Source organism: Hevea brasiliensis, chromosome 2, assembly GCF_030052815.1.
Source record: "Hevea brasiliensis isolate MT/VB/25A 57/8 chromosome 2, ASM3005281v1, whole genome shotgun sequence".
Taxonomy (NCBI): domain Eukaryota; kingdom Viridiplantae; phylum Streptophyta; class Magnoliopsida; order Malpighiales; family Euphorbiaceae; genus Hevea; species Hevea brasiliensis.
The window spans coordinates 31,774,383-31,846,471 of NC_079494.1; the positions used below are offsets into that span (position 1 = coordinate 31,774,383).

At 35.6% G+C, this 72,089-nt stretch overlaps 2 non-coding genes across 2 annotated transcripts; both read right to left on the reverse strand.

Moving 5' to 3' along the window:
* Positions 1 to 41,212: 41,212 nt before the first annotated feature.
* LOC131178179 (small nucleolar RNA R71) lies at positions 41,213 to 41,319 on the reverse strand. The gene has a single exon (XR_009147311.1). It is a non-coding gene; the product is annotated as a small nucleolar RNA R71 (small nucleolar RNA).
* A 7,469-nt stretch (positions 41,320 to 48,788) lies between these two features.
* On the reverse strand, positions 48,789 to 48,894 carry LOC131178145 (small nucleolar RNA R71). The gene has a single exon (XR_009147276.1). It is a non-coding gene; the product is annotated as a small nucleolar RNA R71 (small nucleolar RNA).
* Between the last annotated feature and the right edge of the window lie 23,195 nt (positions 48,895 to 72,089).

The following is a 72,089-nucleotide window of genomic DNA, read 5'->3' on the forward strand; positions in this document are numbered from 1 at the left end:
GAGTTTGGGTGGCTGAAAATGTGACACCCCTTACCCGACTATAGTGTAGCCGAGCAAGTTATGCCACTCAGTGTGCCGGAGCACTCTATTTTATCTTAATTCATTTTTATCGTAGTTTTGAATATAACTTGCGAAATATAATTCATTTATTGAAATTGTAATTTATTTGAGGTTCCGAAAATTTTTATAGAAAATCCGGCGGAGTACCGGCTAAAAATGGAGAAAACCGTTCTTCGAAACCTGTGAAAAACACTTCCTATATTCATTTTCCATCATCTCAACTCCATTTACCAAATTCTCAACAATGTTCAATCTCAGTTCTCATTCATCCATCTCATATGATACCATGCATAAATCATAGATAAACATTCACTTTTCCATTTACAACCACACTTTTCATTATTTACATGAATATCAAAATACATTACATAAGTTTCAAATACATATGAGAAAATAAAATCAATTACAAAATACAAAAATGACATCTAGCGTCCTACCAATGCACTGCAAACAGTGAGGTGACACAGACACTATGCAGAACTGCAGGATGGACTTACCCAATCTGTGGTCTACTGGCTCTCGATCAGTATCTTCAGTACCTACGCGTTGCAAAAGCGACGCGCTAAGCATAAAGCTTAGTGGTGCAAATAATAAAATAGAAAGAAATAATATGCAAATAAAAATCATAATTTCTTAGCCATTATGTTCATAAGAACTGAATAATTACCAACTTAATGTTTAGTCGAGGGCTAATTACGTTTTATGATATTAACTTCTTCATGCATTTTGTTTATTTATTTTCTTCATGATCTTGAGTTTCTTTGTATTCTATCGTAATCATTTCTGATATTTAATTTTCGTATTTTCTTTAACAATCAGTTCAATTACAGTTATACTTTTCCATGCCCAAGTAACCTATACAATTTGACCGGACTGGATAAACGGGTAAACTAGCACTGGGTACCAGGTACCTCGGGCCGTCACACCATCGGTCACAATGTGTCTCCCGGTGTGCAAACAGAATGGCTAATAAGCCATATAAACAATAAGGCATAAAGCCAAGTAAAACATCATAATCAGTATAGTCATAGGCTATCACATCACAGAATGGCAATGAAGCCATATATCATACGCGATCGCTATCGTAACCCTATTGGCATGCCAACCTATCCAAACCAATCACATTAGGCCTACTAGGGCATTTGAAACTTTTAAATTCTTCAATTTGTAAATTTCAAATTTTTAGTGTCACTATTCATCTTATTGGTCAACAAAAATGTTGACTTTTAGAATAAAAATATGCACATTGACTTTGGCACTCCCAACATACCACATTTTGTGTTTAAAACTTGTTAGTTTTGGTCACTTTCTCAAAGCTTTGGTCATTTTGGCAAAATTGCCAATTTTTGGTTTTGGTGTCACTATTCACCTCATTGGTCAACAAAAATGTTGTCTTTTGGATAGAAAATAGGTGTATTGGTTTTAACACCCCAAACATACCACATTTTGTATTTAAAACTTGTTGGTATTGGTTGCCAATACCATTTCTAAGCTTAATGCTAATTGAACAAAATTTTCAGATTTGATGCTTCATCTTTATTGTTCCATTTGATATTTCTAAAGTGGGAATTTGAGGAAATGGTAAACATGAAAGTTGTTCCTTATTTTGTCTAGTTGAATTTCCTTTTTTGAATCACTCCATTTGGAGTTTTGTAGCTCAAGTTATGGCCAAAATAAGTTTACTGTTCACGTGCATTGTTCATGCTGAGATTTTGGGTCTGGCAGATTTTTGGTCCAAATTTGGTCAGTAATTTGATCAAGTTAAGTTCATAATTTGGTCTAACTTTCTTCATATGAAATGTTCTACTATGCCTTAGGTTTCCATCGGTTCAAGAATCGCCTAAATCCGAGTTTTCTAGAGAGAGTTATAGCCATCCAAACATTACTGCTCAAATCAAAATCTGCAGAGTTGCAGGTTTGAACAGTAACTGTGACTGCCATTTGGGTTAGGTTCTGGTAATAATTTGGGGTAGGTTTCTTCATGAAAGTTGTTTGTCTATGTCTTAACTTGTTGCTGTAAAAATTTCAGGTCAATTGACCAAATCTACAGTGAGTTATGGCCAAATGAACAGTTACTGTTCATTTGGTCAATTCTGCAGAGGCAGTTTCAGGGTATCCGAATTGGGGCCAAGTTTTGGTCCTGTTGCTTTGGTCTTTTGGGCATGGTTTCTTCAGCAAAAATGTGCCATTATAAGCCTAGTTTCATGTCCAATTGGCCAAACACCAATTGAACTAACACAACCCAAGTTATGGCAGTGCAAAGGGACTGAATTTTCAGTCCCTATGTCATCCTAGGCAGATTTCACTTTCACTTTACCATACTATTTTTCAGTTCTAATTATGGTCAACATACCTAAAATGGTCACTAATTGACCATTAAAATGTGCTCTAACAATTTCCTAAGCCAAATCAATTTTTCACTCCCCAAAACCCTAATTCAAATCCATAATTTATGCCATTTACCTTAGTTAGCTACTAAGGCATTACTCATATGTTTATAACTTCAAATATGGTTTCTAATTCACTTCAAGCTCATCAAAACATTCCTACATATTCTTTTACTAGGGCAGCCAAAATTCAAGTGTTCATACACAAGGTTTTTTTGTTCATTTAAACTACAAGTCTTACTAAGTTCAAGTCCAAAATCATGAAATTTAAGAGTTTTATGTTTATAGTTGCACTAACCTCAACTTGAAGAATCTCCAAGCTTGCCAACTTTAATTTCTCTTCTCCCTTTTGTTCCCAAACACCTTAGCAAGCTTCTAGAATAAATTTTTGTGTTGAGAACTTGAGGAAATATGGTGGGAGTTTAGGGCTTCATGAGCTTGCCAAGCTCATCAATGGAGGGAGGAAAGGAGAGGGTTACGTTTTCATGAAGGAGAAGAAGGAGCTGCTCACGTTTTTTTTAACTCCTTTAGTCTTTATTTATGTCTTTTATTTGTTAGTCAATTGATGGCTTAATTTGTGATTGGTCAAAATTTTTAAATGATGTCATTTTTGCATTATTTTGCATTTTCTTTTCTTTTCTTTCACTACTCATTTCAAATTTCATTTCTAGTAATGTTTATTCATATTTTATGTTATATTAATTATTTACTCAACTGGACAAGTCGGCCAAAAATCACCTCTGAAGGCGAAATGACCAAAATGCCCTCCGTTTGGCTTAACGGGTCAAAATTGTCTGTACCGATTGAAAAATTTTCCTAGGTATTTTCTTGGCATTCTAATGCCATAGGAACCTCAATTACCCTTCTCTGGAGTCCCAAAAATTATTTTATAATTTTTTCCCCGGGTCTAGGGCTCCTCGTTGCGAAAACCGCAACTTCCCTCCGGTTACCCATCGCTTGGGCACCGGCTCGTTTTACTTGGTTGTATTTTATTTCTAAAATTTTTATTAAGTGTTTCTTATTAATATTTGAGTTAATTATGGTTCCTGACTTTAGTTTAAATATTTTTCCGGACGTTCTAGCTGTCCGGACCGACACCGGTCACCGGAACAGTAGACTGTACGGAGTTGCTACGGGGAGGGTGTTACAGAAAATTCTGCCACTTAAAGGTTAGTGCTATACTTTCACTCTCACTCCTTTAATCCTTGCTAGAGCATCATTTTAAGTTAAGAAATTGTAAGAATTTGAAGTAAATCATATATGTTAGAGTATCTTCAATTTTCGGCAGCCCTAAGGAAGGATGAGTTTGATTGTTGTAATGAATTTAGAGTGGCTAGAAATGATGTTTAAGGTATGAATATGCATGGATGTTGAACTAGTGTGCTAATTGAGGTTTATGGGTAAATTGAATTGGACATTAGGGTTTTGAGAATTAAAAATTGGCTTGGCTTATGAAACTGTTAAAGAACACTCTAATGGTCAATTAGTGACCATTTGAGGTATGTTGACCATAAATTGGACTGAAAAATGGCATGGCAAAGTGGAATGGTAGGCTGCCTAAAGACAGCAGAATGGTGACTGAGATTCCAGTCCAATTACACAGCCATAACTTTGGCTGTGTTGGTCCAATTGGTGTTTGGCCAATTGGACATGAAACTAGGCTTATAATGGCACATTGTTGCTGAAGAAACCATGCCCAAAAGACCAAATCAAGAGGACCAAAACTTGGCCCCAATCCGGATACCCTGCAACTGATTCTGCAGAATGACCAAATGAACAGTAACTGTTCATTTGGCCATAACTCACCGTAGATTTGGTCAATTGACGTGAAACTTTTACAGCAACAAGCTAAGACATAGACAAACAACTTTCATGAAGAAAGCTACCCCAAATTATGGCCAGAACCAATTCAAAAATGCAATCACAGTCACTGTTCATGTTACTGTAGATATGGTCAATTCTGCAGATTGGCAATCCGGCCAGCTGCGGTTTTTGAGCCATATCTGGAGTTACAAAACTCCAAATGGAGTGATTCAAAAAATGAAATTCAACTAGACAAAATAAGGAACAATTTTCATGTTTGTCATTTCTTCAAATTCCCACTGCAACAATGTTTAATGGAACAGTAAACATATGCTTCAAAAACTGAAATTTTCTGCCCTCTTGGTTTTAAGTTAGAAATGGTAATGGTGACCAATTCCAACAAGTTTTAAAAGTAAAATGTGGTATGTTGGGAGTGCCAAAACCAATGTACCTAATTTCTACCTAAAAGTCAACATTTTTGTTGACCAATGAGGTGAATAGTAACACCAAAACATGAAATTCACAAATTGAAGAATTTAAAAGTTTCAAATGCCCTAGTATACCTAACAAGATTGGTTTGGATAGTTTGGCATGCCAATAGGGTTCAGTTAGCAGTATTGCACATGGCAATATGCCATTCTGTGATTTTATGGTTTTTAGCCATTCTGACTTTGTATTGAGACTTGGCCTTGTGCCTGATGTTATTAGACTTATTAGCCGCTGTTACACCGGGAGATGCATATGTGACCGATTGTGTGACGGCCCGAGGTACTAGGTACCCAGCGCCAGTTTACCCGTTATCCAGTCCAATCGTCTAGTGTAGGTTACTTGGGCAACCAAATGAATGAAAGTGAACAAAGTTAATGAATTAATGTATATACCCATACTAAACAAATGAATCATACACATTCACGACATATTTGTTTTCTTGTTATTTTCTTTTATTTTATTATTGCACCACTAAGCATTATTACTTAGCGCTTTGCTTTTGCCACGCGTAGGTACTGGAGATATAGATCGTGAGCCCAGTAGACCGCAGACTGGGTGAGTCTATCCTACAGTTCTGCTCGGTGTTAGTGTCACCTCAACTTCTGCAGCGCATTGGTAGGACACTAGGTGTCATTTTGACATTTTGTAACTAAATTTTGATTTTCTCATATGAAATTAAACTTGTGTAATGTATATTGATGTTTATGTAAATTATGAAAATTTTATTTGTGAATGGAAAAGTAAATGTTTATTTGTGATTTATATGTGATCATCACATGTGATGGATGAATGAGAATTGAAATTGAGATGTTGAGATCTTGATATTGAGTTTTGTGATGATATTGGAGTTGAGAATGAATGAATTTGTTTATTGGAAGTGTTTTTCACAGGTTCCAAAGAACTGTTTTCCCCATTTTTAGCCGGTACTCTGCCGGATTTTCTTTAAAATCTTCGGAACCTCAAATAAATAATACTTTTGATAAATGGCCAAATTAAATTATATTTCATAAATTATATTCACAAGCATGGTATAAATTAATTAAGGTATATTAGAGTGTGCCGGTACACCGTGTGGCATTACTTACTCGGGTATACTGTACACGGGTACGGGGTGTCACATTTAGTGGTATCAGAGCACGGTTTAGGCGTTTCTGGGCCTAGATTGAGTCCATACCATGCATTGCATTTGTAAGAGTCGAGGTGACACTAATGCAGATCTGTTTGTTTTTCTTATTTTGAATAGGATATGGACCCTTCATCACAGAGAGCAGTCGAGGAGGAAGTGGAGAGTCATGCTCCACCCGTAGCAGCTGAGACTGGGGGTAGGGGAAAACCTACTCCACCAGCTCAAGCGAGCACCTTTCGGCCTCCACAGCCATGTTCCAACAAATGGCGATTTCTTTAGACAAATGGCCGGAGTAATGCCAAGGCACCACCACCACCACCACAGCAGTAAATCACACCGGAAAGGCTAAGAAAGTTTGGAGCGGTGGACTTTTTCTAGAGAGAGAAGATGATTACATTGCGGTAGGAATTGGTTGAACAGAATGGACAGAGTTCTAAAACAACTCCACTGCACCCCAGAGCAAAACCTAGAGGCTGCCATATCTTTATTGTAAGATGATGCCTATGAATGGTGGGACACGGTGTCCAGTGAAGTGCAGCCAGAAGCTGTAACTTGGGACTTCTTTCTCTCCAAGTTCAAGAAGAAATATGTGGGTACTGTATACCTGGAAGAGAGAAGAAGAGAGTTTATTAACCTGAGGTAGAGACAGCTATCAGTGGCCGAATATGAGAAGGAATTTGTTCGATTAAGCCGCTACGGAAGGGAGATAGTCCCTAATGAAGCAGAAAGATGTAAGAGATTTGAAGAGGGACTAAATGACAACATCAAGATCCAGCTCACTGCCTTGGGAATCACATAATTTAGCAAGTTAGTGGAAGCTACAATAAAGGTTGAAAAAGTAAGAATCAGTGAGCAGACTAGAAGGGAAAGATAGCAGAAGAGGGACCCAGGTCAGTCTAGTTCAGCTCCTACATTTGGGAAGAAGTTCAAGGGTCCACCTGCATAGAGTTCAGGTCAGCCACAAGGTCAGGGTCAATCTCAGGGGCCCAGGCCACAGTTCACCCCTAGGAGAAGCCAGTCCGCACCATCAGTGGGCAGCTCTCCAGGGATGGGGTTCAGGGGACCAGCCCCAACATCTTCTGCATGTCCACACTGTCTGAAATGGCACAAGGGGGATTGTTGGAGAGTGACTGGTGCCTGCTTGAGATGTGGGTCAACAGAGCATCAGTTGAAGAACTGCCCACGCAGAACTACTACAGCTGCTCCAACACAAGTAGAAAGACTTGCTCCTGCACCACAAAGAGGTAGAAAATCTGGCAGATCTGACGCAGTGGGACCATCACAGAGGCCTGCATCTGAGCTAGCAGAGAGGCCAGATAACAGACCACCTGCCAGAAATTATGCCCTGAGAGCTCAGGAGAAGCAAGATGCCCCGGACGTCATCAGGGGTACGTTCTCCCTCTACACTACACCTGTGCATGCATTGGTGGATCCAGGATCCACTCATTCATATATCTGCATCAACCTACCCGTAGAAAGGGGGATACTAGTAGGGGAGAGTGACCAAGACATTCTGGTCACTAATCCATTGGGCCACAGTGTGGTAGTGAACAAAGTGTACAAGGGTTGCCCGTTAAGGATTCAGGGGTATGAATTCTTGGCAGACCTGATTGAGTTGCCCTTCCACGAGTTTGACGTGATTTTGGGAATGGACTGGTTATCACGTCATCAGGCAATAGTTGATTGCAAATTGAAGAGAATTTCTCTGAAAACTCCTGAGGGTAATGAGATTACAGTTGTGGGTGAAAGGACAGATTTCTTGTCCAATGTTATCTCAGCCACAGTTGCAAGACGAATGATGAGAAAAGGCTGTGAAGCCTACCTAGCACATGTGGTGGATACTAGGCAGGCTAAGCCAAACCTGAGTGGTATACCCACAGTGAGAGACTTCCCAGAGGTATTTCCTGAAGAGTTGCCTGGTTTGCTATTGAGACACTGCCGGGAACAACACCCATTTCCATTGCTCCTTATAGGATGGCACCCACTGAATTGAGGGAGTTGAAAACTCAGTTGCAAGAGTTGCTTGATAAGGGGTTCATACGCCCCAGTGTGTCACCATGGGGAGCGCCAGTGCTGTTTGTGAAAAAGAAGGATGGGACTTTGAGGCTATGCATTGATTACCGGCAGTTGAATAAAGTGACAGTGAAAAATAAATATCCATTGCCTAGAATTGATGATCTGTTTGATCAGTTGAAGGGAGCAGGAGTATTTTCTAAGATTGATCTCAGATCAGGGTATCATCAGTTGAGAGTGAAGGATGCAGATGTGCCAAAGACTGCATTCAGGACCCTGTGACGCATTATGAGTTTCTGGTGATGCCCTTTGGCCTAACAAATGCACCAGCGGCATTCATGGACCTTATGAACCGTATCTTCCATCCATACTTAGATCGGTTCGTAGTGGTCTTTATTGATGATATTCTGGTGTATTCCAAGACCAGTGAAGAACATGATGAGCATTTGAAGATTGTTCTGCAAACCCTGAGAGAGAAGAAGCTGTATGCTAAGTTGTCCAAGTGTGACTTTTGGCTGAATGAGATTGCATTCCTTGGACACATAGTGTCAGCTGATGGGATTAGAGTGGATCCCAAGAAAATAGAAGCAGTGATAGAATGGAAGCCTCCCAGGAATACAACTGAGGTCAGAAGCTTCTTGGGGCTAGCTGGGTATTACAGAAGATTTGTGAAAGGATTTTCCTTAATAGCTGCTCCAATGACCAAGTTGTTACACAACAAATGTCAGATTTGACTGGAATGACAAGTATCAGACCAGTTTTGAGAGGTTAAAGGCTATGTTGGCAGAGGCACCAGCAGTTACACAAAGTGTCGTGAAAGGACTTCGTGGTCTATAGTGATGCTTCTCATAATGGGTTAGGGTGTGTATTGATGCAAGAGGGAAAGGTGGTCGCTTATGCTTCCAGGCAGCTAAGGCCACATGAACAGAACTACCCTACCCATGATCTAGAGCTTGCAGCAATTATCTTCGCACTGAAGATGTGGAGGCATTACTTGTATGGTGAAAAGTGCTACATTTACACAGACCACAAGAGTCTCAAATATTTGCCAACCCAGAAGGAGCTCAACCTTAGACAGAGGCGATGGATTGAATTCTTGAAGGACTATGATTGTGTAATTGACTACCATCCTGGGAAGGCAAATGTAGTTGCTGATGCTTTGAGCAGAAAGTCCATCACAGCTTTGAGATCATTGAATGCCCGTCTCACTTTGATTCGAGATGGAGCTATTTTGGCTGAGTTACAAGTGAGGCCAAACCTGCTACAACAGATCTTAGATGGGCAGAAGGTAGATGAGAAGCTAATGGCTATTATGAGTAAAATCCCAGAGGGAAAAGCAGCTGACTATGAGGTGAAAGCAGATGGGTGTCTGCACTACAAAGGAAGACTGTGTGTACTGGATAATGGGGAATTGAAAGCCAGTATTCTAAAAGAGGCACACACCAGTGTATATGCTATGCACCCAGGAAGTACAAAGATGTATCATGATCTGATGCTCTAATATTGGTGGCCTGGTATGAAGAAGGACATAGCTGACTATGTGACTAAATGCTTGACATGTCAGCAAGTCAAGGCAGAACATCAAGTTCCATCAGGTTTGCTACAGCCTATATGCATACCTGAATGGAAATGGGATCGAGTCACCATGGATTTTGTAAGTGGTCTACCTCTCACCCGGAAGAAACATCATGCAGCATGGGTGATAGTGGACCGATTGACGGTCAAGACACTTTCTCGCCGATTAGGACTGACTACTCACTGGAAAAGTTAGCAGAATTGTATATCAGTGAGATAGTTAGACTGCATGGAATTTCACTTTCCATCATATATGACTGAGACCCAAGGTTTACATCGAGATTCTGGAAGAAGTTGCATGAGTCCTTGGGTACACAACTCCATTTCAGCACAGCTTTCCATCCTCAGACGGATGGGCAATCAGAAAGAGTAATCCAGGTAAACAATTGAAACCAATAGAATTGATACAAATATTGAATCAAAATGATAATAATAACATGAAATATATGTCAGGTCCTTGAGGATATGCTGAGGAGTTGTGTCATTGAGTTCGAGGGAAGTTGGGATAGATACCTCCCACTGGCAGAATTTGCATACAACAATAGCTACCAAGCTAGCATCCAAATGGCCCCATATGAAGCACTGTATGGGAGAAAATGTAGAACTCGAGCAGCTGGACTGAATTGGGCGAAGACAAATCGGTAGGGCTGCACTGTGAAACAGGCTGAGGAGAAGGTAAAATCAATCAACGCCAACTTAAAGGTTGCCTCAGACAGACAGAAATCTTATGCCGACCTGAAGAGAAAAGAAATAAAATATGTGGTTGGCGACAAAGTGTTCCTCAAGGTGTCACCATGGAAGAAGGTATTGAGGTTTGCAAGGAAAGGTAAGTTGAGCCCTAGGTTCATTGGCCCATATGAAATCATCGAACGTGTGGGTCCAGTGGCCTATAGGCTAGCTTTACCACCAGAGCTGGACAAGATTCACAATGTGTTTCACGTATCCATGCTCAGAAGATACCGCTCAGATCCTTCACATGTCATCTCCAGAGAAGAAATTGAAATACAACCGGATTTGACATATGAAAAAGAACCTCTACGAATCTTGGCTCGGGAAGTGAAAGAGTTGAGGAACAAACATATTCCACTGGGGAAAGTGCTTTGGAGGCACCACAACACCGAGGAGGCAACTTGGGAAAGTGAAGAGACGATGAGGCAACAGTTCCCTCAACTGTTTGCATCAGGTAAATTTCGAGGACGAAATTTAAATTAGAGGGGAAGAGTTGTAACACCCTCCCGGTAACTACTCCATACATCCTACTGTTCCGGTGACCGGAGTCGGTCCGGACAGCTAGAATGTCCGAAAAAATATTTAAACTAAAGTGAGGAACCATAATTAACTCAAATATTGATAAGAAAAATTTAGTAAAAATTTTAGAAATAAAATACAAACAAGTTAAACGAGCCGGTGCCCTAGCGATGGGTAACCAGAGGGAAGTTGCGGTTCTCGCAACGAGGAGCCCTAGACCCAGGGAAAAATTCATAAAATAATTTTTGGGACTCCAGAGAAGGGTTATTGAGGTTCCCATGGCATTAGAATGCCAAGAAAATACCTAGAAAAATTTTTCAATCGGTACAGACAATTTTGACCCGTTAAGCCAAACGGAGGGCATTTTGGTCATTTCGCCTTCAGAGGTGATTTTTAGCCGACTTGTCCAGTTAAGTAAATAATTAATATGACATAAAATATGAAGAAACATTACTAAAAATTTAATTGAAATTGAGTAGTGATGAAAAGAAAGGAAAAATCAAAATAAAGCAATTTGTGACATCATAATGATTTCATTTATAAATTACCAACCAATCACAAGCTAATAAGCTTTCTTAAATACTTAAAAGATACAAAACAAAGACTAAAATAATTAAAAATCCAGCAGCCATCATCCTCCCCAATTGCAGCCGAAATCAAGCCTTGCCCTAAACCTCCATTTTCTTCATTTTCAAGCTTGAAAAACCTCTCAAACCTCACCCCAAAACCCTAAGTCATCTTCACTAAAATTTATCTACACACCCTAAGGAAGCTTTAGGCAGCCAAAAGAGGAAGAAAGAAAGGAGTTTGGGTGGCTGAAAATTCTGCCACTTAAAGGTTAGTGCTATACTTTCATTCTCACTCCTTTAATCCTTGCTAGAGCATCATTTTAAGTTAAGAAATTGTAAGAATTTGAAGTAAATCATATATGTTAGAGTATCTTCAATTTTCGGCAGCCCTAAGGAAGGATGAGTTTGATTGTTGTAATGAATTTAGAGTGGCTAGAAATGATGTTTAAGGTATGAATATGCATGGATGTTGAACTAGTGTGCTAATTGAGGTTTATGGGTAAATTGAATTGGACATTAGGGTTTTGAGAATTAAAAATTGACTTGGCTTATGAAACTATTAAAGAACACTCTAATGGTCAATTAGTGACCATTTGAGGTATGTTGACCATAAATTGGACTGAAAAATGGCATGGCAAAGTGGAATGGTAGGCAGCCTAATGACAGCAGAATGGTGACTGAGATTCTAGTCCAATTACATAGCCATAACTTTGGCTGTGTTGGTCCAATTGGTGTTTGGCCAATTGGACATGAAACTAGGCTTATAATGGCACATTTTTGCTGAAGAAACCATGCCCAAAAGACCAAAGCAAGAGGACCAAAAGTTGGCCCCAATCCGGATACCCTGCAACTAATTCTGCAGAATGACCAAATGAACAGTAACTGTTCATTTGGCCATAACTCACCGTAGATTTGGTCAATTGATCTGAAACTTTTACAGAAACAAGCTAAGACATAGAAAAACAACTTTCATGAAGAAAGCTACCCCAAATTATGGCCAGAACCAATTCAAAAATGCAATCACAGTCACTGTTCATGTTACAATAGATATGGTCAATTCTGCAGATTGGCAATCCGGCCAGCTGTGGTTTTTGAGCCATATCTGGAGCTACAAAACTCCAAATGGAGTGATTCAAAAAATGAAATTCAACTAGACAAAATAAGGAACAACTTTCATGTTTGTCATTTCTTCAAATTCCCACTGCAACAGTGTTTAATGGAATAGTAAACATATGCTTCAAAAACTGAAATTTTCTGCCCCCTTGGTTTTAAGTTAGAAATGGTAATGGTGACCAATTCCAACAAGTTTTAAAAGCAAAATGTGGTATTTTGGGAGTGCCAAAACCAATGTACCTAATTTCTACCTAAAAGTCAACATTTTTGTTGACCAATGAGGTGAATAGTAACACCAAAACATGAAATTCACAAATTGAAGAATTTAAAAGTTTCAAATGCCCTAGTATACCTAACAAGATTGGTTTGGATAGTTTGGCATGCCAATAGGGTTCAGTTAGCAGTATTGCACATGGCAATATGCCATTCTATGATTTTATGGTTTTTAGCCATTCTGACTTTGTATTGAGACTTGGCCTTGTGCCTGATGTTATTACAGCTTATTAGCTGTTCTGTTGCACACCGGGAGATGCATATGTGATCGATGGTGTGACGGCCCGAGGTACTAGGTACCCAGCGCCAGTTTACCCGTTATCCAGTCCAGTCGTCTAGTGTAGGTTACTTGGGCAACCAAATGAATGAAAGTGAACAAAGTTAATGAATTAATGTATATACCCATACTAAACAAATGAATCATACACATTCACTACATATTTGTTTTCTTGCTATTTTCTTTTATTTTATTATTGCACCACTAAGCATTATTGCTTAGCGCGTTGCTTTTGCCACGCGTAGGTACTGGAGATACAGATCGTGAGCCCAGTAGACCGCAGACTGGGTGAGTCTATCCTGAAGTTCTGCTCCGTGTCCGTGTCACCTCAACTTCTGCAGTGCATTGGTAGGACACTAGGTGTCATTTTGACATTTTGTAACTAAATTTTGATTTTCTCATATGAAATTAAACTTGTGTAATGTATATTGATGTTTATGTAAATTATGAAAATTTTATTTGTGAATGGAAAAGTAAATGTTTATTTGTGATTTATATGTGATCATCACATGTGATGGATGAATGAGAATTGAAATTGAGATGTTGAGATCTTGATATTGAGTTTTGTGATGATATTGGAGTTGAGAATGAATGAATTTGTTTATTGGAAGTGTTTTTCACAGGTTCCGAAGAACTGTTTTCCCCATTTTTAGCCGGTACTCTGCCGGATTTTCTTTAAAATTTTCGGAACCTCAAATAAATTATGATTTCAATAAATGACTTAAATGAGTTATATTTTACAAGTTATATTCAAAGTTATGATGAAAATTAATTAAGGTATATTAGAGTGTGCCGGTACACCGTGTGGCATTACTTACTCGGGTATACTGTACACGGGTACGGGGTGTCGCAAGGCCAAATCTCAATACAAGGTCAGAAAAGCTAAAAGCCATAAAATCACAGAATGGCATATTGCCATGTGCAGTACTGCTAACTGAACCCTATTGGCATGCCAAACTATCCAAACCAATCTTGTTAGGTATACTAGGGCATTTGAAACTTTTAAATTCTTCACATTGTGAATTTCAAGTTTTAGTGTCACTATTCACCTCATTGGTCAACAAAAATGTTGACTTTTAGGTAGAAATTAGGTACATTGGTTTTGGCACTCTCAACATACCACATTTTGCATATAAAACTTGTTGGAATTGGTCACCATTACCATTTCTAACTTAAAACCAAGAGGGCAGAAATTTCAATTTTCGAAGCCTAAGTTTACTATTCCATTAAGCACTGTTACAGTGAGAATTTGAAGAAATGGTAAACATGAAATTTGTTCCTTATTTTGTCTAGTTGAATTTCATTTTTTGAATCACTCCATTTGGAGTTTTGTAGCTCCAGATATGGTCCAAAAACCACAGCTGGCCGGATTGCCAAAACTCCAGAATTACCAAATCTACAGTACCATGAACAGTGACTGTGACTGCCATTTGGGTTAGGTTCTGCTCATAATTTGGGGTAGGTTTCTTCATAAAAGTTGTTTTTTTGTGTCTTAACTTGTTGCTGTAAAAATTGCAGGTCAATTGACCATATATACAGTGAGTTATGGCCAAATGAACAGTTACTGTTCATTTGGTCATTTCTGCAGGTGCTGTTGCAGGGTATCCGGATTGGGGCCAACTTTTGGTCCTCTTGCTTTGGTCTTTTGGGAATGGTTTCTTCAGAAAAAATGTGCCATTATAAGTCTAGTTTCATGTCCAATTAGCCAAAAATTAATTGGACCAACACAACCAAAAATATGGCTGTCTAAGTGGGCTGGAATCACAGCCTTATTACTGTTGTCTCTAGGCAGCCTGCACATTTCACTTTGCCATGCATTAGCTCACTTCAAATTATGATTAACTTGCCTCAAATGGTCACTAATTGACCATTAGAATGTCCTTTAATCATTTCATAAGCTAAATCAAATTTTCACTCCCAAAAACCCTAAGCCTAATTGACCAAGCCTCCAATTCATGCATCCCACTCCTAATTTGCTATACTAATCATATAATTTATAAGAGGGGCAGCAATATGTCACTTTAAACCAAAGATTTCTCCTAACCCTAACTCATGTCAAGGCTGTCAAAACTTCATGGAATATAACCATGCTTCATTAATTCAATTTTTGTCAAATTTTTAACTTAACTTAGCTCAAATTCAAGATTAGAAAGATGTAAAAGCAAAGGTTATGGCACTAACCTCTTGGATGAATTTTTACCCTTCACTTTCCTTCACTTTCTTCTCTTCTAATGGCTGCCCAAATTTAGCTCTAGTGATAAGGGAAATTTTTTGTGAAGAGAGGGTGAGGTTTTGGTGTAGTTGGCTAGGGAATCAAGCTCATTTGGAGCTTTAATGGTAGTCTTCCTCTTTTTGTTTCCTTTGGTGCGGGAATGAAATGAAGAAGTTGCTGGAATTGTTTCATTTTTATCTCTTGTTATTTCATTTTTTTTTCTTTAGTTAATTAGTTAAATAGTGATTGGTGGATAGGTTCTTAATGACATCATATGATGTCATAATTAGGTATTTTCTTTCATTTTCTTTTCTTCTTTTCTCTACTCATTTTCAATTCAATTTTTAGCAATATTTATTCATATTTTAGATCATAATAATTATTTACTTAACTGGACAAGTCGGCCAAAAATCATCTCTGAAGGCGAAATGACCAAAATGCCCTCCGTTTGGCTCAACGGGTCAAAATTGTCTGTACCGATTGAAAATTTTTTCTAAATATTTTCTTGGCATTCTAATGCCATAGGAACCTCAATGACCCTTCTCTGGAGTCCCAAAAATTATTTTATAATTTTTCCCCCGAGTCTAGGGCTCCTAGTCGCGAGAACCGCAACTTCCCTTTGGTTACTCATCGCTTGGGCACCGGCTCATTTGACTTGGTTGTATTTTATTTCTAAAATTTTTACTAAATTTTTCTTATTAATATTTGAGTTAATTATGGTCCCTCACTTTAGTTTAAATATTTTTCCGGACGTTCTAGCTGTCCGGACCGACACCGGTCACCGGAACAGTAGAATGTACGGAGTTGCTACAGGGAGGGTGTTACAACTTGTATGGAGAAAAATGCTACATATACACAGACCATAAGAGTCTGAAGTATCTGCCAACCCAGAAGGAACTTAATTTGAGACAGAGACGATGGATTAAATTCCTGAAAGATTATGATTGTGTGATTGACTACCACCCTGGGAAGGCAAATGTAGTCGCTGATGCTTTAAGCAGAAAATCTATTATAGCATTAAGATCCCTAAATGCCTAACTGTCCTTAACTCATGATGGAGTTATTTTGGCTGAGTTGCAAGTGAAGCTGAATCTGTTACAATAGATACAGGATGGGCAGAAGACAGATGAGAAATTAATGGCTGTTATGGGCAAAATCACTTAGGGAAAGGAAACTGAATATGAAGTGAAAGAAAATGGGTGCTTGTACTATAAAGAAAGAATATGTGTACCAGATGATAAAGAGTTGAAAACCAGTATTCTGAGAGAAGCACATAACAGTGTGTATGCTATGCACCCAGGAAGCACAAAAATGTACCATGACCTGAAACTCCGATACTGGTGGCCAGGCATGGAGAAGGACATAGTTGAGTATGTAACTAGATGCTTTACATGTCAGTAAGTCAAAGCAGAACATCAAGTTCCATCAGGTTTGTTACAACCCATAAACATACCTAAATAGAAATGGGACCGAGTCACTATGGACTTTGTCAGTAGTCTACCTCTCACTCAGAAGAAGCATGATGCAGTATGGGTGATTGTGGATAGGTTGACCAAATCAGCACATTTTTTGCTAGTCAGAACTGACTACTCACTGGAAAAGCTAGCAGAATTGTACATTAGTGAGATAGTTAGACTACATGGAATTTCGCTTTCCATTATATATGATAGAGACCCAAGGTTTACATCTAGATTTTGGAAGAAATTACAAGAATCCTTGGGCACACAACTCCATTTTAGTACGGCTTTTCATCCTCAGACGGATGGACAGTTAGAAAGAATAATCCAAGTAAATTCTGAAACTCATTGAGTTATTGTAAACAATAATTGAACTGATAATGATAATAATAACCGAACATATGTGATAGGTCCTTGAGGATATGCTGAGAAGTTGTGTTATTGAGTTTGAAGGACGCTGGGATAGATACCTTCCACTAGTAGAATTTGCAAATAATAATAGCTACTAAGCTAGCATACAGATGGCATGCTATGAAGCACTATATGGGAGAAAATGTCGATCATCTGTATGTTGGACTGAATTGGGTGAAGATAAGCTAGTCGGACTAGACCTGATAAAATACACAGAGGAAAAGGTGAAACTAATAAAGGTCAATTTGAAAGTTGCCTCATACCGACAGAAATCTTATGCTGACTTGAAAAGAAAGGACATTGAGTATGAAGTTGGCGAGAAGGTATTTCTCAAAGTATCACTGTGGAAGAAAGTGTTGATATTCGGGAAAAAGGAAAAATTAGGCCCTAGGTTCATTGGCCCATATGAAGTTATGAAACGTGTGGGACCAGTAGACTACCGATTAGCCTTACCACCTGAGCTGGACAAGATACATAATGTGTTCCATGTCTCGATGCTCAGAAGATACAGATCAGATCCTTCACATGTCATCTCAACAGAAGAAATTGTGGTACAACTTGACCTGACATATGAAGAAGAACCAATTAAAATCTTGGCATGAGAGGTAAAAGAGCTCAGAAACAAGACAATTCCACTAGTGGAAATCCTATGGAGATACCACAACACGAAAGAGGCAACATGGGAGAGCGAGGAGACAATGAGGCAATAGTTCCCTCAGCTCTTCACATCAGATAAATTTTGAGGATAAAATTTTTATTTAGAGGGGAAGAGTTGTAACATCCCCATTGTATGTATTCTGTACGTTCTGTTGCTCCAGTGGCCAAATATCAGTTTAGGCAAGTCAGGATGTCTGGAACTACACTTCAGTGATAGTGAACAGACATATAATAATGAAACAAATCAAAAGAAAATACAAGAAAAATCAAAGAAAAATGAAAGAGAGAAAATGAAACTAAGTTAAATGAGCCCGCACCGCAGCGATGGGTGACCGCACTGGGAAGGCCGTTGCCAACTCCAGGACCACAGGGAACCCTCAAAATTTAATTTCGGGACGTAAGTAAAGGTTTATTGAAATGTAATTGACACTAAAATTATCAAAGAAAAATTAATAAATTAGTACAAAGAAAAACAAAAAATCGAGAAACAGACAAAAATCGGTGTTACTAAAAAATCGGGAATATAAACTAAAGTGGGGCATTTTGGTCATTTGACACCAAGAGTTGCCTTTTGACCTCAATGTCCATTAAAAATAAATTATATTACACTTTAGAAATGACATGAAAAATTAAAATGGGATACAATATGTAAATAATAAAAGAATTGAGCTAAATGTGCAAATAATGGAACATAGTATAATTAACCATTAAACTATTGTTAAGTGCTCCACTAATTCAGAACTCGGACACCTATATAACTCTTGGGATAGCTGAATCATCATCTTCAACCTTGCTCCACAAACCAGCCGAAACTCTCACCATGGAAACCACCATTGCCGCCCCACATGCAACCTTCATTGGTGCATGATCAAGCCACCATTTCCACTTAGTTCCTTCATTAAAGCTTGCCTACTTACCTTGTGGAAGATATTGGCGACAAGAAAAACAAGATTTGGTGAAGTTTTGATAAGCTTCAAAAGTGCTAAGTGTCCAAAATCTCTCCCTTGCTTTAGTAAACCTTGTGTTTAGGTTGAGGTGAGTATTTTGATGAAGAGAAATAAAGAGAATAGTGAGATATGTAATTGTCCATTTTCGGCAGCCATGAATATTTGTTGTATTTGAGTTTTTCTTATCTCTAATGGATGGGAATTTAGGTTGATTAACTCAAATGGAAGATGTAGTAAGTTAAAATCTAAGTATGTGCATGTAGTGCTTGAATTAAGGGTGTGAAATGGAACCTTGATACTTTGGCAAACTGCCATGTTTGGCAGCCCATAATATCATGAATTTGTGTGTGAATATGAAGTTTATTAATGAAATATGTTAGTGTTAAATTGTGGGCAGCATGTGCAATTGATATTGAAGTATGAGTATATTGAAGTGTATGTGTAATATTGATATGGAGATATGTTGAATTTTGGTAGAAGTGAATGTTGAACTTAATAGTGAATTGTGTTCATTGAGCACTTGAATGTTCTGCCCAAAATTATTTGCTGGAATTGCGTACAATATATATATAGAAGTGCCATTGATTGAATATTGAAGTAATGAGGATGAGAAGGAATGTCAAATTGGAAGTGCAAGTGTTTTGTGCAGGTTGTATATTAATGGCAGTGCTGAAATTAGGTCATAAGTGTCAAACTGTGAACCCAATTAGTATGAGGCCAATGGGGGGGTGAAACTAGACACCAAATAGGTCAACTTTCATATGGAAATGTTGTCAAAATTCTGCCTAGAAACTAACCTTAAAAATGACCAAATCCGGAATGGCAACCTTGCAAACCCAAATTTTTTATCATATGAACAGTAGTCATTAGGATGACCATAACTCACTCAAAACAGGCCCAATTGACCTGAAATTTTCACATGGATAGCTTATACATAGAGCTATAATTCTTATGAAGACACCAAAGCTCAGAAATGACCAGAACCAAGTCAAATAGCTTGCACAAGTTCGTGTGCTAAAACTGCCAGAACTAAAACTGACCTAAAATTGACCAAATTTTGTACTAAAGGTGCAATCTGTCCAGCTTTAGTAAATTGACCATATCTTGGTCTATACAAGTCAGAATGACCTGAAATTTTGCCCCGAGTGCAATAAGACATAGAGCTACAATTTTTCTTCTTTGATAAGAAGCTAAAAACCAAGAGAAATAGGAATTTAAGCTAGACCAATCTAGCACACAAAAATTGAGAATTTGGCATTTACATACAATGATGCTTGAAGCAATTTGGCAATGAATGCCAACTTGTAAAAATGGTAAATTGTATTATATTGGTAGCATACTGAATTACAATTTGTGACATATTGATGCTAGAAACAACTTATCCATAGAACCTAAAATGGTCAACATATGCATTAACTTATGAATTACATAATAGCTAGTAAACTCTAAAAATTGAAAAACTAAACAATTAATTTATAATGTGCCCTAGTTTGCTTAGTTGACTAGTTTGGATAGGTTGGCACGCCAATAGGATTCTGACAGTTGTTCTGTAAATGGCTTCATACCATACTGCGTTTTTATGGCTTATTATGACGCACTGTGACTTTAATAGCGTACGTCTATACGTATTGTGTTATTATACTTGGCTTATCGCCAGATTGACTATATGGCATTTTAGCCACACTATTTGCACACTGGGAGACACTTTGTGACCGATGTGTGATGGGCCGAGGTACTAGGTACCTAGTGGCAGTATATCAGATTATCCAGTCTGGTCAGAATATAGGCTATATGGGCAGTAATTCAAGTACTATTAAATTCAAATAGCTAAATCCAGTCTACTAACATACAGCACTACCAAAAATTAGCAAATATTGAAATGTTAGCAAATAAAAGTAGAATCAGCAACTGTAAAGTATATCGATGTTATAAATTCGTAAACACTTTATTCACTTTATTTTAGTGTATATTTCTTTGTATTTGGCACCACTAAGCAAAATTGTTTAGCGCGTTGCTTTTGTAACGCGTAGGTATTGGAAATACAACTGGGGAGCCCAGCAGACCTATAACTGGGTGAGGCATCAGATTTGCACAGGAGTCCAGAGTCATCTGTACTACATTGCATACATGGTAGGACTTAGGATATCTTGTATTTTGTACTTCTATTGTATTTTTGAAATTCGACCCTGTATTTTGTAATATTATGAAAGCTCTAAAGTTTGTAATATCTTATACATATTAAATACTATGGAGATTTTCTGGATATATTTAAATTATTATGGAATGTATTATGGAATTGTTTAATGACTGTAAAAGTCTATTGACTTTACTAAGAAATAGAGACTGTGAAATATTTGAGATTTTGATATTATTATATTAAACTGTTTTCAACAGGTTTGGAAGGATAGGTTGTCCAAAATACAGATGGCACCTTGCCAAATTTTTATTACCATTTTTGAAACACTAATTTTATCAAAGTATGAAAATAGTATCAGCATGATATGAATATTATATAAAAGACTTCTTAAAATCAAATTGAGTTCAGGAAATGAAATAATCACAGACTAGGTGTTTCGGCACGCCGTGTAGCACGCCTTGCTCAGCTATACTGTAGACGGGTGAGGGGTGTTACACGTGTAGCCAGCGCAGACCCGTGTAAGTCTCTGTGTCAATGCAAGACTCTGCAATTCCACTCCAATAAGTTACACGGCCCTGGGCCGTGTATCATACGGCAGCCAGTTTTCAAACCTAAATTCCCACTCTTATTTACACATTCAAATCAGACTCGTAAGGCTTTTGGAACTCAAAATGACCTAACCCTAGAATAGCTATTATAAATAGAAAGAGAAAACATCCAAAGGGGGGAGGATCTTTTTGACAGCACCTTTTTTTAGGAGTTTTAAAGAGACTAGTGACTTTGCACTCTCTCCAGCCGTATTGAGGAGAAGAATATTAGTATCAAGAGGAGTTCTCTAGCTGAAGTTCCACAAGACCAAAGCTGTGAACTCTCTTCGGTTCCTTCATTCCATCTCCTTAAACAGATTTTTATTGTTTTATTTCTTTTATATGATTTATTTTTACTGTCTTTGCCTTATTATCATGATGTTTATTGAACTCATGAGTGAGTAATTTTCTTATTTTGGAATTGGGAGAGTAATGCTTGTAATCATTATTATGGATGAACACTAAGTTTTATTTATTGGATTTGAGATTTGTTCCTTGATTTAATTTCTTGAAATCTTAATGCATGCTATGTGTTGGTACCCACTTAGTATTGATTGTAGATATTAATTGAAGGACTGAAAGGTGAAGATTAATATTAGGAAATCAAGATCTTAAACCTAGGAATTCTGACCTAGACATAGGCTGATACCTTTATGGAATTTCAAAATTGGTTAAAGACCTTAAAAGGTTTTAATTAATTTGATCGCCATGAAAGTCGGGTTTGAGTTAATTAGAATGCACCCTAAGTGCCTTGAGAGAGGACTTAGGATAACTTAGGACATATTTCCATCAAGGCAAATGATTCTCAATCTAGTAAATAAATGATGTAACATCCCTAATAAGATTCAAGTGTGAAATCTTAATTCTGGAATTGTTTTAAATACATTATTTCATTTTAACTTTACCATTCTAGTGTTTAAGGTTAAAAAACTTCATTCCCTAAGTATTTGATAGCCTAGACAGTCAAAATTACTGTGTAGATTGGTACTTACTAATCAAATTTCTCACGAAAATGATACTTTACTCATCACTTTATTACTTATTAGCGATCCGTGCACTTGCGGGGTTGTAAAACTAGTAAACAAGTTTTTGGAACCGTTGCCTGGGAATTTGGCTTTATTAATATTGAGCGATAGGCAATTTACCTAATTTAGGCAATTATATTTATTGTCTAATTTTATTTGATTTATTTTTTTTTTCTTTTCTTTTCTCTTAGGTACCTGATCTGGTATATGACCAGAATAAGGCCAGAAGAAGAAATTTTGGACTATGATCCAGAGATAGACAGAACTCTAAGAGCCATCATGAGGGAAAGGAAACATCAAGAGCACGATAAAAAAGATCCTGAAATTCTAACTATGGCCGATAATAATGACAGACCAAGACTCTTAAGAGACTACAGAGCTCCATCTATCCAAGAATTTCAATCCAGTGTCACTAGACCCATAATGGAAGCCAACAACTTTGAATTAAAACCAGTATGGCTTCAAATGATTCAACAAACCTAGTTTTCTGGTTCACTAATAGAAGATCCACTAAAGGAGCGGAAGCATGAAAAACACAAGTTTATATCATTGAATTCAAAAATTTTTCACCTAGGGTCACATGCATCATGCAAGATTCATTTTTTATCTATTTGATTTCAATGATAAACAACATATTAAAACTCTTTTAATATGTCTTTAGATCTGTATTTGCTCTTTAAGATTTTAGAATTAATCAGATTAATTTTAGAACCCTAGATTAGATCAAGAACAAGTGCACTAACCTCTTGATGCACTTCATTGTGTTTGGCACCTTTGGGATGCATCATTAGGACACCAGATGTTGTCCCTCTAGCTTGTCCACACCAAGATCACTTATGGCAGCCCTTGAACAGCTTCTAAAGCTTTTTCTATGAATTAGAAAATCAAGTTTTGCCTTTTGAGAGATTAGAGATGTAAACAGAACGCTAAAAACAATTTCTAGTATTTTTAATTCAAGAGATTGTTTGCTAATCTCTTGGAATTGATGAAAGATGAAGAAGAAGAGAGGATGGAAGCCTCAAGGGTGGTGGCACAAAGGGAGGCGCAGCTGGTTGTATTTTTTTCTTTTCATAACAACACTTATATAGCTAGGTTACCACTTAAAACCCCTGCCACACGTCACCTTCTGATTGGCTCTAGGTTTAATTAACACAATCACATTGTGCCAAGTGTCAAACCTATATTTAATCTTAATTTTAATAATCTTATATGATTAAAAGACATTTGGCAAGCTTATGTATAGTTCCATGTGTCACCATCTCATGGTGCCACATGTCACCCTATGAAATGACCAAAATGCCCCTGTGTCATAATTTTGAGTTCTCAACCCAAAATAATTATTTATCTTCTTCTAATCAATTTATATAAAATATAAATTAATTAATTAATCTCTATTAATTAATTTATCATTATTTAAATTCATATTTAAACACTTTAAATATAAATTTAACTTATACAATACATGCAATAACCTAGATTTAGTTTCAAGTCATGATAGGGACTTTACAATCTAATTGCAAACCAAACCTATTTAATTAATCAATTAAATTATTTAATTAATTAATTAAATCATATTTAATTTGGTGATTACTTGTGTATATGTGTGACTTGCTAGGCTCATCACAAATTGGCAATGAGATATGATATCAACTCTTAATATCATCAGAACTCTTTCTTACCATAAATGATTTCACTCAACCATTTTGTGCACCTCATAGACCATGGTTAACACCTAGCATAGTATGCCATGGCCAACCAATTATTAATAAGTTTTACCTTAAATGAACCTTTAATCATATGTTATCATGCACTAGAATCTCTCTGTTACAAAATCCCAATTCAAGCTGGAGTCATGGTTTATGTCAAACCCCATTTGCTATGAATATTATGTTCTCTTTTAATTCCAATTCTTGATTAAAAAGATTTTCTCATCAGAAACTCTTTTCTGATTAAACCTATCTTTCCTGGCCAGGAACTTGAAACATCAAGAACAATTAAATGAACATAGGATTTTATCCCTATTTACTTAGAGGAACAGAATCCATCTTTATCAACACCTACCTCCATATATAACTAGTAGGAGCCAACACATGCCCATATACCCCTACACAGTACAAGTATGAAAGCAGTGTCAAACTCAAACCACCTATATACAAGATAACTGTGCTATCTCAGGTCTAAGGATTATATGCACTGATATGATTTATGACAATACATTGACAAGAGTAAACTCCATGTGCTTGTCATAAGTGTCACTGGTTCGACCAACTTATCATGTATAAGTGCCTATCATGTTTGTCATATGGCATGAGACTCACCATTCAATCTTATTTATATCTCATATAAATAACTTGGGAACAAACATGAATACAATCTTTCTAGATAAGTCATGTTCTTATTGTGAAGTATCCTCGATTGTGAACCTATTTATGATACTTTGTGCTAGAAATACAGTCACTCATATTCTTAACAACTTAAGAATAGATTTTTTAATAAAATATCAATGGACCTTTTCTATTACACATAAATATATTATGTAAACGGAAAAGTGAAAGTGCCTTTTATTAATAAAACATGTACAAGATACATTCTAAATAATATGCTCTAGGGCATACTACTAATAATCTCCCACTAGCACTAGAGCCATTTATTATAATACCTTAGACCCATCTTCTCAAGATGTCGGTCAAGCTGAGTCTGTGACATAGGCTTAGTGAATGGATCAGCTGGATTTTCAGCTACATCGCCTCGTCCAACTATGTGTTTATCAGTTGGATTTTCTGCATGGCTACATCGCCTTGTCCAACTATTTCTCTGATAATGTGGTAGCACCTTTCTATGTGTTTGGATTTCTGGTAAGACCGGGGTTCCTTAGCTTGTATGACTGCTCCATTGTTGTCACAGTGAAGTGGAACTGCTAACTCAATGGAAGGAACTACTGCAAGTTCTATCACAAACTTCTTTATCCAAATAGCTTCCTTTTTAGCATTTGATGCAGCAATATACTCAGCCTCAGTAGTGGAATCTGCAGTCGTACTCTGTTTGGAACTCTTCCAACTGATTTTACCTCCATTACAAATGAATACATACCCAGAGGTAGACTTTCTATCATCGATATCTGATTGGAAATCAGAATCAGTATAACCATCCAATTGCAAGTCTCTACCTTTATAAATCAAGAATAAATCCTTAATTCTTCTCAAGTATTTAAGGATATTCTTTACAGCTGTATAGTGTTCCAAACCTGGATTAGATTGATACCTGCTAGTCAAACTAACAGCATATGCAATATTCGGCCTAGTACATAACATTGCATACATTAAACTTTCAATAGCCAAAGCATATGGAATCCTAGCCATTTTATCTCTTTCTTCAGGTGTCTTTGGAGACATCTCTTTAGAAAGGTGGATACCATGTCTCACTGGCAATAATCCTCTCTTGGAATCAAGCATGTTAAAGCTCTTTAACACCTTTACCAAGTATAGACTTTGAGATAAACCAATTATTCTTTTTGCTCTATCTCTATAGACGCGAATCCAAGAATATAGGTTGCCTCCCCTAAGTCTTTCATGGAGAATGTATTTGACAGCCATACCTTTACAGTTGTCAACATACCTGTGTCATTACCCATCAATAGTTTGTCATCCACATATAAGACAAGGAAAGTGATAGCACTGTTGTGACACCCCTTACCCGGCTACAGTGTAGCCGAGCAAGTTATGCCACTCAGTGTGCCAGAGCACTCTATTTTATCTGATTTCATTACAGTCCTTGATTTATTTATTCAAAAACTTTATTGAAGATTTAGGCTATTTTTACTTTTATCAAAATCTAACTAAGTTGGAAATTTCAAAAATTTTAACGATAATCCGACAAAGTGTCGGCTGTAATTTGGACTAACAGTTCTTCTGAACCTGCCAAAGACAATTTCAATATATACTCAATTTCTCAAACTTAATAGTCTCAAAAATTTTCAAACATAATGTATCTCAATGCAGTATCCAGATTTCTCAGAAATCTCATTAGATTTTCAATATCTCAATATTCACAAGTATAATCTCATTATAACTCAAATTCAATTCACATACTAAAATACTTACTTTGAATAGCTTCCATAATTCATAGGTTAATTACATGAGTTTATTTTGTACAAGATATACAAATAATTTACAATGTGCTAGGAATGAACAATATACATAACATGTATAAAATGAGCCCTATCTACATGCATTGCTGAGGAGGTGACAATCTTGAACTCTTTTGATACTTCACAGATCCGACTCCAAAAATCTCAGTCGACAGTCTACTGGTTTTACCTTCAGTACCTGCGCGAGGAAGCAATTCCATCGCGCTAAGCATTTCTGCTTAGTGGTGCAATAATATAACCATAAATAATATATACAAGTAAATAAAGAAATAAATGATAATTCAGATACTCAAGAATCAATTTAATTTGGTATGGTATTTCTAGTATCAACGATCTTATATACTAGTTTGTTCCTCTTTTGAAGTGCTTAGTTTATAACTTTTCAGTAATACTAGCTGGTATATAATTTATTCTATCTGTATTGTATTTCAAGTCCATGCAGTTCTGCAATTTATATTTTTGTTATGTTTCTTTTGCTAATCTCTTTTGCTTATTCATTCAATACTTAATTTAATTGTCTTTGGATTTTCATTATACTTAACTTAACTTAGCTGCTGAATTGAATAATACTTTAATTGGCCCAAGTACCTATACTAGACGCATCGATCGATAATGTGTCGTTGGCACTCGACACCGCGTGCCTCGGGCGTCATACCATGGGACGCAGCGTCAACCATGTATGCGATCGGTATGGCTAAAAAGCCATGATATCACATAATCGGGCATAAAAGCCATGCATACGGGCATAAAAGCCATGAATACGGGCATAAAGCCATGAATACAGGCATAAAGCCTTTCGCAGTACTGCTAAAACAATACCCTATAGGCATGCCAAACTATCCAAACCAATCTTGTTAGGTATAATAGGGCATTTGATACTTTAAAATATTAATATATTGTGCTTTATGACTTCATTATTTCATGATAAATTTCAATCATAATTCATACATTCATTTGATCATTTATATGATCACAATTCACATCAATTATCCTTTTATACCATTGTACTCAAAATACTTCTCCTCTTTACAATAATGAGAACTAATGTCTCATTCATACATTAATATGGTTTATTTATCCATTCATTATGTTATTCATATTGATCCCAATTCTAAACAATGGTTCACATGTACCATTGTATTCAAAACATTTTTCCTTTCTCATTTATACATTCAAGAGTCTACTTATGTAATTACAAATTTTATATTTCAAGTTGAGTTACTAATATTTTATGAATTCCATTTGTGATGGGCATATATGCCCTAACTATCTATTCACATCAATTAGGTGACTTATTTTTCATGTTTCAAGTAATCCATGAATATTTCATGGATTTCAAATTTATGGCCTAAATTTCTTTTTAACAATTTTGACTAGGATGCATAGTCCATATTTGTCATACAATTCTAAGCATTTAAGCTTAGAATTGGTTCTAGGTCTTCATCTTAATTCACTAATCATTTTGATTACTATTCACCATACTAGTCAACCAAAATGTTGACCTTTTTGTACTTAATGGATATATTAATTCTAATTACACCAAGATCCCACATTTTGAGTTTTACATTTACTAGTATTAATTGCCAATTGCAATTTAAAGTCCCCTAGATGCATTTCTAATTTCAAATTTTGAATTTCAAGTTTTGGTGTCACTATTCACCTCATTAGTCAACAAAAATGTTGACTTTTGCATAGACAATAGGTACATTGGTTTTAACACTCCCGATGTACCACATTTTGCATTTAAAACTTGTTGGAATCAATTACCAAATCCATTTCCAAGCTTATTTCAAGTTTTCATGTCACTATTCACTTCATTAGTCAACAAAAATGTTTACTTTTGCATAGAAAATATGTACATTGACTTTGGCACTTCAAACATACTACATTTTTCATTTAAAACTTGTTGGTTTTGGTCACTTTCTCAAAGCTTAGGTCATTTTGGCAAAATTGCCAATTTTTGGTTTTGGTGCTCCGAAGTTGCACTGTTTCATTGGTCGATTTACTGTTGGAATTTGACAAAACTTCCTTCATAGAAAATGTTCCTTATTTTGTCTAGTTGAATTTCTTTTTTTGAATCACTCCATTTGGAGTTTTGTAGCTCAAGTTATGGCCAAAATAAGTTTACTATTCACGTGCACTGTTCATGCTGCTATCATGGGTTCTGGGAGATTTTGATCCAACTTTGGTTAGTAATTTGATCAAGTTAAGTTCCTAATTTGGTCTAACTTTCTTCATATGAAATGTTCTACTATGCCTTAGGTTTCCATCGGTTCAAGAATCGCCTAAATCCAAGTTTTCTAGAGAGAGTTATAGTCCTCCAAACATTGCTGCTCAAATGAAAATTCTGGAAATCTCAGTACAGTAAACTTCACTTTGCTCAATGATTTGATTAGGTTATGGTCATAATTTGGGGTAGGTTTCTTCATGAAAGTTGTTTTTCTATGTCTTAACTTGTTGCTGTAAAAATTTCAGGTCAATTGACCAAATCTACAGTGAGTTATGGCCAAATGAACAGTTACTGTTCATTTAGTCATTTCTATAGGTGCTGTTGCAGGGTATCCGGATTGGGGCCAAGTTTTGGTCCTCTTGATTTGGTCTTTTGGGCATGGTTTCTTCAGCAAAAATGTGCCATTATAAGCCTAGTTTCATGTCCAATTGGCCAAACACCAATTGGACCAACACAGCCCAAGTTATGGCAGTGCAAGTGGACTGAATTTTCAGTCCCTCTGCTGCTGTCCTAGGGCAGCCTACAACTTCACTTTGCAATCCTATTTTTCAGGCCATAATATGGTCAAATTACCTAAAATGGTCACTAATTGACCATTAAAATGTGCTCTAACAATTTCATAAGCCAAATCAATTTTCACTCCCCCAAAACCCTAGCTTCACCTTATGTTTTCTACAAGATGCCTTAGTTAGCATACCAATTTATTATCCTTGTGTATATGTATCTTAAACATCATTTCGAATCCACTCTAAGTCCAACAAAACCCTCATTTCTATTCCTTCAATATGGCTGCCGAAATTCATGGCATTCATACACATGGGTTTGGTTCATTTATTCCACAATTTCTTACCTATTACACATCTCTAACATGGAATTAATGTGTTTTAGATACATATGTGCACTAACCTTGAATGGAGCCACTTCTAAGACTTCAAAACTTCACTTTCTTCCTTTTTTTCTGTCCAAAGCTTGCTCTAGGTGTGAGGACCAAGTTTTATGAAGGCATATAGGGGTTTTATGGTGTAATTGGCTAGGTTTTGGAGCTTGGGTGAGTGCCTCAATGGAGGGAGATGGGGAGAAGTCACGTTTTGGTGAAGAAGAAGAAGAATGGCTGCTGTAATTTTTGGTTATTTGGTCTTCATTTAGTCTCTTTATTAGTTAGTCAAATGATGGCTTAATTGTGATTGGTCATAATTTATAAATGACATCATCAAGATGTCATAAATGAGCTTTTCTTTGATTTTTCTTTTCTTTTCTTCACTACTCAATTTTAATTTAATTTCTAGTAATGTTTATTCATATTTTGAATCATAATAATTATTTACTTAACTGGACAAGTCGGCCAGAAATCACCTCTGAAGGCGAAATGACCAAAATGCCCTCCGTTCGGCTTAACGGGTCAAAATTGTCTGTACCGATTGAAAAATTTTTCTAAATATTTTCTTGGCATTCTAATGCCATAGGAACCTCAATGACCCTTCTCTGGAGTCCCAAAAATTATTTTATAATTTTTCCCCTGGGTCTAGGGCTCCTCGTTGCGAGAACCGCAACTTCCCTCTGGTTACCCATCGCTTGGGCACCGGCTCATTTGACTTGGTTGTATTTTATTTCTAAAATTTTTCCTAAATTTTTATTATTAATATTTGAGTTAATTATGGTTCTTTACCTTAGTTTAAATATTTTTCCGGATGTTCTAGCTGTCCGGACCGACACTGGTCACCGGAACAGTAGACTGCGCGGAATTGCTACAGTGAGGGTGTTACAACTGTCACTAACCTTCTTATATAAAAATGGCTAATCCTCATTTTTGATAAAACCAAATGATTTAATGGCTTAATCAAAATGGATGTTCCAACTCCTCGAAGCTTGTTTCAACCCATAAATGGATCGCTTTAGCTTGCATACCCTGGAACTATCTTGGGATTCAAAACCCCTAGGTTATTCCATGAAAAATGTTTTCTTCAATGTATCCATTGAGAAAAGGTGTTTTGACATCCATTTGCCAAATCTCATAATCATAGTATGCAGCTATTGCTAATAGAATCCTAATTAATTTAAGCATGGAAACAGGCGAGAAAGTCTTCTCATAGTCGATTCCTTGCCTTTTGCGAAACCCTTTCGCTACTAGCCTTGCCTTATAGGTATCTACCTTTCCATCAGAACTGATTTTTTTCTTGAAAACCCATTTGTTCCCTATTGGTACAATACCTTTAGGTGGGTTAATAATATCCCAAACATGATTCTTATACATGGAATCAATCTCGAATTTCATAGCATTAATCCATTTTGAAGAGTCTATATCTAATATTGCTTCTTTATAGGTAAGTGGATCATCTCCATGTTCTACTTCTTCATGAGTGGACAACTCTTGTTCTTCTTCATGAAGGAAACCATATCTAACTGGTGGGTGAGATACCTTGGTTGTTCTACGAGGAGTAGCTGTAGATGTTTCATCAATGGGTGTAGGTTGACTAAATGGATCTATATCCATCTGATCTGTTGGTTGGTCAGAATTCTCCAATTCTAACTCTATTTGCCTTCCTTTACCTCCTTTTTAAACAAAATGTTGCTCAAGAAATGTGGCATCTCTACTTACCACAACCTTTTGTGAAGTAGGCAAATAAAATAATATCTAAAACTATCTTTTGGATATCCAACAAATCGACCCTTTTCTGATCTAATTTCCAATTTATCAGTGTTCAGCTTTTTGATATAAGCTGGACAACCCCAAATCTTAACATGCTAAGACTTGGTTTTCTTCCATGCCATATCTCATAAGGTGTGGAAGAAACTGATTTTGATGGAATCCTATTAAGAATATACAAAGTTAATTCTAATGCAAATCCCCAAAAGGAGATTCGCATATCAGTATAGCTCATCATACTACGTACCATATCCAATAGGGTACGATTTCTCCTTTCAGATACACCATTCAACTGTGGAGTTCCTAGAGGAGTCAGCTGGGAAACAATGCCGTGCTCTCTCAAGTATTCATCAAATTTAGTACTCAAATATTCACCTCCACAATCTGATCAAAGAGCTTTAACACTCTTTCCTGTTTGATTTTCTACTTCAGATTCAAATTCTTTAAACTTTTCAAAGGATTCATGTTTGTATTTCATCAAATACAAATACTCAAACCTTGATTTATCATCAGTAAAGGTAATAAAGTAATGAAAACTGTCTCTAACCATTTCCTTAAATGGACCACAGACATCATTATGTATTCGTTCTAAAATATTTTTAGCCCTTAGCCCTTGTCCAATAAAAGGTGATCTAGTCATTTTGCCCTGAAGGCAAGATTCACAAGTTGGAGTAGGCTTAGAACCCAATGAGGAAAGAATCTCCATTTTCTCCAGTTTTGCAATCCTATCTTATGCAACATGACATAACCTTAAGTGCCAAATATATTTTGAACTTCTGTTGATTTTCACCGTGGAATTGCATTCATTTAGATCACTTGCATTCATTTTGTGTTTTTCATTATTATCCAAATAATAAAGACCATCATTCATGTAACCCAAACCAACATATTTATTTCCAAAATAACTATTGCAAACATCATCTATGAACTGAAATTCATAACCATTTCTAGTCAAACTAGATATAGAAATGATGTTCTTAAAAGCATAAAGTACATATAAAATATTATCCAAACAAAAAACATGTCCAGACAAGTAAAATGTGACACCCCTTACCCGGCTACAGTATATCCGAGTAAGATATGTCACACGGTGTACCGGCACACTCTAGTTTACCTTAATTAATTTTTTTGTCATAGTTTTGAATATAGTTTATGAAATATAATTTATTTAAGCCATTTATCAAAAGTATTATTTATTTGAGGTTCCGAAAATTTTAAAGAAAATTCGTGATCTTAGGCTAAAAATGGAGAAAACAGTTCTTCGGAACCTGTGAAAAACACTTCCAATATTCATGTCTCATCATCTCAAACTCCAATATCAAAATCTCAACAACATTCTACAATTTCAGTTCTCAATCATCCATCACATGTGATAATCAAGTATAAATCACAATTAGATATTTACTTTTCCATTCACAAATAAAATTTTCATAATTTACATGAACATCAAAATACATTACATAATCCTAAATACATATGAGAAAATAAAAATTTAGTTACAAAATGACAAAATGACACCTAGTGCCCTACCAATGCACTGCAGGTGGTGAGGTGACACGGACACTGTGCAGAACTGCAGGATGGACTCACCCAGTCTGCGGTCTACTGGGCTCACGATCAGTATCTCCAGTACCTACGCGTTGCAAAAGCAACGCGCTAAGCAATAATGCTTAGTGGTGCAATAATAAAATAAAAGAAAATAGCAGAAAATAAATATGTAGTAAATGTATATGTTTTATTTGTTTTTGAATTTGTATATCATTAACTTTGTCCACTTTCATTCATTTGTTTGCCCAAGTAACCTACACTAGATGACTGGACTGGATAAACGGGTAAACTAGCACTGGGTATCAAGTACCTCGGGCCGTCACACCATCGGTCACATATGCATCTCCCGGTGTACAACAGAACAGCTAACAAGCTGTAAATACATCAAGCACAAAGCCAAATCTCAATACAAGGTCAGAATGGCTAAAAGCCATAAAATCACAGAATGGTATATTGCCATGCGCAGTACTGCTAACTGAACCCTATTGGCATGCCAAACTATCAAAACCAATCTTGTTAGGTATACTAGGGCATTTGAAACTTTTAAATTCTTCAATTTGTGAATTTCAAGTTTTGGTGTCACTATTCACCCATTGGTCAACAAAAATGTTGACTTTTGGATAGAAAATAGGTATATTGGTTTTGACACTCCCAACATACCACATTTTGCATTTAAAACTTGTTGGAATTAACCCCTAAATCCATTTCCAAACCTAAAACATAGAGAGCAGAATTTTCAGTTTTTGTGACCCAACTTTACTGTTCCATTGGGCCCTGTTGCAGTGGGAATTTGAGGAAATGGTAAACATGAAAGTTGTTCCTTATTTTGTCTAGTTGAATTTCTTTTTTTGAATCACTCCATTTGGAGTTTTGTAGCTCCAGATATGGTCAAAAAACCACAGCTGGCCGGATTGCCAAAACTGCAGAATTACCAAATCTACAGTACCATGAACAGTGATTGTGACTGCCATTTGGGTTAGGTTCTGGTCATAATTTGGGGTAGGTTTCTTCATGAAAGTTGTTTGTCTATGTCTCAACTTGTTGCTGTAAAAATTTCAGGTCAATTGACCATATCTACAGTGAGTTATGGCCAAATGAACAGTTCATTTGGTCATTTCTGCAGGTGCTGTTGCAGGGTATCCGGATTGGGGCCAACTTTTGGTCCTCTTGCTTTGGTCTTTTGGGCATGCTTTCTTCAGTAAAATGTGCCATTATAAGCCTAGTTTCATGTCCAATTGGCCAAACACCAATTGGACCAACACAGCCAAAGTTATGGCTGTTTAAGTGGGCTGGAATCACAGCCACCCTTACTGCTGTCCCTAGGCAGCATACTCATTCACTTTGCCATGCTATATTTCAGTCCAAATTATGGTCAACTTACCTAAAATGGTCACTAATTGACCATTAAAATGTTCTCTAACAATTTCCTAAGCCAAGCCAAATTTTCACTTCTCAAAACCCTAATTCCCATATGAGTTTTCACAACGTGCTTTAATTAACTAACTAATCCATTATACTTATATTTACATACTTTAAACATAATCTCTAGTTCACTCCAAGTCCATCAAAAAACTCAATCTTGTTCCTTACTTAGGGGCAGCTGAAATCCATGGGCTACATACACTTAACTTTTGTTCATTTAAGTCACAAGTTCATGTTGATTTCAAGTCCCTAACATAGAAAATAAGAGTTTTAAATAGATAGGTGCACTAACCTTTAAGGGGCAGAATTTTCCCCAAGCTTAACTTCACTTTCCTTCCTTTTCTAGGCTGCCAAACACTTCCCCAAGAGGTGTGGTCAAGTTTTAATGAAAGGGGTTTAGGGTTTAGTGGTGTAACAAAGGGAGAAATGAAGCTTTTTGGTTGAACATCAATGGAGGGAGAAGAGGGAGAGGTTTCGACTGGTAAGAGGGAAGAGGATGGCTGCTGTATTTTTTTTATTTCTTTGGTCATATTTATCTCTTTTTATTAGTTAGTTAATTGGTTGTTTGAATGCAAATGGTTGTAACTTTTAATGACATCACATTATGTTATAATTTGCTTTTTATTTCATTTTTCTTTTCTTTTCATCACTACTCATTTTCAATTTAATTTTTAGTAATGTTTATTCATATTTTATGTTATAATAATTATTTCTCAACTGGACAAGTTGGCCAAAAATCACCTCTGAAGGCGAAATGACCAAAATGCCCTCCGTTTGGCTTAACGGGTCAAAATTGTCTGTACCGATTGAAAAAATTTTCTAAATATTTTCTTGGCATTCTAATGCCATAGGAACCTCAATGACCCTTCTCTGGAGTCCCAAACATTATTTTATGAATTTTCTCTCGGGTCTAGGGCTCCTAGTTGCGAGAACCGAGGGCTCCTAGTTGCGAGAACCGCAACTTCCCTCTGTGTTACCCATCGCTAGGGCACCGGCTCGTTTAACTTGGTTGTATTTTATTTCTAAAATTTTTACTAAATTTTTCTTATTAATATTTGAGTTGATTATGGTCGCTCTCTTAAGTTTAAATATTTTTCCGGACGTTCTAGCTGTCCGGACCGACACTGGTCACCGGAACAGTAGAATGTACGGAGTTGCTACCAGGAGGGTGTTACATAAAAAGATTTAGATCCTATGGCTAAAGCTTCAACAATTGAGCCATTGCCAATCCGGACTCTAACATCTCGAGAACACAAGCTACTACTATTTGCTAGTTCCTGCATATCATAAGAAATGTAAGAACTAGCACTAGTATCTAAAACCCAAGCTATAGATGAACTATGAGTATCATCAGAATCTAAATAACAAGATATGGACATACGTTCCGAAGGTCTATCCTTCTTGTCCTTTAGATTAGAAAGATACTCTGGGCAGTTCCTCTTCTAGTGCCCATCCTTCTGGCAGTGAAAACACTTTCCTTTGCCTCCATCAGCTTTAGTCTTTCCTTTCTATTTAGCTATTTTCTTGGAAGGACTAGGAATATGAGGTTTATTTTTCTTATTGCCCTTCTTCTTGTTGGACTTTCCAGCAGAAGAAGATTTAATCAAAGTTACCTCTTTTCCTTTATTGCCCGGCATATTCTTTTGGGCAATAACCAGCATGTTGAGTAAACCAGCCAAGGTGCATTCTTGTTTAATCATATGGAAATTTGTCACAAAATTCCCCAAAGACTCAGGAAGGGGCTGAAGGATCAAATCTGTCTGCAGATGGAAATCCATGTTAAAGTCAAGATGTTCCAGCTGCTCAATTAGCCGAATCATCATGTGGACATGATCCCCAACATTCTATCGCTCAGGCATCCTCATGCGGAACAACTGCCTAGATATCTCATACCTAGCATTCCTACTGTGCTCACCATATAACTCTTGTAGGTGAAGGAGGATCTCACTCGCACTCCGCATGTTCTCATGCTGCTTCTGTAACTCATTACTCATGGAAGCAAGCATGTAACACTTAGCTCTCATATCATGCTCCTTCCACTTGTCTAAAGTTTCATGTTCCTCTTGGGTGGCCTCTGGACGTAAGGGACCAGGAACATTTGAGTCTAAAACATATCCTATGTGTTCAAGGTTCAGGACAGGTTTCAAATTTCTTAGCCAATCAGACAGATTAGGTCCTGTCAACCTATTGCGATCAAGTATGCTTGCAAGGATATTGGATGGTGGTGGTAATTCTGTGTTCATTATTATCAAAAAATTAACTACAGAAAATAACCAGATTAATTAGTAAATATATCATGTAAATAATCAAAATGATTATGGTCTTTTAATCAAATTGGTCTTCCGACTAACTTAGCGAATCCTACACTTCCAAAAATAGAAAATGGAAATCCTAGTTGGATGGATTTCTAGTGGGTGATTGAATTCTTATAATTCTATTGATCATCCTCAAGTTCATCCATTATTGGAATTATAATAAACTATAGGTGAGCAACTCCTTACCCATCACATCTCATGAGAGGTTCAATCCTTTACCTAGCCCCTAATGCTCAAAATCTTAGGTACATCCATTATTGACTTATTTTGCATTAGTTAAGTTGATCCCATTGAGCCAGTAATTATGTAAATAATTTTAATGTCCTCATGCACATCTAATATTAGCCACCAAACCATTTAAATATTTATAACATCTCATGCTTAACAATTATTCTAAAGAAAATCTCTTAAATTAATTGCATCTTATGCAAGTATTAAAAATTTCTTAAAATAATTACCTCAATGGAGGGTCCATGTTATATTTACTTTAATTATACCATTTCCAACTTAATCATTTGTTTAGAAGATTTTATAATCGTCCTAATTACTATTATGGTCTCACTTTGCACATTATCCATTTAGCATGCATATATCATATACTTGCATACATTCCCATACATCTCATGCATTCATGGATAAACAATAAATATGGTATGATCATGGACTTTCTAAGGGATTCAATTCTGAGCCACCAAGAATTAAATCAGGGCATTCCTAGGTACATTTCATTCATTCATTTTACAAGAGTTGCTGAAGGACTACATAATTAATACTTGATCTTGAATTCCTCCCACTGGTCCCACCAATGCTCTTGACCACCTTGATCTTCTTGCAATCCAATTACATAGTAATCCTTAGCATACCAAGGCGAATTTATAAGAACTTAAATATATGAAATTACTACCCAAAATTATTACAACCTTAATAATACATGCCCAAAATAAATTAAAATAAATTAATTAATTTACAATCCCAAAGAAACATAAAAGAAATAAATCCAATCACGTTGGTCTTTTATAGTCCATAATCATCCATCATGCATATCACTATTTAAAAATTAAATAAAACATACATACTTAAATTAAATTGAATATCTCATATTCAACTTACAAATCCACATTTGAATATGATTCAAACAAATTTAAAAATTCAGATTTGAATCACATTGAAACAAATTTAAAAATTCAGATTTGAATCACATTCAAACAAACTTAAAAATTCAAATTTGAATCACATTTAAACAATTTTTAAAAATTAGATTTGAATCACATTCAAACAATTTTTAAAAATTCAGATTTGAATCACATTCAAACAACTTTTAAAATTCAGATTTGAATCACATTCAAACAATTTTTAAAATTCTGATTTGAATCAAAATTTAATTGTATGATTAAAACTCTAATTAAAAAATTCAATTAGACATAGGATGAGCTTTTACATCATACAACAATTGCAAATTAAAAATCCAAACCTTGCACACACCATGGGAGGAACCAAACCATATGCACCCATGGTGCACTCCACCATGCCGCCACCTTGTTCATTCCAAGCAGCAATGAATTGATCAACTTTTGATCAAATCACACAATCAAATCTCATATTGAATAATCTAAATGGCAAATAACCTAGCTCTGATACCAATTGAAGGAGAGGAAGCATGAAAAACACAAGTTTATATCAATGAATTCAAAAATTTTTCACCTAGGGTCACATGCATCATGCAAGATTCATTTTTTATCCATTTGATTTCAATGATAAACAACATATCAAAACTCTTTTAATGTGTCTTAAGATCTGTATTTTCCATTGAAGATTTTAGAATTAATCAGATTAATTTTAGAAGCCCATATTAGATCAAGAACAAGTGCACTAACCTCTTGATGCACTTCAGTGTGTTTGGTAGCTTTGGGATGCATCTTTAGGACACCAGATGTTGTCCCTCTAGCTTGTCCACACCAAGATCACCTATGGTAGCTCTTGAACAGGTTCTAAACCTTTTTCTATGAATTAGAAAATCAAGTTTTGCCTTTTGAGAGATTACATATGTAAAAAGAATGCTAGAAACAATTTCTAGTATTTTTAATTGAGATTGTTTGCTAATCTGTTGGAATTGATGAGAGATGATGAAGAAGAGAGGATGGTAGCCTCAAGGGTGGCGGCACAAAGGGAGGCAGCAGCTGGTTATATTTTTTTCCTTTCATAACAACACTTATATAGCTAGGTCACAACTTAAAACCCTTACCACACGTCACCTTCTGATTGGCTCTAGGTTTAATTGACCCAATCACATTGTGCCAAGTGTCAAACCTATATTTAATCTTAATTTTAATCATCTTATATGATTAAAAGACATTTGGCAAGCTTATGTATAGTGCCATGTGTCACCATCTCATGGTGCCACATGTCAACCTGTGAAATGACCAAAATGCCCCTGTGTCTTAATTTTGAGTTCTCAACCCAAAATAATTATTTCTCTTCTTCTAATCAATTTATATCAAATATAAATTAATTAATTAATCTCTATTAATTAATTTCTCATTAATTAAATTTATATTTAAATACTTTACATATAAATTTAACTTATACTATACATCCAATAACCTAGATTTGGTTTCAAGTCATGCTAGGGACTTTACAATCTAATTGCAAACCAAACCTATTTAATTAATCAATTAAACTCATTAATTAATTAATTAAATCATATTTAATTTGGTGATTACTTGTGTATGTGTGTGACTTATTAGGCTCATCACCAATTGGCAATAAGATATGATATCAACTCTTAATATCATCAAAACTCTTTCTTACCATAAATAATTTCTCTAAACCATTTTATACACCTCATAGACCATGGTTAACACCTAGCATAGTATGCCATGGCCACCTAATTAGTAATAAGGTTTACCTTAAATGAACGTATAATCATATGTTACCATGCACTAGAATCTCTCTGTTATAAAATCCCAATTCAAGTTAGAGTCATGGTTTATGTCAAACCCCATTTGCTATGAATATTATGTTCTCTTTTAATTCCAGTTCTTGATTAAAATGATTTTCTCATTAGAAACTCTTTTCTATTTAAATCTATCTGTCATGGCCAGGAACTTGAAATATCAAGAACAATTAAATGAATATAGGATTTTATCCCTATATACTTAGAGGAACAGATTCCATATTGATCAACACCTACCTCCATATATAACTAGTAGGAGCCAACACATGCCCATATACCCATACACAGTACAAGTATGAAAGCAGTATCAAACTCAAACCACTTATATACAAGATAACTGTGCTATCTCAGGTCTAAAGATTATATACACTAATATGATTTATGACAACACATTGACAAGAGTAAACTCCATGTGCTTGTCATAAGTGTTACTAGTTCGACCTACTTATCATGTTTCTCATATGGCATGAGACTCACTATTCTATCTTATTTATATCTCATATTAATAACTTGGGAACAAACATGAATACAATCTGTAATGGCCCGGCCCACTAGTGATATTGTCCGCTTTAGGCATAAGCCCTCACGGTTTTAAAACGCGTCACTAGGGGTTACGAACCACCAACTTATAAACCCAGTATCTCTCCCGTGTTTTGCTGATGTGGGATTTGCCTAGGGTGTTACAATCCACCCCCCTTATGGGACTTAGCGTCCTCGCTGAGGTTTGCCCCACCATCGCTCAAGGTTGCACGTGAAGTGACTCTGATACTATAAATGTAATGGCCCGACCCACAAGTGATATTGTCCGCTCTGGACTGAAGCCCTCACGGTTTTAAAACGCGTCACTAGGGGCTACGAACTGTCAACTTATAGACCCAGCATCTCTCCCGTGTTTTGTCAATGTGGGATTTGCCTAGGGTGTTACAATCCAACCCCCTTATGGGACTCAGCGTCCTCGCTGAGGTTTGCCGCACCATCGCTCAAGGTTGCAAGCATAGTCCACTCTGGGCCAAAGCCCTCACGGTTTTAAAACGTGTCACTAGGGGTTACGAACCACCAACTATTAAACCCAGCATCTCTCTCGTGTTTTGCCGATGTGGGATTTGCCTAGGGTGTTACACAATCTTTCTGGATAAGTCATGTCCTTATTGTGAAGTATCCTCGATTGTGAACCTATTTATGATACTTTGTGTTAGAAATACTATCACTCATATTCTTAACAACTTAAGAATAGAATTTTTAACAAAATATTAATGGACCTTTTCTATTACACATAAATATATTATGTAAATGGAAAAGTGAAAATGCCTTTTATTAATAAAATATGTACAAGATACATACTAAATGATATGCTCTAGGGCATACTACTACCATCCACATTATCAACTCCAGTGCTTTTTTGCCCTTTGTGACACATTTAAGATGAATGGAGTGTCTGATCAAGCCATAAGACTCAGAGCATTTCCATTCTCCCTTCAAGACAGAGCAAGGAAGTGGTTACTTTCTTAACCAGCTGGAATGCTCACCACTTGGGAAAACCTCTCACAAGCTTTTCTAGCAAGGTATTTTCCACTTGTAAAGACTGCAAGACTGAGACTTGAGCTCAACACCTTTAGACAAAAGGAAGGTGAATCACTATATGACGCATGGGAAAGATATAAATACCTGCAGAGGGAATGTCCACACCATGGCATAGAGGATTGGCTATTAGTGCAAAACTTCTATAATGGGTTACTACCTTCTATAAGGAGCAGAGTTGATTCAGCTGCAAAAGGTGACCTAATGGAGAAAACAGAGAGATAAGTACTTGAACTTTTAGAGAGGGTTGCATACCATAATTATGAGTGGTCAAATGAAAAAGAAAATGCAAGGAGAACAGCAGGAGTCCTGGAAGTGGACACCCTAAGCATGATAAATGCTCAATTTGATCAGCTCACAAAGAGACTCGACAGAATGCAAGCCACGCAGTTGGTACAAATAGCTAACATAAGGACAGTTATGGAGGAGGGTACATGAATTCAGAATACAATAGCTTCAATGAACCCTCCACAAAACAAATGAACTACGTGAATAATGGAGGAAACTTCAACCAGAGGCAGCGTAACAATCCATATTCAAACACTTACAACCCTAGATGGAGGAAACACCCAAATTTCTCATGGTCCAATCAACAGAACCAGCCAATAAACAAGCAATAGGGGTACAAATCCGCAGCACCCCCTAGATTTTAGAATAGAGGCCAAAACTTTGCATAGCCACCACCGCCTCCTCAACCTCAGCAACCTGAATCGAAGATGACCATGGAATCCATGATGGAAGGGTTCCTAGCAACTCAACAACAGCAGAATGAATTGATTAAATAGCTGACTTCTAGAATGGACCAACTTGCTACCCATAGCATGATGCTGGAGAATAAAATTGCTCAGCAAGTAAGTTCTTTAAGTAAAGCAGCTGATAAACTGCCTAGTCAATCGAAGATGAACCCAAGGGAGCATTGTAAGGCAGTTACATTGAGGAGTGGGAGAACTCTAATACAATTAGAGAAAGAACAAACAAATGAGACCTTAGAAAAATCTAAAAGCCAAGCAGAAATGTAACACCCCTCACCCGACTACAGTATAGCCGAGCAAAGTGTGCTACATTCGGTGCCGGAGCACCCTATCTTATCTTACTTTATTCCTTTCATAATTTGATCTCATTATATTTTAATATTAATTATTTTTCGACGGAGAAACCAGCGGAGTTTCCCCTATTTTATTACCAGTTGACATATTTTACTATTTATCTGTTTGAAAATTTCAATAATATTTTACAAATAAAATCTCATCAATTATTTTCATAACCATCTCATTCATATATCTCAATTTCATATTCATTTCCATGCATTATCTATATATTTCAAATCTGTCTTCGAATCCATACAATCTCATTCATGCTCAAATCACATAAGTAAAATTTTCAAATTTCTTTAATTTACATAATTTCATAATTTACATGATATATAAATTAATTACATATGAAAAGCTAATTTATTAAATTACATTACATTTCTATTAATTACCTGCTCATAATCTACATTATAATACAATATCTAGCATTTTATACTAAATACAAAATATGATCTATATGGGCCCTATCTACATGCATTGCTGAGGAGGTGACAACCTTGAATACTTCAGGCACTTCTGCAGATCTGGACTCCAAAAATCTTAGTCAAAGTACCTGCGCGAGAAAACAAATCCGTCGCGCTAAGCATTGCTGCTTAGTGGTGCAATAATAGAACAAGAAAATAAAATATACAAATAAAGAAAGAACGAAGCAAAATTTGAATATTTAAGAATCTGTTTAATTTAATACAATGTGTCTAATATTAATTATCTTTTGTTCTCATTTGTTTAGCTTTGGAAGCGTTTAATTCCGAAATTCACAGTGATAATGTACAACATACAGAATTAATAAAAATACTTAGTTTATATTTATATGGCAATAGAAGGTACATTTAAAATATTTAGTTAAGTTATACCTATTTTTGAAACTCTTTTATCATTTTACTTAACAATTTTTTTTATGTGGTTTGGATCATTTCATAATTCTAACTAATTCTTTTGAAGTCTTATTAACTCATTTATTTGATTTCTAATATTTTTAATTACTAACAGTCTTAATTTATTTCAATAGATTACACTGCCCAAGTAACCTACGACAGGCTGACTAAATTGGATAACGGGTCATTGGCACTGGACACCGCGGTGCCTCGGGCCGTCATACCATGGGACGCAGAACGTCAACCACGTATGCAGTCAGTATGGCTAGAAAGCCATGATAACACATAATTGGGCGTAGAAGCCATGAATGTTGGCATAATGCCATGAATGCGGGCATAAAGCCATGAATACGGGCATAAAGCCATGAATACAGGCATAAAGCCTTTCGCGATCGCTAAAACAATACCCTATTGGCATGCCAAACTATCCAATCTGACACACATGTCTAGGCAATACAAGGGCACATAATATCATTAAATATTAATATATTGTGTTTTATGAGTTTATTATTTCATGATAAATTTCAATTATAATTCATACATTCATTTGATCATTTATATGATCAAAATTCACATCAATTATCCTTTTATATCATTGTGCTCAAAATAATTCTCCTCTCTACAATAATGAGAACTAATGTCTCATTCATACATTAATATGGTTCATTTATTCATTCATTATGTTATTCATATTGATCACAATTCTAAACAATGGTTCACATGTTCCATTGTATTCAAAACATTTTTCCTTTATCATTTATACATTCAAGAATCTACTTATGTAATTACAAATTTTATATTTCAAGTTGAGTTACTAATATTTTATGAATTCCATTTGTGATGGGCATATAAGCCCTAACTATCTATTCACATCAATTAGGTGACTTATTTTTCATGTTTCAAGTAATCCATAAACATTTCATGGATTTCAAATTTATGGCCTTAATTCCTTTTTAACAATTTTGACTAGGATGCATAGTCTACATTTGTCATACAATTCTAAGCATTTAAGCTTAGAATTGGTTCTAGGTCTTCATCTTAGTTTACTAATCATTTTGATTACTATTCACCTTACTAGTCAACCAAAATGTTGACTTTTTTATACTTAATGGATATATTAATTCTAATTACACCAAGATCCCACATTTTGAGTTTTACATTTGCTAGTATTAATTGCCAATTGCAATTTAAAGTCCCCTAAATGCATTTCTAATTTCACATTTGAATTTCAAGTTTTGGTGTCACTATTCACCTCATTGGTCAACAAAAATGTTGACTTTTGGATAGAAAATAGGTACATTGGTTTTGACACTCCAAACATATCACATTTTGCATTTAAAACTTGTTGGAAGTGATCACCATTACCATTTCTAAGCCTAACACTAAGTGGCAGAATTTTCAGTTTTTGTACCATAAGTTTACTGTTCTATTAGGGACTGTTACCCGGGAAATTTGAGTAAATGGTAAACATGAAAATTGTTCCTTATTTTGTCTAGTTGAATTTCTTTTTTTGAATCACTCCATTTGGAGTTTTGTAGCTACAGATATGGTCTAAAAACCACAGCTGGCCGGATTTCAATTCTGCAGAATTTACCAAATCTACAGTACCATGAACAGTGACTGTGACTGCCATTTTGATTAAGTTATGATCATAATTTGGGGTAGGTTTCTTCATGAAAGTTGTTTGTCTATGTCTTAAATTGTTTCTGTAAAAATTTCAGGTCAATTGACCATTTCTACAGTGAGTTATGACCAAATGAACAGTTACTGTTCATTTGGTCATTTTGCAGTTTCTGGGTACAGGGTATCCGGATTGGGGCCAACTTTTGGTCCTCTTGCTTTGGTCTTTTGGGCATGGTTTCTTCAGCAAAAATGTGCCATTATAAGTCTAGTTTTATGTCCAATTGGCCAAACACCAATTGAACCTACACAGCCAAAGTTATGGCTGTCCAAGTGGGCTGGAATCACAGCCTCATTGCTGCTGTCACTAGGCAGCCTATACATTTCACTTTGCCATGCATTAGTTCAGTTGAAATTATGATTAACTTGCCTCAAATGGTCATTAATTGACCATTATAATGTCCATTAATCATTTCATAAGCCAAGTCCAACTTTTCATTCCCAAAACCCTAATTTTCCCTTTTAATTCACCCATACACCTAGTTAAGCACTTTCATTAATTATATATGTGTATATACACCTTAAATACAATCTCTAATTCATTCTAAGTCCATTAAAACCATCAAAAACACTCCATCATTGTTCCTTCCTTAGGGCTGCCGAAATTAATGGTAGGCATACACACAAATTTGGTTCATTTAATTCACAAATTCATGTTGATTTTGAGTCCCTAACATGGAAAATAAAAGTTTTAAGTAGATAGGTGCACTAACCTCTTGTAGGGTAGAATTTTCCCAAGCTTAACTTCACTTTCTTTCTTCTTCTTGGCTGCCAAAAGGTTATGCAAGGTGCAAGGATAAATTTTAGTGAAAAGAGTAGGAGGAATTATGGTGAAAAGAGGAGAGAAATGAAGCTTTGGTTGAAAATCAATGGAGGTTTGGCTATGGAATTTGAAAGCTACGGGTGAGCTTTGTGAAGGTGATGGCTGCTGGAATTTTAGGAGATTTTGTTGCATTCTTATACATATTTTATTAGTTAATTTAAGTGTTGACTAAATGTGATTGGTGGGTAAGTGTTTAATGACATCATATGATGTCATAATTGGTATTTTCTTCCTTTTTTTTTTCTTCTCTTCTCTACTCATTTTCAATTTAATTTTTAGCATTATTTATTCACATTTTAGATCATAATAATTATTTACTTAACTGGACAAGTCGGCCAAAAATCACCAGTGAAGGCGAAATGACCAAAATGCCCTTCGTTTGGCTTAACGGGTTAAAATTGTCTGTACCGATTGAAAAATTTTTCTAAATATTTTCTTGGCATTCTAATGCCATAGGAACCTCAATGACCCTTCTCTGGAGTCCCAAAAATTATTTTATGAATTTTTTCCCGGGTCTAGGGCTCCTCGTTGCGAGAACCGCAACTTCCCTCTGGTTACCCATCGCTTGGGCACCGGCTCGTTTAACTTGGTTGTATTTTATTTCTAAAATTTTTTCTAAGTTTTTCTTATTAATATTTGAGTTAATTATGGTTCCTGACTTTAGTTTAAATATTTTTCCGGACGTTCTAGCTGTCCGGACCGACACCGGTCACCGGAACAGTAGACTGTACGGAGTTGCTACGGGGAGGGTGTTACAAGAAAAAAAGGAGGGACAAGCCAAGAAATATTAGGAAGAGGAAATAGGGAAGAAAAAGAAGTTACCAGAGCCAAACCAGCCTCCCTTACCTTTTCCTCAGAGATTTTGATAAGTGCATAATTTACTAATTTTACTCCCATCACATTTAGTGTTTTTAATGTGTTTTTATGTTTAATTCAGTTGGTTAAATATAGTTATCTATTAGGCATATGTTTAGAGAGTTGTTAAAATAATTGTGTTAAATGGAGAAATTTGACTCTTGTTGTATTTTTTAGGTTTTGGTGAAGTTTCGGAGCAATATAGTGTGGAAGGAAGCTTGGAAAGATCGAAGGATTGAGAAGCATTATTGAAACAAAGTACACGGGCCGTGTAACTTGACCTGTGTAAATCTTGGAGACCCGTGTAACATTCTGCCAGAAGAAATCCAGAGAACCAAGGAAGAAACAAAGTACACGGGCCGTGTATCCATCGACAATCAGATTCCTAATTTTGTTCCAGTTGCAGTTTTTGACAGAGACTCTAAAAGAAACTTAACCCTAGACCATTTACTATAAATAGAAGAGATAGCAGCCGAATGAGGGGATTCAGACGCCTCCAAAAATCATTCAGTAGCCTCTCCATTCATCTTTGAGAATTCTCTTTTATTTTTTTGTGAGCCATGAGTGGCTAAGTTTTTAATTCAGTTCAAGGGATTTTAGTTCTTTCGCTTGATTTATGAGACCAGGTTCTTAATTTAATTTACGTCTTTTTGAATATCTATCATTTTCTGATTTATTTGTCTTTGATCTATTGAATGATTTGCTTAAAAGGCCTATTAGTTGAATGTTTGATGAGATCAATTGCTAGTTCATCTTCATAATCCATAATTGTTGTGTAAGATTGAACATAAGTAGCAATTAGGTTTTATTGATTATGATCCCAGCTTTCGATAATAACCTAAGGAAACAATAGGGTTGATTAAATAATTTATGCTTCATAAATTGTTATTCAGCTTAACTACTTCCTTTTCTTAAAGCAGTTATTAATTTGATGAGGAATGCTTAATACCAACTCAGTTAATAATTAGAGTCAATAAGAGTGCTAGGCATCAGTATAGAAAAGTCAGGGGTTTACCTCGCTGTTTGGTAAATCTATGTTAAGTATTCAATAAGAGATAATTGTATTTTTTTTTTGTCTATGATTAAATCAATGCATTGGAATGAGAATTACCTTGGACTGAAGTTTGTTTAGATTGAGATTTTAATATTTAGTTCTTGAATTTCTGATTTCTTCTGATTTTGTGTTATAAACCACCCCGACCCCCCCCCCCCCCCCAAATCTTTGTTTCCTTTGTTTCCTTTACACAACTGCACATAAATTTAATAATTCAGTCTCTAGGGTTCGACCTGGATTTACCACTTAATGCAGAAAATATTTCATTACTAGTAATTTCAGTTAATTTTATTTATGGTGGATTCAACACCTACCAAGAATTTTGGTGCCAACGCAGGGGACTGAAGTTTATTTGATTTCATGTTTTTAGTGTTAGATATTTTGTTATTAATTTTGTTTGTGAGTTGTTGCTATTTTTTGGTTTTTGGAAAAGAAAAAAATAAAATAAAATAATTACGGTGCTACTGTTCATTGTTACTATTCATTAAGGATTTTGGTTGAATTTGGAGGGCGGCCTATACCTATTTTGAATGAAACGATGCTCTGATCAAGCCTAATCAATCCATAGGATTCCTTGGCCTCAACCTCTTGAGGCTAAATTCAATTATTTTCTAGGGTTTTGAGGCATTTTTCTGTCTTTACTTTGATTTCTCTTTGTTTATGATAAGAACTTCTCAATCTGGTGAGTTGATCTTTAATCCAGAAGTGAAAAAAAATAGCTAAACAGTTGAGAAAATTGGCTAAGCAAGGTAAGTTGATTCCAAGTACATCTGAAGGAGTCAAATCTCCAAAGGAGCTAAGTTCGGATTCGGATTAAGAGTCAAGCTCTGAAAACGAGACCATGGCTGCTGCTAGGACTTTGAAAGATTTGGCTATTCTTGATCTAAACCAACAGCCTTTGTGTATACAATACCCTTCATTAAATGTTGCTTTTGAGTTGAAATCTAGACTAATCCATTTGTTGCCTAAGTTTCATGGTCTTGCAGGTGAGGATCCACATAAGCATTTAAAAGAATTTCATGTTGTGTGTTATAGCATGAAACCTCAAGGAGTTTCAGAGGATCAGATTAAGATTCGAGCTTTCCCTTTCTCACTGGAGTGCACGGCTAAGGATTAGTTGTATTACCTTCCATCTTGATCTGTCAACTCATGGAATGGGATGAAGCAGATATTTCTGGAGAAGTATTTTCCTGCTTCTCATGCTGCTAATATAAGAAAAGAAATTTGTGGCATTTGACAGTAAATGGAAAGAGCTTGTATGAGTACTGGGAGCAATTTAAGAAACTGTGTGCAAGCTGTCCCCATCATCAAATAAGTGAGCAGCTGTTGATTCAATATTTCTATGAGGGACTTCTACCAATGGACCGCAATATGATAGATGCTGTTAGTGGAGGAGCTTTGGTTGACAAGACACCAGATGAAGCAAGGAAGTTGATTGCTAACATGGCAGCAAATTCTTAGCAATTTGGAATGAGAATGGATCACACACCTATGAAGGTTAATGTGGTAAGTACATCTAATCTTGAGAAATAAATTTCTGATTTAACTTCTTCGGTGAGGCAGTTGGCTGTAAGGAACATGCAACCTGTTAAGGCATGTGGAATTTGTTCAGGTTCGGGTCATGCTACTGATATGTGTCCTGCATTACAAGAGGATGAACCAATGCAACATGCTAATGCAGTAGGACATTATGGACAGCCACAATGCAGGTATGATCCCTATTCGAATACTTATAATCCAGGATGGCGAGATCATCCCAATTTGAGTTATGGGAATTAACAGATGCAAAATTAATACCAACAGTAAAGACCACAAGTGAATTAACCACCTCCACCTCCGCCTCCTTCAAATCAAGGTATGTCACTTGATGAAATTGTTAAAGCCTTGGCTAACAATACCCAACAGTTTCAACAAGAGACTAGAAATAGCATTCAAAACATAGAGAGGCAGACTAGTCAGTTAGCTTCATCTGTAAGCAAGCTTGAAGCTCAAGGTTCTGGAAAGCTTCCATCACAAACAGTCATGAACCCCAGAGAAAATGCGAGTGCGATACTGTTGCGGAGTGGGAAAGAAATTGATAATCAGACTCCACATAAGTCAACAAAAAAGAAGAAGCAAGAAGAAAAAGAGTCTGAAATTGAGGTAAATACTAAACCTAAATTGAATAAGGTTAATAATTATGTTCTTCCTCCATTTCCATGTAGGTTGGCTAAAAATAATAAAGAAGAACAAGAGAAAGAAAATTTGAAGAGTTTCAGAAAGGTGGAGGTGAATATACCTTTACTTGATGCGATCAAACAAGTTTCCAAGTATGCTAAATTCCTTAAGGAATTATGCACTACAAAGCGCAAGCTGAGGAATAATGAGAGGATCAGTGTGGGGAAAAATATGTCGGCATTAATTCAGCAAAAATTACCCCCTAAGTGTAAGGATCCAGGTTCATTTTCTATTTTCTGTAGAATAGGTGATTCTAAATTTGAACGCGCAATGGCAGATTTAGGAGCATCTATTAATGTTATGTCAAATTCAGTTTTTCAAACTTTAAATTTCGGTCCTTTGAAAGAAATCAGTGTGATTATTCAGTTAGCTAACCGTTCTAATGCTTACCCATTGGGAGTAGATGAGGATGTTTTGGTGCAGGTTGGAGATTTGATTTTTCCTGTAGATTTTTACATTCTGGATATGGAGGATAGTGTTCCCACATCAAAGTCAGCTTTGATTTTGTTTGGAAGACCTTTCCTAAAAACTGCCAAGACAAAAATTAATGCGGATGATGATACCTTAACTATGGAGTTTGATGGAGAGACTATAAAATTTAATATCATTGATGCAATGAAGTATCCTGCTGGTGATCATTCTGTCTTTTCTATTGATGTTATTGATACAATTGTGCAGGATGTTTTGAGTTAAGCATAGAGGATGAGTTATAAGTGATGATTAGTAAAGGAATTCAAGAAATCAATACTAATTAACCATTAAGTGTAGAGGTTCAAAAGGCAGTAATGGCATTGCAGTCATTACCTTCTACTCCAAAAAGGTATGGAGTACCAAAGATTGACTTACCTATATCTCACACAAAATTATTACCTTCTGTGGTGCAGACACCAGTCCTTGAACTCAAGCCTTTACCTGAGCATTTGAAGTATGTTTACTTGGGTGACAATGAGACACTTCTAGTTATCATCTCAAGTAATTTAACAAAGATTCAAGAAGATAGATTGATTAGTGTTTTGAGAGTACACAAGGAAACAAGTGGATGGACAATAGCTAACATCAAAGGTATAAGTCCATCAGTGTGCATGCACAGGATTTTACTGGAGGATGAGGCTAAACCGAGTAGAGAAGCTCAAAGGAGATTGAACCTACAGATGATGGAGGTTGTGAAGAAGGAGATTTTAAAGCTACTGGATGCAGGAGTTATTTACCCAATTTCAGACAGCAAATGGGTAAGACCAGTCTAAGTAGTGCCAAAAAAATCAGGAGTCACTGTGGTAGCAAATCAAGATAATGAACTTGTTCCAACAAGGATTTAGAGTGGATGGCGAATGTGCATAGACTACCGCAAGCTGAATTCAACAACAAGGAAGGACCACTTCCCACTACCATTCATTGATTAGATGCTTGTGCAGTTAACAAGTAAGTCTTATTTCTGTTTTCTCGATGGCTTTTCTGGATATAATCAAATTGTGATTGCACCGGAGGATCAAGAGAAGACTACCTTCACTTGCCCTTTTGGAACTTTTGCTTTTAGAAGGATGCCCTTCGAACTTTTTAATACACTTGCCACATTTCAGAGATGCATGATGAGCATATTTTCAGATTACATTGATACTTGCATTGAGGTGTTCATGGATGATTTTACTGTGTATGGTGATTCATTTGATGCATGTTTGCATCATTTAACTTCTGTTCTTGAGAGATGCATTCAGAAAAATCTTGTTTTGAACTATGAGAAGTGTCATTTTATGGTGGAACAGGGGATTGTTTTGGGTTATGTTGTCTCTAATAGGGGTATTGAGGTGGATAAATCTAAAACTAATCTAATTTTGAACTTATCCTACCCCACAACTATGAGGGAAGTACACTCGTTTCTTGGTCATGTAGGTTTTTATCGCAGGTTCATTAAGGATTTCTCTAAGATAGCATTGCCTTTGTCTAGACTATTGCAAAAAGAGGTTCCTTTTGAGTTCATTGACAAATTGAAATCTGCATTAACATCACCCCCTATTATCCAGGCTCCTGATTGGATTATGTAGTTTGAAATTATGTGTGATGTGAGTAATTATACAATGGGAGCAGTTTTGGGGTAGTGTGTTGGGAAGCTCTTTCATGTGATTTATTATGTATCCAGAACACTTAATTCAGCTCAGCGCAATTATTCTATGACTAAAAATGAATTTTTGGCCATAGTTTTTGCTTTAGACAAATTTCAATCATATTTGCTTGGTTTTAAAATAATTATCTTCTCTAATCATGCAGCGTTAAGTATCTCTTGGCAAAGAAGGAAGCAAAACCAAGGTTGATTAGATGGATCCTTCTACTGCAAGAATTTAATCTTCAAATCAAGGATAAGAAAGGAGCTGAGAACCTGGTAGCAGATCATTTGAGCAAGTTAGTGACACAAGAAGATCCACTTCCCTTGCAGGAAATTTTTCCTGATGAGCAGTTATTTAAATTGCAAAGTATGATCCCTTGGTATGCTGATTTGGTGAATTATTTGCTTACTAAGGTTGTGCCTTTTGATTTGAGTAGAGGTAAGAAAGAGAAATTGAAAAGTGAGGCCAAGTATTATGTGTGGGATGACCCGTATTTGTGAAAATTTTGTTCATATCAAATTATTAGGAGATGTGTTCCTGATAATGAGATTCAATCTATTCTTGCTTTTTGTCATGCCTATGCATATGGAGGTCATTTTGAACCCAAGAGAACAGGTAGAAAATTATTAGATTGTGGTTTTTACTGGCCCACTATATTTCGTAATTCATATTTGATCTACAAAAATTGTGAACAATGTCAAAGAACAGAAAGTTTAACCTGTAGGAATGAGATGATTCAGAATCAAATACTTGTTTGTGAGATTTTTGATGTGTGGGGTATTTATTTTATGGGTTCATTTCCTCATTCTTTTTGCTTTGTTTATATATTACTTGCTGTTGATTATGTTTCGAAATGGGTGGAAGCAAAAGCCACCAGGACTGATGATTCTAAAGCTGTTGTAGGTTTTATCAAGTCAAATATTTTTAGTAGGTTTGGAGTTCCTAGAGCTATAATCAGTTATCGGGGCACACATTTTTGTAATAGAACTATTGAGTCATTGTTGAGGAGATATGGTGTTTTTCATAGAGTATCTACAGCTTATCATCCTCAAACAAGTGGGCAAGCAGAGGTGTCTAATAGAGAGATCAAGTCTATTTTGGAAAAAACAGTGAAACCAAATAGAAAAGATTGGAGCCTTAGACTTGATGATGTATTGTGGGCTTACAGGACTGCTTATAAGACACCCATAGGTATGTCCCCCTTCAGATTGGTATTTGGTAAGTTTTGTCACCTTCCTATGGAGTTAGAACATAAGGCTTATTAGGCTGTTGGACAATGCAATTTGGATTTGGATACTGCTGGTGTGGGAAGAAAATTACAATTGCAGGAATTAGAGGAAATTTGACTTGAGTCTTATAAGAACTCTAAGATCTATAACGAAAAGACCAAGGCATTCCATGAGAAACTAATGCTAAGGAAGCAGTTTGTGGTTAGGCAAAAAGTTGTATTGTATAATTCCAGATTGAAGCAGATGCCTGGTAAGTTGCATTCTCATTGGATTCGACCCTTTGTTGTTACTAATGTGTTTCCTTATAATGCAGTTGAAATTCAAAGTTTAAGAACTAATAAGGTGTTTAAGGTCAATGGTCATAGACTCAAGCAATTTTATGAAGGGTGTCAGGAGCATACAGTGGAGGAACTCAAACTGACTAACCCAATTTTTGAGGATTAAAGAGCTTTGCCATGTCGAGCTAACGGCATTAAACAAAGGCGTTACTTGGGAGGCAACCCATGGGTGGCTTGTTAGCCACAATCAGATTTGTTTTCTTTCCCTTATTTTATTTTAGTTTCTAGCATTTTTTTTTTCTTTTGCATTTGGGCTTTACATTGGGGATAATATAAGTTTTAAGTGTGGGGGAGGAGAAATTTGTTGCAAAAAAAAAATTCTTATAAGCTTCATTCATGATTCTATATTAACTCTCGGAGAGAAGTGCTTTGTCCTTGAAATGACTTTTCTAATTTAGATTGAATTTTTGAAATTTTAGGCAAAGTATTAGTAACTTTAATGATGGATTTTCCTTCTTCCCCATACCATATAGCAATTTGTTACTGCATAAATCATTTAGGCTTGACTTAATGGTGAAATGATTCGTTATTTGTGCTTTAAACTAGTGTCATGCATATTTCATAACTTTGTTTAATCTATCAGGGCACTTTATAATATGTAGATGCATAAATTGGGGGAAATAAAATGTTGAACTTGAAAATTACTCCGCTATTTTAGTTAAGCAAACTAACCAAAGGTATTTATGAACCCCATGTCGATTCTCAGGCTAAAAGCTAGCTTGGATATGAGCAAGGTACTTCTCTGAAAGTGACGGTTGAAATAAAAAAATAATAAAAAAAAACATCAAAAAAAAAAATGTGACAAGAGAGAAGTACCAATTTCAAATATAAAATAAAAAAAGGGCATTTCTACCTCCCCTAAGATTTGCAAAAAGCTATAATTGTTGTGCCTTGATAAATTAGCCTTGTGTTTTGGTATATATTGACTTAAAATTTTACGGAACTTTAATTGTTTGAGCTTAATTCATTTCAAGCCTATAGTTTTATGTTGAAAAATTGTTGATATATTGGTATGGTGTGATGGAATTTGTTGTGATGGTTATTACCTTACTTGCCTCTTCTTTCAAATTTTTAATCTTTTGTTAGAGAATGTTGTGATAGGGTGAAGTTAAAGAACTTCTAAGTGGAGTTGATTGGGAATTTAAGTCATACTTGAGGACAAGCATGGAATAAGTGTGAGGGAATTTGATAAGTGCATAATTTACTAATTTTACTCCCATCACATTTAGTGTTTTTTATGTGTTTTTATATTTAATTCAGTTGGTTAAGTATAGTTATCTATTAGGCATATGTTTAGAGAGTTATTGAAATAATTATGTTAAATAGAGAAATTTGACTCTTGCTGTAATTTTTAGGGTTTTGGTAAAGTTCTAGAGCAATATAGTATGAAAGGAAGCTTGGAAAGATCGAAGGATTGAGAAGCATTATTGAAACAAAGTACACAGGCCGTGTAACTTGACCCGTGTAAATCTTGGAGACCCGTGTAATATTCTACCAGAAGAAATTTAGAGAACCGAGAAAGAAACAAAGTACACGGGTTGTGTAACTTGACCCGTGTAAATCCTGGAGACCATGTAAATTTCTATGCCCATGCGAAACATGCCCATTCAGCTCCAGTAAGTTACACGGCCCTGGGCCTTGTAGTGATACACGGGTCGTGTATCCGTTGACAGTCAGATTCTTAATTTTGCTCTAGTTGCAATTTTTGACAGAGACTCTAAAAGAAACCTAACCCTAGACCACTTATTATAAATAGAAGAGATAGCAGCTGACTGAGGGGATTCAGACGCCTCCAAAAATCATTTTGTAGCCTCTTCATTCATCTTTTAGAATTCTTCTTTATTTTTCTGTAAGCCATGAGTGGCTAAGTTTTTAATTCAGTTCAAAGGATTTAAGTTCTTTTGCTTGATTTGTGAGACCAGGTTCTTAATTTAATTTATGTCTTTTTGAATATCTATCGTTTTCTGATTTATTTGTCTTTGATATATTGAATGATTTGTTAAAAAGGCCTATTAGTTGATTGTTTGATGAGATCAATTGCTAGTTCATCTTCATAATCCGTAATTGTTGTGTAAGATTGAACATAAGTAGCAATTAGGTTTTATTGATTATGATCACAGTTTTCGATAATAACCTAAGGAAACAATAGGGCGGATTAAATGATTTATGCTTCATAAATTTTTATTCAGCTTAACTACTTCCTTTTCTTAAAGCAGTTATTAATTAATTTCATGAGGAATGCTTAATACCAATTAATTTGATGAGGAATGCTTAATGCCAAGTCAGTTAATAATTAGAGTCAATAAGAGTGCTGGGCTTGAATTGATGAGTATAGGGAAGTCAGGGGTTTACCTCGCTGTTTGGTAAATCTACGTTAAGTATTCAATAAGAGATAATTGTATTTCTTTTGTCTATGATCAAATCAATGCATTGGAATCAGCATTACCTTGGACTGAAGTTTGTTTAGATTGAGATTTTAATATTTAGTTCTTGAATTTCTGATTTCTTCTGATTTTTTGTTACAACCAACCCCCCCCCCCCAATCTTTATTTCTTTGTTTCCTTTACACAACTGCACAGAAATTTAATAATTCAGTCTCTAGGGTTCGACCTGGATTTACCACTTGCTGCAGAAAATATTTGATTACTGGTAATTTCAGTTAATTTTATTTCTGGTGGATTTGACACCAACCAAACTTCAAAAAGCCAAATTAGACAAGCAGTTTGGGAAGTTTTTAGAAGTTTTACAAAAACTTTATATCAACATCCCCTTCACCCTATGCCAAATTTCTTAAGGAAATTCTGTCAAAGAAAAGAAAGCTGAAAGACTATGAGACAGTAGCTCTCACAGAAGAATGTAGTGCCATACTGCAAGACAAACTGCCTCCAAAGTTGAAAGATTCAGGAAGCTTCTCCATGAAGGAACGGAAGCGTGAAAAACACAAGTTTATACCATTGAATTCAAAAATTTTCACCTAGAGTCACATGCATCATGCAAGATTTATTTTTATCTATTTGATTTCAATGATAAACAACATATTAAAACTCTTTTAATATGTTTTTGGATCTTTATTTGCCATTTAAGATTTTAAAATTAATCAGATTAATTTTAGAACCCTAGATTAAATCAAGAACGATTACACTAACCTCTTGATGCACTGTAGCGTGTCTGCGCCTTTGAGATTCGTCTTCAGGACACCAGATGTTGTCCCTCTAGCTTGTCCACACCAAGAACACCTATGGCAGCCCTTGAATAGCTTCTAAAGCTTTTTCTATTAATTAGAAAATCAAGTTACGCTTTTAAGAGATTAAAGATGTAAACAGGACACTAGAAACAATTTCTAGTGTTCTTAATTCAAGAGATTGATGGCTAATCTCTTTGAATTGATAAGAGATGAAGAAGAAGAGATGAAAACCCTCAAAGTGGTGTGACAAAGGAGTGTGGCTGCTGCTTGTGTTTTATTTTCTCATAACAACACTTAAATAGCTAGGTTAACACATTAAACCCTTGCCACATGTCACCCTTTGATTGGCTATAGGTTTAAGTGACCCAATCACATTGTGCCAAGTGTCAAACCTATATTTAATCTTGATTTTAATCATCTTACATGATTAAAAAACATTTGGCAAGCTTATGTGTAATCCCATGTGTCACCATCTCATGGTGCCACGTGTCACACTGCAAAATGACCAAAATGCCCTTGTATCTTCTAATTAATTTATATCAAATATAAATTAATTAATTAATCTCTATTAATTAATTTCTCATTAATTAAATTCATATTTAAACACTTTAAATATAATTTTAATTTATACTGCACATCCAATAATCTAGATTTGGTTTCAAGTCATGCTAGGGACTTTGCAATTTAATTGCAAACCAAACCTATTTAATTAATCAATTAAACTCTTTAATTAATTAATTAAATCATATTTAAAAAGGTGATAACTTGTGTATGTGTGTGACTTACTAGGCTCATCACTAATTGGCAGTGAGACATCATATCAACTCTTAATATCATCATAACTCTTTCTTACCATAAATGATTTCTCTAAATCATTTTATGAACCTCATAGACCATGGTTAACACCTAGCATAGCATGCCATGGCCAACCAATTAGTAATAAGGTTTACCTTAAATGAACCTATAATCATATGTTACCATGCACTAGAATCTCTCTGTTACAAAATCCCAACTCAAACTGGAGTCATGGTTTATGTCAAACTCCATTTGCTATGAATATTATGTTTTCTTTTATTTCCAGTTCTTGATTAAAAAGATTTTCTCATCAGAAACTCTTTTCTGAATAAATTTGTCTGTCCTGGCCAGGAACTTGAAACATCAAGAACAATTAAATGAAAATAGGATTTTATCTCTATTTACTTAGAGGAACAGATTCCATCTTGATCAACACCTACCTCCATATATAACTAGTAGGAGCCAACACATGCCCATATACCCATACACAGTACAAGTATGAAAGCAGTATCAAACTCAAACTACCTATATACAAGATAACTGTGCTATCTCAGGTCTAAAGATTATATGCACTGATATGATTTATGACAAAACATTGACAAGAGTAAACTCCATGTGCTTGTCATAAGTGTCACTGGTTCGGCCTACTTATCATTTATAAGTGCCTGTCATGTTTGTCATATGGCATGAGACTCACCATTCCATCTTATTTATATCTCATATAAATAACTTGGGAACAAACATGAATACAATCTTTCTGGATAAGTCATGTCCTTATTATGAAGTATCCTCGATTGTGAACCTATTTATGATACTTTGTGCTAGAAATATTGTCACTCATATTCTTAACAACTTAAGAATAATATTTCTAACAAAATATCAATGGACCTTTTCTATTACACATAAATATATTATGTAAACAGAAAAGTGGAAATGCCTTTTATTAATAAAAATATATACAAGATACATACTAAATGATATGCTCTAGGGCATACTAGTAACAGTCCATACCCTGCCTCATTGGCAATAAGAAAATAAACAAGGCCCTCTATGATCTTGGGGCAACCGTGAGTTTAATGCCTCTATCAATATGCAAAAAGCTGGAGATCAGAGAACTAAGGCCCACGATAATCTCATTGCAATTGGTTGATCAATCTGTTAAATATCCAGTGGGCATACTTGAGAACATCCCTATCAAAGTGGGCAAATTCATCATTCCAGTAGACTTTGTTGTCCTTGAAATAGAAGAAGATGTTCAGATCCCTGTCATCCTGGGAAGACCATTCTTGGTAATCGCTACAGCCATCATAGAAATCAAAAATGGGCAACTAACCCTCAAGGTAGGAGAAGAAGAAGTGGGATTCAACTTGTTCGACACAATAAAACACAAATTTGAACCTGATGAATGCTTCAAGGTTGACATAATTGACAAACAAGTTGAAGAGGAATTTCATAAGACACATCCTAAAGATCCTCTTGAAGCATGTATTATGCAAAGCCACACAGTGAATGATGAAAACACAGAAATAGTAGCCTGTGTACAATAGTTAGTAGCTCATCCACCCTTACCACCCCTAGCTCAAGCCTTCGAGATGGAGGAGTTAAAGGAGGAACAGCCCAAGATGAAGCTCCAAGAAAACACCAAATAGGTAGAGCTTAAACCTCTCCCATCCTCGCTAAGGTATGCATTTCTGGACTTAAACTCTAAATATCCTGTTATAATCAATACTAGTCTGTCTAAGTTAGAAGAAGAAAAATTGTTAAGAGAACTTAGGATCCATAACAAGGCCATAGGGTATAAAATAGAAGACCTGCAAGGAATCAACCCCTCGATTTGCATGCATAGGATACCCATGGAAGAAAATAGTAAACCTATTATTGATCACCAAAGAAGACTTAGCCTAAACATGAAAGAAGCAGTCAAGAAAGAAATTTTGAAACTATTGAAGGAGCGGAAGCATGAAAAACGCAAGTTTATACCATTGAATTCAAAAATTTTTACCTAGGGCTACATGCATCATGCAAGATTTATTTTTATCTATTTGATTTCAATAATAAACAACATTTTAAAACTCTTTTAATATGTTTTTGGATCTGTATTTGCCATTTAAGATTTTAAAATTAATCAGATTAATTTTAGAACCCTAGATTACATCAAGAACAAACACACTAACCTCTTGATGCACTGTAGTGTATTTGCGCCTTTGAGATGTGTCTTCAGGACATCAGATGTTGTCCCTCTAGCTTGTCCACACTAAGAACACCTATGGCAGCCCTTGAATAGCTTTTAAAGCTTTTTCTATTATTTAGAAAATCAAGTTCTACCTTTTAAGAGATTAAAGATGTAAACATGATACTAGAAATGATTTCTAGTATTTTTAATTCAAGAGATTTATGGCTAACTCTTTGAGTTGATGAGAGATGAAGAGGAATAGAGGGAGAGCATCAAAATGGCGTGAAAAAGGAGTGTGGCTACTGGTTGTCTTATTTTTAATTCATAACAACACTTATATAGCTAGGTCAACACATTAAACCCTTGCCACATGTCACCCTATGATTGGTTCTAGGTTTAATTGACCCAATCACATTGTGCCAAGTGTCAAACCTATATTTAATCTTAATTTTAATCATCTTACATGATTAAAAAAACATTTGGCAAGCTTATGTGTAATCCCATGTGTCACCACCTCATGGTGCCACGTGCCATACTGTGAAATGACCAAAATGCCCCTGTGTCTTAATTTTGAGTTTTCAACCCAAAATAATTATTTTTCTTCTTCGAATTAATTTATTTTAAATATAAATTATTTAATTAATCTCTATTAATTAATTTCTCATTAATTAAATTCATATTTAAACACTTTAAATATAAATTTAAGTTATACTATACATCCAATAATCTAGATTTGGTTTTAAGTCATGCTAGGGACTTTGCAATCTAATTGCAAACCAAACCTATTTAATTAATCAATTAAACTCTTTAATTAATTAATTAAATCATATTTAAATAGGTGATAACTTGTGTATGTGTGTGACTTACTAGGCTCATCACTAACTGGCAATAAGATATGATATCAACTCTTAATATCATCAAAACTCTTTCTTACCATAAATGATTTCTCTAAATCATTTTATGCACCTCATAGACTATGGTTAACACCTAGCATAGCATGCCATGGCCACCCAATTAGTAATAAGGTTTACCTTAAATGAACCTATAATCATATGTTACCATGCACTGGAATCTCTCTGTTACAAAATCCCAACTCAAGCTGGAGTCATGGTTTATGTCAAAATTCATTTGCTATGAATATTATGTTCTCTTTTAATTCCAGTTCTTAATTAAAAAGATTTTCTCATCAAAAACTCTTTTCTGAATAAATCTATCTGTCCTGGCCAGGAACTTGAAACATCGAGAATAATTAAATGAACATAGGATTTTATCTCTATTTACTTAGAGGAACAGATTCCATCTTGATCAACACCTACCTCCATATATAACTAGTAGGAGCCAACACATGCCCATATACCCATACACAGTACAAGTATGAAAGCAGTATCAAACTCAAACTACCTATATACAAGATAACTATGCTATCTCAGGTCTAAAGATTATATGCACTGATATAATTTATGATAAAACATTGACAAGAGTAAACTCCATGTGCTTGTCATAAGTGCCACTGGTTCGGCCTACTTATCATTTATAAGTGCCTATCATGTTTGCTATATGGCATGAGACTCCCCATTCCATCTTATTTATATCTCATATAAATAACTTGGTAACAAACATGAATACAATCTTTCTGGATAAGTCATGTCCTTATTATGAAGTATCATCGATTGTGAACCTATTTATGATACTTTGTACTAGAAATACTGTCACTCATATTCTTATCAACTTAAGAATAGAATTTATAACAAAATATCAATGGACCTTTTCTATTACACATAAATATATTATGTAAACAGAAAAGCGAAAATGCATTTTATTAATAAAAATATGTACAAGATACATACTAAATGATATGCTCTGGGGCATACTACTAGCAATCTCCCACTAGCACTAGAGCCATTCATTACAATATCTTAGACCCATCTTCTCAAGATGACGGTCTAGCTGAGTTTGTGACATAGGTTAGTGAATGGATCAGCTGGATTTTCAGCTGATGCTATTTTCTACATGGCTACATCGCCTTGCCCAACTATTCCTCTGATAATGTGGTAGCTCCTTTCTATGTGTTTGGATTTTTGGTGAGACCTTAGTTCTTTAGTCTGTATGACTGCTTCATTATTGTCACATTGTAGTGGAACTATTGACTTAATGGAAGGAACTACTATAAGTTCTGTCACAAACTTCGTTATCCAAACAGCTTCCTTTGCGATCTCGATGCAAAGAATATACTCAAATTTCGGTAGTGGAATCTGCAGTTGTGCTCTGTTTGGAACTCTTCCAACTGACTGCACCTCCATTACAAATGAATACATATCAAGAGGTAGACTTTCTATCATCGATATCTAATTGGAAATCAGAATCAGTATAACCATCCAATTGCAAGTCTCCACCTCCATAGATCAAGAATAAATCCTCAGTTCTTCTCAAGTAGTTAAGGATATTCTTGACAGCTATCCAGTGTTTCAAACCTGGATTGGATTGATACCTGCTAATCAAACTAACAGCATATGCGATATCCGGCCTAGTACACAATATTGCATACATTAAACTTCCAATAGTCGAAGCATATGGAATCCTGGCCATCTTACCTCTTTCTTCAGGTGTCTTTGGAGACATCTCTTTAGAAAGATGGATACGATGTCTCATTGGTAACAATCCTCTCTTGGAATCAAGCATGTTAAACCTCTTTAACACCTTTTTCCAAGTATAGACTTTGGGATAAACCAATTATTCTTTTCGCTCTATCTCTATAGATGTGAATCTAAAGAATATAGGTTGCCTCCCCTAAATCTTTCATGGAGAATGTATTTGACAGCCATACCTTTACAGTTGTCAACATACCTGTGTCATTACCCATCAACAGTATGTCATCCACATATAAGACAAGGAAAGTGATAGCACTGTCACTAACCTTCTCATATACACATGGCTCATCCTCATTTTTTATAAAACCAAAGGATTTAATGGCTTCATCAAAAAAGATGTTCCAACTCCTCGAAGCTTACTTCAACCCATAAATGGATCGCTTTAGCTTGCATACCTTGGAACCATCTTGCGATTCAAAACCCCTAGGTTGTTCCATGAAAATGTTTTCTGCAATGTATCCATTGAGCAAAGCTTTTTTGACATCCATCTGCCAAATCTCATAATCATAGTATGCAGCTATTGCTAATAGAATCCTAATTGATTTAAGCATGGCAACAGGCGAGAAAGTCTCCTCATAGTCAATTAATGCCTTTAGCGAAACCCTTTCGCTACTAGCCTTGCCTTAAAGGTCTATACCTATCCATCAGAACCAATTTTCTTCTTGAAAACCCGTTTGTTACCTATAGGTACAATACCTTCAGGTGGGTCAATAAGATCCTAAACTTGATTCTTATATATGGAATCAATTTCAGATTTCATAGCATCAATCCATTTTGAAGAGTCTATATTTGTCACACCCTACTCCCCTGTAAGATGCAACATGATCCCGTAGTACACCTAATGAATTACCGTACTTCGCCTACCGATAACCCATTAGATATACTACAAGGGATTTTAAAATGATTTTCGTGAAATTTAAATCATCGGTTAAAATCTAGTGTTATAAATTTTTTTTTTAATTTTCAGAATTTCGGCAAAGTGCCGGCTGTATTTTGAGAAAACAGTTCTTCAATCCTGCAAAAGAAAATGCTCCCAATATGTTTTCTCAAATACAACTTCAATAACTTCATTTCAATTCACAATTCAATTCTCAATAAACAATCAATTCATTTTCAAACTACTCTCATCATAAAGAAACATTTCATTGATTACAAGACTCAAAATTTATAATACAAAACTATTCAAGTAAATGAAATCTCAACTTTATATTTATAATAATCTACATTTAATTACATACCAAAATATTTTACAAGAGTTTTTATACAACTGCTCAAATAATTTACATATATATTATTACATGCATACATCAAAACCTATGTACATGGGTATACCTATGATATACCTGGAGCTGATCTGAATATGTCTTCAAAGAAACTTATTCACTGCTCTATGCTCTTTTTACCTGCGACAGCATACAAAGCTATCGCTGAGTGGTGAACTCAGTGGTGCACAACTATAATTTAAAACATAGTACAATATACATTGACAAAATTTACAGTAAATAATTTAGAAGTCTGAATACTCATGAAATTCCAAAACTCAAAATATTCATTGCCAATAATGTAAATCATTTGTATAAATGACTTTGATCACAAAATTCAATTTATCAAATCATGACTAACCATTTAAGTAATTCCAACAAAATCAATTATACATAAACCATAATTGAAATCACAATTCTTTACCATTTAAAAGCCATTCTGTATCTCAAAAATCATTATGTATCTAAAAAATCAATCTTTATCTCACTAACTATGCAAAACTAATCCGAAAGGGCCATATTCGATGTGATTCTAACTCCCTATGGTCGGGGAGGTCGAATCAGATTCTAACTCCCTATGGTCGGGGAGGTCGAATCATCGTGCACAGTACCATCACAATATTGAATCTTCCGCAAGGGCCATAATGATAAAATAAACTTAGATCTAACCTCAAATCAGAGGAAAATCTAAGCCTGTGCACGTACCATGGTAATCAAAACACAACTAACTCCATTGTCTTCTCAACAAATGAGAGAGACGGGTAATAACCTAGTCAAGCATCTATAGTGAGATATAAAACAATATCACAATCCTTTTAGTGAGCATAAATCACAATATAATTCAATTCAAACTCAATTCCAATATCCAATAATTTTTATGCTCATCACAATTCAAATCATAAATTTGCATTTTTCTATGAAAATTACCATCACAATTCAAAACATGTTCTATCACAATTTTCCAAAACATAATTTATTCAATCCACAACAATGCTTAATACTTGTGGAAATACCATTTCACAAAGCTAAATTCATACATACTATAACAATTTCAATAATCATTGAATTAAATCCAATGGTTATTAAACATAATACATAAGAAAAGTATGTCATTTAATCATATGAAATATTCAAACAAAATCAGTTAAAAACTAGTTGTGCACAAACATTTGATAACTGTCTCTTGGTCTTGACTCAGTGTCTCCTTCCCTCTCCCTGAGTCTTTGCTAACTGAGAAACACAATTTGAAGTGTTTCAGTACTTAATTAAACTGTCTCTAACGTTAATGTTTGATAAATAATTCACTGAATGCTATTATTTGCTTAATCAAATTAATATATCGACCCTCGATGCGTTTTAGGTAATTTAGGTTTTAACGTTACTAATATGTCACATTCGATAGTCTTTTAGGGTTGGTATATGTTACCAAGTTCATTTCCGTGTATACTGCATTTTCTTGCAATTTGCTGGATTCCGGGATACTAGTTTGACCTAGCCGGACAACCTAGTTACCTCGGTTTTCGGTTTTTGGTCAAAACTACAAACTTGTAGATCTATGTCTTATTGCACGCGGGGCAAAATTTCAGGTCATTCTGAGTTATGTAGACCAAGTTATGGTCATTTTACTATTGCTGGTCAAATTGCACCAAAATTGGTCATTTTAGGTCACTTTAGGTCATTTTAGGTTCGGCCACTTTTTGGACCCGAACTTGTGCAAGCTTTTTGACTTGACTACGGTCATTTCTGGGCTTTGGTGTCTGCATAAGACTTGTAGATATGGGTCTTAACTATTCATGGTTAAAATTTCAGGTCAATGGGACCTGTTTTGAGTGAGTTATGGCCTAAACACTAACTGCTGCCCAAATGGTCAATTTTCAAGCCTCATTTGCACTTAATCCGGATTTGGTCATTTTTCAAGCGACCTTGCAAGCAGAATTTTGGCAAGCTTCCTTCATGAAAGTTGTCACATTTTGTGCCTAGTTTCACCTCCAATTAGTCTCATACAAATTGGAGCCACACAATTAAAGTTCTAGGCCTAAAACTCAAACTGCCTTATTGAAATTCTTGAATACACATCAAGCATCACTTTTAACACTCACCAAACTTAACATTTAAACCAATTCTGGTTGTACCACAACCTAAACATAATTGACAACATTTTATAGGTCATTTTGGCAGCTTACAATTACATTCAATGTGCACCAACAAGTGCAGAATTTGTCCAAATTAATTAACAACAATTCAATCACCAATTCATGCTCATTTACATGTCAAACTTCACACCATCATTCATGCACTCAAACTGCCATAACAACCAACACATTTTAACATCATTATTCCATAAACCAAGCATGAATTCCAGCATTCTTCAAGAGCTAACAAGCTGCCACAATGGTACATTTACATTCCATTATTTTCCAAGCATTAAATTTCATTTCACATTTACATATTCTAAATATACATCACCCAAATGATTACCCATACACATAAATAATTAATCAACCTTCTAATCCACTATTTACAAGCAAGAGTAAACTATCTTCAAGGTGTTTGCATGGCTGCCAAAAGTACACATTCCCATTCAACATCAAACCTCAAAATTTTCTTCATAAATCAAACACCCATAACACCCTTACAAACTTTAACAAATCAACAATCAAAAACTCAAACTTACTTATGGATGAGACTTCTCAAATCTTCACTAAACTTCTTGATTTTGGTATCAAACTCTTGCTTGTGATGTGGGGATAAACTTTAGTGAAGCAACCTAGGTGTTTGGAGGTAAAATGAAGAGGATGATGAAGCTTGAACCAATTGCGGCAATGTAGGTTTTGAGAGAGTTCAATTCGGCATGGTGAGTCTCAATATTGAAGATGAAGTTTAGTGGAAGTAATCTGCCCATGTGATGTTAATTTAATCCCCAAAGTGCTCCACTCACCCATTTTTAATGATTTAATAAGTGAAAAGTGTTAATTACCCAATTTGAACCCCATTTTTGCTAATTATATTAGGTACCCCTAATTTAATTTTTCATTATATTTTCCAAGTGTAATATCATGTATTTTCAATGGACATTTAGGTCAAAAGACAACTCGAGGTGTCAAATGACTACAATGCCCCTGTTCGGGTTGCATTCCCGATTTTTTGGTAACACCAGGTTTTGTCCGTTTTTCGATTTCTCACTTTTCTTTGTAATAATTATTTAATTTTTCTTTGATATTTCTAATGATATTTATACTTCAATTGAAGTCTCTTTAAGTCTTAAAAATAATTTCTAGGGTTCCCCGCGGTCCAGGGCTAGTCAACTGTCCACGCCGTGACTTCCCCGTGCGGAACCACCCATCGCTAGGGTTCCCGGCTCGCTTAACTTGGTTGCATTTCTTTACTTTTATTTTTCCTTTATTTTTTTTGTATTTTCTTTTTTTGTATTTCATTATTTAATGTCTCCTCAGTCATATCGAAGTGTAGTTCTAAGCATCCTAGCTGTCCGGACAACACTGGTCACCGGAATAGTAGAACGCATTACCGAACATAGGGGTGTTACAATTCTCCCCACCTTAAAATAAATTTCGTCCACTAAATTTTACCCAATAGTCATCTTACAATAGTTATACATTTATTTTTTTCCTTTTTATACGATCGTATAATCTTCTTTTCCTTAAATTTGTATAAGACTTTTAACAATCTAATACAACATTTAATTTGTTTGTATATCACCAATCTTCTCTTACTATTGTCCTGTCTAATATTTCGATTCATGTTCCTTCTTGAATGACCTTTGAGGTCATGTTAGAATCATTTATCTAGTTATTGGTCCTCTGACCATTCTAGTCCATAGTCTTCCTCACATTCGTAACATTTCTTTGTTATATTTGAACCAATTGTTCGAATTTTTTTACTTTCATAACTCTGTTTATCTGTCAATATTCTATAACTTACTTCCTTTTGTACTGAACTATAACCTTTCGATATTCTAACCTTTGAGTTTTAGATCCCTAAGTAGGATTTTTAAACTTATTTCTAACAATTAAATTCTATCCTGGCATAACTATACCAAAACAGATGCCGTTGGTAACTATTCTTATCTAGGTATACTATCGGGTAGTACGTAGCTCTACACAATAATCTCAAGTTAGTACTGTAATCTGTAGCTTACAGTATAAACATCAAGAACATTGCATAGTTACTACGATACATCCCAATAGATCAACTTTCCTATCTTTTATCCTTTTCGAATTCACCGATACCTGAAACTTATTCTGATTACAATATCCATTAACAATTAACAACTGGAACATCTCTGCCTTCATCTAGAACAATTCTATTACCGCATCTTATTTTTACGTCCTCTTGCCTTACATTAAGTAGGCTTGCTATTTAGCTTTATAATTTATGGTGTGTTAGAAAATACTTTTCGCTGATAAACTCTTCCAAAACTAATTTCACTTATTATTACAATCCTTTTCTTAAGGACTAATCACTAATGCATCAAAATTTATTCCCCTGTAAAGGAATAACAACAGAACATATAGTTCTAACTCTAACATAAAAGTATGCAGACCCTAGGTTAAACAATACATAAACGAAGAGTGCCATCCTTCTTCTTAACAAACAATACTGGCGCTCCCCATGGTGACACACTAGGGCGGATGAAGCCCTTTTCAAGTAGTTCTTGCAACTGTACCTTCAACTCCTTCAACTCTGCTGGTGCCATTCTGTATGGTTTTATGGAGATTGGATCCACACCAGGCATAACATTAATTTCAAACTACACCTCTCTTTCCGGAGGTAATCCTAGCAATTCATCAGGAAACACGTCTGGAAAGTCATATACTGTAGGGATGTCCCTCAATGCTGGACTCCCCATTTGGGTGTCTACCACATGTGCCAAGTATGCTTCACACCCCTTGCTGATCATTTTCTGGCTAGTGCAGCCGAAATAATGTTTGATGGCAATAGCTGCCTCTTCCCATGTATTACCACATCACTGTACTGAGGGAGACCAAAAGTGACTGTCTTCAGCCTACAGTTAATCATGGCATGATGCCTAGCTAACCAATCCATGCCCAAGATGATATCATAATCTCTAAAGGGCATTTCAATGAAATCAGACAGAAAAGTGTGTCCTTGGATCACCAAAGGACAATCTCTATACATTCTATTAACCCTGACCTCCTATCCTAGCGGACTTGTTACTAGCACTTCAAAGTCCATTTTTGTACATGGAACAGCAATGCAATCAATGATGTTAGCACTCACATAAGAGTGGGTAGAACCCAGATCAAATAACACAAACATATCTTAGTTAAAAGTTGAGAAGGTACCAGCCACAACATCAGATGTCTCGACTTCTTCCCTCTCTCTCGTTGCGTAGACTCTAACCGGAGCACTGTCTTGCTCTAATTGTTTCACTGTGCCTTGGCTGCTTGCTGGTCTACCTCTACCCCTGCCTCTACCTCTGCTAGGTGGTTGTGAACTTCTAGTGATAGGGCTCTGAACTGACCCTTTTGCAGTAGTAGGAGGTGGTCCAACTTTGCGACTACTGGTGCAGTCCTTGGCAAAGTGTCCTGTGCCTCCACAGTTATAACAGGCTCCAATAGCCTTATAGCATATCCCACCATGATATCTTCCACAAGCTTCACATTGACGAGAAGGGTAGGAACTTCTAGTTGTTAGATGACTGGACCTTGGTGGTCTCTGCCTTGATGATCCACCTCTGTTATATCCATGAGCTTGGGGCTCCTCAATTTCTTTTCTCTTTCTCAAATTATTGCTTGAGCTCTGACCCATAGGTTTCTCCCTCTTCTCTATTTTCATGTTGCCCTTGTGGGGGTTGGGTCTGTACTTGGGCTTGGCCTCACAGATTATCAGTCATTTGTTGAAAGAAAGTGGCCATTTGCTGGGCCATTTGTGCAGTAATTTGTACCGGCAAAAATGGTACAGTCAGGCCTTCGACATTTTGTGGAGCTGGGGCCTCAACTTGTTCTTCTGCCATCACAGACTGTTCTATTGTCTCATTCTTCTCTTCCATATCTTTTCACAAGATTTTCTATTCCTGTACGACCAACATAAGGAGATTCCTCTCCATTAGTTCATATTTATGATGTAAATGTACTATATGTATCAAACATTTGAGAAGTTGTAGTTACCGACAAAAAGATTTCAAATTCACAGTTCGAAATTCACTTTAAAACCATTGCTCTGATACCACAAAACATGTCACACCCTACTCCCTTGTAAGATGCAACATGATCCCGTAGTACACCTAATGAATTACCGTACTTCGCCTACCGATAACCCATTAGATATACTACAAGGGATTTTAAAACGATTTTCGTGAAATTTAAATCATCGGTTAAAATCTGGTGCTATAAATTTTTTTTTTATTTATTTTCAGAATTTCGGCAAAGTGCCGGCTGTATTTTGAGAAAACAGTTCTTCAATCCTGCAAAAGAAAATGCTCCCAATATGTTATCTCAAATACAACTTCAATAACTTCATTTCAATTCACAATTCAATTCTCAATAAACAATCAATTCATTTTCAAACTACTCTCATCATAAAGAAACATTTCATTGATTACAAGACTCAAAATTTATAACACAAAACTATTCAAGTAAATTAAATCTCAACTTTATATTTACAATAATTTACATTTAATTACATACCAAAATATTTTACAAGAGTTTTTATACAACTGCTCAAATAATTTACATATATATTATTACATGCATACATCAAAACCTATATACATGGGTATACCTATGATATACCTGGAGCTTATCTGAATATGTCTTCAAAGAAACTTATTCACTGCTCTATGCTCTTTTTACCTGCGACAGCATACAAAGCTATCGCTAAGTGGTGAACTCAGTGGTGCACAACTATAATTTAAAACATAGTACAATATAGATTGACAAAATTTACAGTAAATAATTTGGAAATCTGAATACTCATGAAATTCCAAAACTTAAAATATTTATTGCCAATAATGTAAATCATTTGTATAAATGACTTTGATCACAAAATTCAATTTATCAAATCAAGACTAACCATTTAAGTAATTCCAACAAAATCAATTATACATAAACCATAATTGAAATCACAATTCTTTACCATTCAAAAGCCATTCTGTATCTCAAAAATCATTATGTATCTCAAAAATCAATCTTTATCTCACTAACTATGCAAGACTAATCCGAAAGGGCCATTTTCAATGTGATTCTAACTCCCTATGGTCGGGGAGGTCAAATCAGATTCTAACTCCCTATGGTCGGGGAGGTCGAATCATCGTGCACAGTACCATCACAATAATGAATCTTCCGCAAGGGCCATAACGATAAAATAAACTTAGATCTAACCTCAAATCAGAGGAAAATCTAAGCCTGTGCACGTACCATGGTAATCAAAACACAACTAACTCCATTGTCTTCTCAATAAATGAGAGAGACGGGTAATAACCTAGTCAAGCATCTATAGTGAGATACAAAAGAATATCACAATCCTTTTAGTGAGCATAAATCACAATATAATTTGATTCAAAGTCAATTCCAATATCCAATAATTTTTATGCTCATCACAATTCAAATCATAAATTTGCATTTTTCCATGAAAATTACCATCACAATTCAAAACATGTTCTATCACAATTTTCCAAAACATAATTTATTCAATCCATAACAATGCTTAATACTTGTGGAAATACCATTTCACAAAGCTAAATTCATACATACTATAACAATTTCAATAATCATTGAATTAAATCCAATGCTTATTAAACATAATACATAAGAAAAGTATGTCATTTAATCATATGAAATATTCAAAAAAAATCAGTCAAAAACTAGTTGTGCACAAACCTTTGATAACTGTCTCTTGGTCTTGACTCAGTATCTCCTTCCCTCTCCCTGAGTCTTTGCTAACTGAGAAACACAATTTGAAGTGTTTCAGTACTTAATTAAACTGTCTCTAACGATAATGTTTAATAAATAATTCACTGAATGCTATTATTTGCTTAATCAACTTAATATATCGACCCTCGATGCATTTTAGGTAATTTAGGTTTTAACGTTACTAATATGTCACATTCGATAGTCTTTTAGGGTTGGTACATGTTACCAAGTTCATTTCCGTGTATACTGCATTTTCTTGCAATTTGCTGGATTCCGGGATACTAGTTTGACCTAGCTGGACAACCTAGTTCCCTCAGTTTTCGGGTTTTGGTCAAAACTACAAACTTGTAGATTTATGTCTTATTGCAAGCGGGGCAAAATTTCAGGTCATTCTGAGTTATTTAGACCAAGTTATGGTCATTTTACTATTGCTGGTCAAATTGCACCAAAATTGGTCATTTTAGGTCACTTTAGGTCATTTTAGGTTCGGCCACTTTTTGGACCCGAACTTGTGCAAGCTTTTTGACTTGCCTACGGTCATTTCTGGGCTTTGGTGTCTGCATAAGACTTGTAGATATGGGTCTTAACTATTCATGGTTAAAATTTCAGGTCAATGGGACCTGTTTTGAGTGAGTTATGGCCTAAACACTAACTGCTGCCCAAATGGTCAA